This window comes from Emydura macquarii, unplaced genomic scaffold (genome assembly GCF_026122565.2).
Source record: "Emydura macquarii macquarii isolate MOO-44397 ecotype Brisbane River unplaced genomic scaffold, CSIRO-AGI_Emac_v2 contig_1253, whole genome shotgun sequence".
In the NCBI taxonomy this organism is placed as follows: Eukaryota; Metazoa; Chordata; order Testudines; family Chelidae; genus Emydura; species Emydura macquarii.
In genome coordinates this window covers 7,135,196-7,207,284 of record NW_027131390.1, presented here as the reverse complement: position 1 = coordinate 7,207,284, position 72,089 = coordinate 7,135,196, and the positions used below count along the sequence as shown (strand labels likewise).

At 41.2% G+C, this 72,089-nt stretch overlaps 1 long non-coding RNA gene across 1 annotated transcript; it reads right to left on the bottom strand.

The window, feature by feature from the left end:
- Window positions 1–66,958: 66,958 nt before the first annotated feature.
- On the bottom strand, window positions 66,959–71,225 carry LOC137153890 (uncharacterized). The gene is made up of 2 exons (XR_010919929.1): window positions 70,839–71,225; window positions 66,959–68,052 (listed from the first exon to the last, which is right to left on the bottom strand). It is a non-coding gene; the product is annotated as an uncharacterized lncRNA (long non-coding RNA).
- Between the last annotated feature and the right edge of the window lie 864 nt (window positions 71,226–72,089).

Here is a 72,089-nt window from a genome sequence, read left to right as displayed (position 1 = left end):
CCAAAAAGGTCAGTATTATTCTCCCCATTTACAGATGGGGAAACTGAGGCACGAGGAGGGGAAATGTTTTGCCCAAGGTCAACCAGCAGGCCAGGTCTCCTAAGCCCCAGTCAAGTGCTCTGGTCACTGGGTTATACTCAACCTCACTACCAAATGCACTCATGAGCAAGTCAATTGAACTCTGTGCAGCAGCATCTCCTATAAAAGACCTTTGTAAAGTAGTCGGCACTCAACGGATTCCGAGTGATAAGTACAATTGTGATTGGATCCCCGGTGTCCAACAGCTCTGTAAAGACTAACGTGCCAAAAGACCTAGCCCATCTGGGATTTTCAGAGTCCTCTCTTTGTAATTAGGAGACAGTAGCCCAATCCATTAGGCTTCTTTCCCTAGTCCTTTCACTGGCATCATTCTTACAGAAGGGAAACAAACCTACCAAAATTGTCATTTAGCCGAGCAGATTTTTTTTCGAAGTAAAAAAAATTGTTATTCTGGACCATCTGTATATTTGCTTAATAATTATTAACTTCTGTGCAACAGAACAACAGGCACATTTAGTCCATAATTATAATTAGGTTTTTTCCTTGGACTTCTGGGTATTCTAGCCTAACAGTTGCATTTTTCTTTCCAGAGGAGTATATGAAGTACATTTCTAAACATATGATTATTCAATTTAATGCAAAACAAAATATGTGTTTGTGACTCAACTGCTGGGGAAAGATTAGAATTAAGAGAAATTTTGGTTGTGGATAATTAAACAGTCTTATGTCATTTTTATAGGGTATTACATTAAATTAATTTCATGTTACATAAAAGAGTAACTTCATCATCCCATTATTCATAAGAAACATTTTGGACATGAATTGAGGCTATTCTTGTATCCTGTCCCAATGTCCAAAATGAAGTGTTTTCTAGTATTCCTATAGTCATGCATAATGATGATATTTTTATAGTGGAAAATCTCCTTTAAGTAATACAAATCATGAATGAGCTGAGGATTTGTAAATAAGAGCTTGTGCTAAAGGAATAATGGAACATTCACTAACCTAACTCACTTCTGGTGAGTTATCCATTCACGAAAAGTAGAGCTCAAACTATTCACACCACTGAAGACCCTTTATGAAGACATAATGAGCTGCTGCACAATGGGGCTTCAAACAGGATGACTTACCCTGGCAACTTAACTGGAATCAGTTTCAGCAGTGCCAGGCCCATCTTACATTTGTATAGAGGCTGCCATAAATTAGAGCTGCTGGTCATTTTAAACCAGGGACCACAGTGGCTCTCACCACTGTCCAGAATCCCAGGGATGCAAAGATGATCTAAAGTCACCTGAGTGCCATGCCCCCTCCCCGGGCTACTGCTTTGTGTACGGCACCTTCAAGAGGTGCAGAACAGAGTTATAGCCCTTCTACTGAATTTAAAGTCACAGCTGGATAGACTGCAATAGACGACAACACCCAAGTTTATATGAAACCCAGAATATTTAAACTCAGTCTTAAAATCAAAAGAATATTAGTACATTAGGCAGAAAAATGAGTACTCAGCAGTAACCTGAATCCAAGCACTTCATCTGAAGAGATATTGCGGTTACAATGAGACCTTATGGAAAATTCAGACAGGTCATGCAGCCTTTTGTTTCCTCCACTTGTTAAATGAACATTGCTAACTGTTCAAAGGAGTCATTAGGTGCCCATTGTCTTGGGCGATTTCATTCCTAAAATATGTTAAAAAGAAATGTGAATTTCCTTGACATGATCAAGAGCGGCAGCTTTCCGCGGTGTAAGGGCTGACACAGAGGCGTCTCCAGAGGAAAGAAACATGGATGTTTTTGGAACGGAGCTCAGCTGGAATTGGAAGATGGCAAGTGTCCTGGAAACAACACTGTCCTTTAATCAACAATGACCCGAACGTGCCAGTTTCTGAGTCTCCAGGGCCTCATCACTTGCTGCTTTACAACAGTCATTCTGTGAATTTCATTCCACCAATTTTTGTACTACCTGCTTCTCTCTCTTTTTCCAGCATGGACTCTCTTATGCTTTTCTTTCTGCAGCATGTCCAAAGCCTTGCCATTACCTTCTTATTGTTCTACTAGTTTCCACTTGCAAATCTGTGCATGGCAACACGTTACATCACTTAGTTATACCCCTGCACTCTTTTTCTCCCCCGTAGGAAACTTCCACAGAAACAATGCCCAGCTGTTTACAGCTCCTGCCTCTATTGCCTTGTCAACGGACTGAGCTGAGGGCGTTCGGAAACAACTCTTCTAAGGAACCTGCATGTGAGGAGGTGGATGAGGCAGATGCTGCTGGTTGCTTTTGGCTTGGCCACCATGTGCATGCTGCCGGAGAAGGAAATGGGGAGCAATAATCAGAGTTAGTGAAGAATGGGGGGGAAGGGAAGTTGCAAGTAGGCCGGGGAAGTGCTCACAGCACACAGGGAGAGGGAGGAGCCTCTCCTCTTCTGAGCAGAGCCCTTCTCAGCCTCTCATTTTCATTTTTCCCCATCACCACAGGCCTCTGGCTTTGTACTCCACCTATTTGCTTTTTCCCTTAGTGATTCCAGAAGGTCCCTCTTCTGTTAATATCTCTGGAAGTCTGTTGGGTACAGTCTGATATGATATGACGTGACATGGGAACAGAGCCACACTGCTGGGGGAGAAGCTGGGGGATCCGGTGGGCTCATGAGATTTGGGTTCTAGTCCTGGCTCTCTTGCTGACCTGTTTGACCTTGAGCAAGTCACTTCCCCTCCCCCAGCGTCTGTTTTCCCTTCCCATTCTTTGGCAGGCTTGTTTCCTGAGACTGCCATATTGGGGTGGGGACTGTTCCCGCAGTGTGTATGTGTAGGGCACCTACCTTGATAGAGGTCAATTTCAGGTGGGCTCTCTAGGTACTGCCAAATAACGATGTGGGGGAAGGGGAACCAGAGGAAGAACCAGGCTTTTGGCAGTGGTACCAGCTCGGGCCCACGCCTAGGATGAAAGAACCTTCCCACCAATCCCTGCATAGCTCTCAGGACATGATCCAAAGTCCATTGATAGCAGCAGGAGTCTTTTCTTTAAGTTTTGTGGACTTTGGATCCATCTCTTACAGAAATCACTGAACACCTGGTCTGGGGCAATGACCCTCCTTCGGCATCCTGGGCTCACATTTCTGCAAACACCCTCCCCCTGCCTGTACAAACAGGAGGGAGGGGTAGCACATGTCACTTACACCCAGGACACAGGTCTGTCAAGTTTGCAGGCACTGTTTGGCTGGCTGGGCCCCAGGCATTGTCAGAACAGCATTCCCCTCTCTTGGAGGCAGGGGGTGGAGACAGGAGAGGAAAAAAATAAACTGCTAATTTCCATTTTTCAGAAATGCTTGGGGACTCACTCTGTGGGACTTTAAAAAAAAATAGCCAGGAAGAAAATGATTTCACCAGTATCTGTTCCCCAGCTGGTATCTGCAGCCACCATCTTCCACAGGCCAATTAGTTTCCACACACATCCCTTGTAACATTTGTAGCATACTCTGGTCCGTTTTCTCCCTTTCTGTCCCTTCAGCTCAACTTCAGTCCAGCAGAAATGGAAATGTTGCTTAAAGGCCATGACACATTCTCTTGTTTTTAAACCCGAACACAAGCTTTATTATACATAAAAAGCTGCCTGCTGTTATTCCCCTGACCTCTGCCCACGTCTGTTAGCAATCCCTTCAGAACAGGAGCTCTTCAGAACAAGGACTGTCCGTAAGTGTTTCAAAAGCACCTAACAGGTGCTACTGCAAATCAATAATAATACATGTTCTCCTAACATATAGAAACCACGGAGCGCCTCATTCTGTTTAGTAACACATTATATTTGGCTGAGCCACGGACAGATGATTGACATTGGCTTCTCCCTGTGTGAACTACAAGGAAAGAAATATACTTAATGGGATGTTATCCCTCTTCATTGGAATCTTAATGTATAAGTGTAACACTTCTGTTGGTAGCAACAAGGATTGGGTTCAGACAGCTCACCAAAACCAATGCACACCAGTGACTTGATCCCCTACCCACCTAGCCAGAAATTCTAGGTCACCAAATATCTTCCCTGGGTGCTTTTAATAGGCAATATTTTCCCACCTGCAAGAACTCCATCTGTGCATGAAACAAAGGAAACCTTTCCCAAGGAAAAGAGAACACAGCCTCAACTTAGGAAAACATAGCAATTCCATATTGAGATGAATGATAAGTAAAACATTCCTCCACTTTGTCCATTAACTTGGCTCCCCTCTGCTACTGTGAACCTCAAATAGACAAATGCTCCTTTACCAAATCACTTCCTCCTTTCCTATCTACTAAACCTCATTTATAGTTTGAAGAAATCAATACATATACAGTACCTTTAAGCAGAACCCTGGACATGCACTCCTTGCCATGAAGTAGGGGGGCTTTTTTCCTTCTTTCTTAGTTCCTGTCAAGTCCATGACCCAATCAGTTCTGAGTTTGTGTACAGTTATAGTGATCCCCAACTGCCAGTGGATGAATTCTGGGTAGAAATGTATGCAAATGAAGTTCTCTCTGTAGCTATAATTCCCACTGTTCAGGAACAGATGGGGGTAAAGAGCTCCTTCCCATATAGAGCGTCTGTCCATCCAGATTTCTGGGTAAATACCGACCTTGTCTCTCATCTCTTGGAACCCACACAATTACAGCCACACTGCATATAGCTTTTATACATACTGGATAACTCTGGGGATGTTCTTCCCCATGATTGCCAACAGATGGGGGCAGAGAGCTCCTTACCCTCTAGAACTTCAGGTCACAGGGTTTACAGTAGGTTATAGAATATATAGATGCACCAGCCTTTTTTCCCCGCTGCTCTGCACTCTTACAATCATGCCTTGTGCTGTTCTGCCCCTTCCAAGATCCTAATCTCCTAGCCCAGATCCTAGCCCAGATCCTAATCTCCCTTGACTTCAGCGGAGCTATACTGATTTACACCGGCTGTGGATCTGGCCTGCTGTTCTGTTGATATGCCTCATTCCTCCTCCTTAGCTTCATTCCCGCTGTTCACCTGGCTCCAGTACAATCATCACAACCTCTTTACTGACACTTAGTCCTCTTCCTCTGTTGTTCTAGCACTCCCCTGTTCAGAGCTTTTCTGAAACTGTTGGCCATTTGGGGCTTTCAATTATTCTTACACATGGCAGCAGCAACTTCCATTAATTTCTGTAAAGCTGGATTGTGGAATATAATGCTCCTGATTTATCTTTTTAATTAAAAATAAAAATTAAAAATAAATAAAATTAATTAAAAATAATAATAAACAGCAATACTGCTGTAGTTGCACAGTACTGACAAATTCAGGTCATTTCATGTGCCATGCTTTTCCCTGTACTTTTATTCAGGTGGACTCTCTCAGGCATCAGGTCATTTTACTATCTATATGACTGCCCTCTGGTTGTCATACTCTTGTATAATTGTGAGTAAGAGTCATGCAGCCAAATTATTTAATCACTAGGGAAAAAGCATTGAGTAATATGGAGAAGACGACCGATTTATAAAAAGCGATATACTTTGTTGCATTAGCTATACATGGAGGTGAAATAAGATCCGTGAGGAGGAAATTCAGAATTTTTCTCACTCATCCTTCTACCTATGTATGTGTACACATGAGGGTTTAGATATGCTGTCACCTTTTCACTCTTACACACCAAGTTATACACTCCTGGGCTTTTATTTAACCTCTATTTTCTTTTTTTTTTTTTTAAACTGTTTTGTTTATTTGTTTCATAGATGTCAGCCTTTATATTTCTCTCTTTTTTGCCCCCGTGACACTCCCCTCTGAAAGCTGGACTGGTATATTGCTGTGTCACCCCAATCCCTCACTTTCTGGAGCCCGTCTTGTTCTTGCTCTGCTGTGTGAACCCCCACTCCTGGGTCAGCCAGGCACAACCTCCTGTAAGCAAGCTGCTCCTAACTCAGTGTGTAAACGCCTCTAGCCAGCCACTCATTGGATTATGCAATAGAATGACCCCAGCAAATACTCCCAGTTCCAGATGCAACCCTAGGAACTTCCACCTTACAATGTTCAGTGCTGCCCACTGAAAAATGCAAGCTCATAACCATTGTCAATGTATCAAAGAAATTGATATGCACCTGCCTTGTTACTTCAACTGGAGTCTCTAACACACCTGAAACCAAATGCACTATTTTAGGTAAAATAAACAAGATCAAAAGGTCCAGTGCTTTCTGAGGAATCTTAGAAAAGCCAACAAAATAACAGTTTCAGAAGCCACAAAAACATATGGCTCCTGAGTCTAAAGAGTGAGATTTCTGTGCCAGCAAGTAAAGATCTACACACAGTTCATATGGAAAAATGCACATTTGTTTTATGAACAAGATCTCTGTCGCTCTGAGATCAATGGCAACTTCCAGTCATTTCAATGGGACCAGGATTTGGCCGTGAGCTTGTATCTGTATTCTGGTCATCAATGCACATGTCTTTCACACTTTTCAGAACTCAAGCACCTACTTAGATTTAAAGACCTTCAGCCTGTTTGAGCCATAAAACATACCTGCTCCAAGGCAAATACATTGCTTACAACATCCCTGGATTTTGCCTATTCGCCAGGGTCATTTTGTAAGTTGCTCAGAGGAAATGAAATCTGTGCTTATTTTAGGGGATAGAGAATTTGGTTCTCAACTTTGGGTCAAACAAACATTAAACTTGACTTCAAATCCCCAGAGTAACTCTGGACTGTTAAGACTGTAAGCTCTTTGGGACAGGGAACCATCTTTTTATTCTGCGTTTACACAGCACTTAACACAATGGGATCCAGCATGCCTGGAGCATCTCGGTGGTACTGCATTACTAATAAATAAATAATATCACTTTCGTGTCACCTATTGTACAGAATCCCACCCTGATCCAAGCTATGAAGACAAAAATAGAGGGACTCCTTGACAGGGAAACTCCCAGGAGCTAGGGAAGCCTTGGTGCAGAAGTTAGAGCAGTTGAAGAGGCACAGGCCTCCATGAGGAGACAGGGGATCAGTCCATTTTGGGAGCGATCTACACAAACTATTCTGTGGGGAGCAAATCTGGGTCCTCTGACGGAAAAATAAAGGAAGAACTCTATGAAGGGAACCTTGCAGAGGTTTTTCCTCTCTCATCATCCCTTCCTGCAGATTTCCCCTCACCTCAACAGAAATACTAGTTAGAGCTTTTGGGGGTGTGTCTGCACTTCAATTAAAGAAACCTGTGGCACTGAGCCTCAAAGCCTGGGTCAGTCGACTCAGGCTTATGGGGCTCAGCTTGTGGGGCTATAATATTGCAGTGTAGACATTCAGGCTTGGGCTGGAGTCCAGACTCTGAGAACCAGTGTGACAGGTTTTTTTATCACCGGGTAGACATACCCTAAAGGTTAAGCAATTACTAATGATTTCCTGCAGTAGAGCACTATTTATTTAGTTATCCATCTGTAGCACAGTTCCCATGGAGGAGGAAGCATGACCAAATGCCATAGACCAATTGAGGAATTCCACTCCACGATCTTCGATAAGAACAATCTTTGGTATTTATTCAGTAGGCAAGGCAGCAAAATTTACACAGAGTTCTAAGTTTGCGTTTGAAGATAAAATAGTAGCAGAGCTATCCTCATTTTTAAGAGTGATACATTTTCTTAATGTACCATCTGGTATTATGCACATTTAATAAATAAGTTGAGAACAAGATAACATGCTTCCACAAGAAAGGATATATTTTTTCAGTTTTTGCTGAGTACAGAGAGTTGTTTGCCTCATCCACTTATGAGGTCTCTAAAACTTCCATCAGGGTCTCTTCTTTCTTAGGAGGGTGGCAAAGTAAAATCAAGGCCACGAAGAGACAGACAAGGAGAGAACTAGCTTCTAGATGTGGTTGAAATTTTTTTGACAAAACTTTTTTTGTTTGGAAAATGGCGATTCATCAAAACCAAAACTTTTCATGGGGAAAAAGGTTAGTTTTGATGAATTTTTTACTTGATTTTTTAAAAAACAACTTATGAAATTTTTGAAATGATACATTATAGAATACCAGACAAGCTGATCAATATAATAAGGAGTTTATATGATGGAAGTAAATGTTCAGTATTATCAGCTAAAGGCATGGTTGAGTGGTTCTATATTGTGACTAAAGCTAGACAAGGGTGTGGGTTATTGCCAATCCTCTGGACACTGGCCATAGACTGGGTGATGAAATGGGCAACAAAAAGCATAATGGACAGTGTGAAATGGGTTAACAGAAACCACTTACACAACCCCGACTTTGCCAATGACATTGCTTTACTAAGTATGACGTGGAACGCACTTACCTCAGAGATAGAACAAGCAGCAGCAAAAATTGGACTGAAAGTAAATGCAGAGAAAACCAAGATTATGAAGGTAGGAAACTGGACTACAAATGCAAAAGGTGTTTGTGGATGAAAAGTCAATCCAACAGGTAGAAGAGTTCTGCTATCCAGGAAGTGTGATGACATTTGAAGGTGGCTGTGATAAAGACATTCATACAAGATTAGGAAAAGTCTCCTGAATTTCCTGACCAACTCTCACCTGGTCTCTTTTTGCCTGACCCCATTCAGTAGCTTCCCTAATCCTTTACAGTCCCAACTGCTACTCCACTCTCTTAATTAGCCAAACTGGGAGCACCTGTTCTAGCACTGGGCAGCTGGACCTGCTGTATTCATAGGGGCCAGCCATGCTCTGACAAGCTAATAAAGTTTGCTTGCATCTCCATCTTTATGCTCTTGCTATATTTTTTCCCTGGTTTATATTTTAAATAAGTGTCACATATTATTTTAATTTGAGATGAATGAACTATAATAAATGGTTTCCCAAACATTCCAACTCTTGATTGAGTGGGGGCCTGGAATGCAGTGAGGAAAAGAAAACTCAATGGGTCCCACGCAGAGTCACCTATGAATTCTTCCATCAGGGATGTCAGTGGAGAGGTTGCTTCAGTCCATAGAAGCAACAAGGGGTATGACTTCTAATCCAGGAAGATCACAATGGATCCTCTGGAGTATTCATGGACGGGTCCTGTGATTTTGCACTGGCTCAGAGATCGTCTGCTACCCTACTGCACCTCCTTAGATGAAGCTGCACTGCATGGGACTCTTCAGCTCATGGATACCCTTGAAATTGCCCTTCAAGAGTGAGGCTGCATTAACTTTTCTGTGGATTCCCCATGGGGATGGTGGGAAAATGATGTACAGGCCATCGCAGTTCCAAACGTGGACCGGCCCTGCCTCATCTATGGATCCTCAGGCTTGCAGTCCTCATGGGACCTGGAGACAGGGGAGGACAGTGCCACCAAGAGGACAACCCCTGTGCCTTCCATAGTGGCACAGGAAGACCTGTAGAAAGAGGATCACATTTGCATGAAGAGCCGGGAGACACAATCCAACTCGGTCCTATTTCATCTTCAATTCCCTATATTCCTAATTCCACCCGTGTTTGAGTCTACTGCTTTTCCTATCTACCAGGCCTTTTATACATAACATACAGCCAGCTTTCTGCCCTCCAATAAAAAGTGATGTGTAATTTTAATGAATTCTAAACATTGATGAATTCTAGAGGTTGAGAACACTGACACTCTTCATGCCCATTCCACTTCCACCAAAACCAAAGGAACAAATCAAACCCCTGCTCCAGTCGGAGACTCTATACCTCAGACAAGGAGTGACAGAGAATCATGAGCTACGCTACGGCCCTCACTATTGCCAACCCAAATCCAATAAAGTTCTTTTAAATTTAAGAAATACTGGACTCTGTCCAGCCAAGAATACAATTTCACTGAAATCCCATAGTATCTAAATGCAGATTTATATCCTCAAGATGACAGAATATTTTCCGTAAGAAGCTATTATTGCACTGCAAACTTCCAATTAATATTGTTTTCTTCTTGAACAATGTATTCAATAGTTACATTGGGATAGCCAGGTAATTTGCTTTTAAATCCATGTAATTTGCCTCTCACTGATTATGTGCATAGCAACTCTATCAATCAACAGGGTTTACTTGCTATGCAATGGATGGTGCAACCTGCACCTCACAACGATCAGTATTAAAAATTAGCATTCAAATAGATCCCGTGACAATGAGTTCTTATGCAAAGGCAGCCAAACGAAGAGCAATTTAGCAAAGGCATTAAAATTGCATTAAATTAGGGCAGGGGGTGGAAATCAGCCCAATAGGAGTTCTTGTCATCTGGGACATAAAACTTTTTTTTATAAAAGGACAACTGACAATATTTATTCATATTTCAACTTCACTACCAGCCACATTTTTTACTCCTATTCAGGCAATACTCCCGTCAATGTGAATTGGAATTTTATAAGGACTAAAGAATTTGGCCTTATGGCCAAAAATTAGTAAAACACTTGCGTTATTTGCAGCCGTGTTGGTACTAGGATATTAGAGAGACAAGGTGGGTGAGGTCATATCTTTTATTGGAGCAACTTCTATTAGTGAAAGAGAGAAGTTTTTGAGCTTATACAGAGCTGAAGAAGAGATTGAAGAGGAGATCTGTATGAGCTCATCAGCAGTTGGTCCAATATAAGATGTTACCCACCCACCTTGTCTCTCTAAATCACTTCAGCACATACTTAAGTGCTTTACTGAATCAGGGCCTGTGTGACTAGGTGTATGTGCAGATTCAAACAATGAATCTAAAATTCAAAATGTAATAAAACCTGAACAAAACAGGCTTTTTCCATGGTCAAAGAGAATATAAACATACTGCCAGATTAAGCTTCCACTAAGAGCCTAAGAAAACAGTCAAGCTTCAGTATGTGGCTTGAATGTCAAAAAATTGGGATTATGACAAACCAACAGGGAAAGAAGGTTCTAGAACTGAAAGCCCAATGGTAAAAATAATCTTTCCCTGGACTTCAGTGGAGTTTTGCTTATTTACACCACCTGAGGATCTAGCTCACATTGTTTTGTGACAAGTGCGCTACATAGATTTCTATCTGAATAAGACATGTAATGAGAAAGAATGAAAGAAAACATTGCATGAGCTGTAAACAAACTAAAATATATTCCAAGTGTAATTTACAATGGAAACATATATTACAATGACAGTAAATCACAGTTATATTTCACTAAACTCCAGAGTATAAAATCAAACACTGCTCCATTCGTTTATTTAAGAAAAGTAATTATTTTATTAAAAAAAATAGATTAGATTGCAATAAAATAAAGTCTTAAAATCTAAAACAAAGGACATGAATCCTAAGGACCATTTAGGAATTATTTTTTGCAATCTCAAATATTTTCAAGGCTCTAGTTTACCATTACATTTCAACTCAGTGGGCTGCTGTTTCAACACCAGCATGAAATACATCTGACTATCTCAATCAGATGGATTCCACACAGAAAGCCTATTTAAAAGAAACAAACCAAAACAACTGGCCTATGGATTCATTCTGGACTCACGCTGATGTAAGCCCTCGATCCAGCGTACTGCTTCACCACATGCTTTACTTTAATCACATGAGTAGGCCCATTGACTTCACATGTTCCAAGGCCTTAGTGGAACAGCGCCTAATGCCTCAACTGAGAGTTTAATCTCAACCTATAGCAATGCGCATCACAAAACCGTGCTGCCTCAGGTCACAACTGTGAAGTCACAATTCGTTCCCTAGCTCCTGCCTTGCTCTGGGGACAGCTGGGAGGAATAGGATACTGTTTGGCACAGTACTTCCCTCAAGCTCTCTTATTGTCACTTTGGAGCTTTACCATCAAGGCTTCACCCATCCCGTGCCTGACCCCATCCACGCTGTGCTCAGCTGCTTCGGAAAGACCATAGCAGCCCAGTGATGGCTGGTTTCCCCCTCTCCCTTGCTACCTGCAATGCAGACAGCTCATGTATGGCAGTAAGGGGAGGCCTTGCCTCTTTATTTGCTAAATAGCCACAATGTTGCCCCAAATTAGGAATAGCTCATTGAAGTCAATGGAGTTAATCTGTTGTTACAAAGATCAAAATCAGACTGTGGGTGCCCTTTGGAGTTCGTAACATGCAAGATGAGATACCGAAATTTCTTATCTTCGTGATATTTCAAGCATTTCCTGCCTTGTGCTACTTTCACAGTATTTATCAGCAAGTCACATGTGACATACAGCACTCAAAGATTTCACTACACTAGTAGATTGCACAGATTGTCAAAATTTCTGAATCCACAATTCCAATAAAAGTTTTCATCAAAATTTGAAATTTTGAAGAGGCAAAAAGAGAAAAAGATTAAATTTTCATTTTAAAAATGTTTTTCAACCCTATATACATATACATTTTAAAATTCTGACCAAATTTTCATTGATATTTGAAATTTCAATGACATGCCAGAAAGAAAAATCTGAGGTTCATTATGCTAAGTATAGAGAAACGGACATTAAAAACTTGGTTCCTTCTATGAAAAGCCCCTTGACATTCTCAGGGTGGGTGAAGAGATGGACACTCAAATACATGCCACTTTTACATAGGTTACATGCATTTTCCATTATTTTATTAAAACAGCGAGAGTTCTGTGACACCTTAAAGACTAACAAATGTATTTGGGCATAAGATAAGCCACGTGGAGGTTTGGGTTTTTATGAGCATCTCCAGTATTGAGCGCTTTTTCTTGGTCTTCTTCTGTTTGCTGTACAGGATGCTGATCAGGTGGTTCCGTTGTTTTTTTGAGTGTGAGACAATCTCTCACTGTTGTCTGTGTAGTAGGTCGACGTAATGGATTTTTCACCTTCAGTCCATTTGGTATGATGTCCATTTGTTTGCACCTGGAAAGGAAGATGATGTCTGTTTGTATCTGTGCAAGGTGCCACAGAACTCTTGCTGTTTTGCTAAAAAACAAACTAACACGGCTTCCCCTCTGGAACTCATTTTATTAATATAAATATAAGTACCAGTGATCACATTTGTTCCTCAATCTAGCTATCATTAGTTGGCTGATTTCTTATGGATACTGTGGCAGAAATAGTTCTTCAGAAGATTATTTGAGGGAGGGCAGGGTCTTACAAATCTATTGTAAAAGAAGCATGTAAAATGTTGAAATCAGCATGTTTGTCCTCCACTTATATATCCAAAATAGCTGCATAGTCTAATGGACTACTAGCCATGACATCAGTAGTTTCATATCACGTAGGGGTACTTCTGGCAATAGTGTCACAGACCAAGCAAATTAACGGGCCAGACACTGCAGCCCAAAGCTTTTCCAAAAGTCACTACTTTAGATGATGTTATTCTTGGAATGCATCAGTGCTACCCAAAGTATTTGGCAGATAGCAAACTACTCACTGCCTACCCACACCTTTTAGAATCTTAGAAAGAACTGGTCAGATTCTGCTCACAGTTACACATGGACACTAGCTGATGACTACAATGGTAGCTATGTGTAGGGAGTGGTGAGGGAGAGGAGAAACTATCTATTTCTGGGCAAAATTTGGTCCAAATTTGTATTTTTGAATCTATTAATATAAAAATGCACGTCAATTTTATGGTCAGTGAATTAAATTACATGTATTGAAAGAATAGTTGCTCAGAAAATATGGTTTGCAATTGGGTTACCCATGTGAGTAAAGTTATTCATTTGCATAAGTGTTTACAGGAGCAGATTCTACATGACAAGAGACAAAACAAATTACAGGGCAGATACTCAGCTGTTGTAAATCGGCATAGCTCTATTGACATCATTGGAACTAGGTGGATTTATACCATCTGAGAATCTGGCTCATCTTGCTTGATAGTGGCAGCTCTAGATTTCCAATTCTTCCAAAAAGATAGACCCATCTCTTGTTACAAACAACTCTAAAATATATAGAAATGACTTATCAACTCTGGTGAAAAGATACTAAAATAGATCCTTGAAATCTAGATTATAACAAGCTGAATGACCTTGTGAAAACTATTGACAAAAAATTTCTAACTTAGAAGAGGCAAATGTGCTCAGAAGTCAGAAGCTTCTTCTTGCAACATGACTTGGCTAAAAAATATTTTATCAAGCTTAAGAATTTGGCTGTTCTGACATAAAGGTCACTCAAAAAAAATATAGGCAGCAAATCAAATAACAAAAATGTATAAATGAAAAATAAAAGAACAAACAATTGTATCCATCATTTTCCAGCATCTTTGAATTACTGCTGTAATGCTCATTCTGTGATGTTTAAACAACATTTTTTACCCCCTAGTGACACCAAAATGATCTGTCTCTCAGTAAATTGCACAGATCTTCATAATAGGATCCTCCTTTCTCACTAGCTTTGATCAACAGTAAAATAGTTAACAATGTTGACATTTAAAATATTATTATCTGGCACAGGACACCCCACAGAAATGAATGGGGCAGTTCCCAGTTCCCCAGAACTATCTTCATTACAAAACACCAATGATCTTATTCTGTATGCAGTCTCTTAAAGTTTTTGTATCCATATGATGGGTATTATATACATCATTGCAGACAGATGATACTGTACCAGTTGCCAATGGAGTGAAGTATTATTGAGAGTTTCCCTATAAACAACTCTAATTCTGCTAGATGGGTCGTCAATGGTTTATGGACAGTTCAATAATTCTATTTTTTTTTTAATTAAGCAGCTGTTCCTTTCCTTCCTGCTATCTAGATCACTAATCTTCATTTTCAGTCTGCAGCATTAACAAAAAGATAAAAAGAATAAAATAAGGAACATACTGACTTGTGATGGAAATTGACAAGATAATATATCTAAATTTAGACATGCGATAAAATAAAAACAAGTGCACTGTTACATCTGATACTGTGTATTTTGATTTTAAACAACAAGAAAATATGTGATAGTTGATTGCACTGTGACCATCCAAAACCTCAGCTCAGCATAGAGCAGAGGTGGATGGGTCTTGACATTTTAATTTAGAGTTGTATTTCATGGGCTGACATTAGGATTCATTTGCACTCATTTGTAAGCTTATTTGAAAACAGTCCAATTTTCAGTGGAGCAGAATATCCATATGCAATCTCCCCTTCTGTTCACCATCCCAGTATGAGGTTGTTCCAGATAGGGTAAGTCTGCCTTGTGCCTTTTTTACACAACTTTGGGGGACTGGGACTACTCAATGTGCTCTGTGCTTTGTGCCATTGCATACTGACCTCAGACCAGACCCATTCAGTCAAACCACCAAGAGCAAAGTTTTGTTCTGTAGAGGAAACAGACAACAGGGTTACAGTCCAGCAGCCTCCTCTCTGCTTGCCTCCTGCTCCCAGCTTCAGTGCTAAGAAATCCTGCTGGGAAGGCAGAGGGAACTTCCTGGCGGGAACAAGGACGTTCTCCCAACATGCAGCAGATTCCAGTCCACGACTCGTTGTTCCCACTGCTGCTGCTTTAAGCACAGTGGACCGACACATAAAACAAAGCAGAAAAATAGTGCAATGAGGGGTTTCAATGGACCTTAGGTGAACCTCAGGATATTAGAAATGCCAGTTTCAATTGGCTAATTCAAGGTTGAGTGTATGGTGGGTTTTAACAAGTGTGCAGTCAGTGGGTGAGGAGAAGGCTCTGAGGGCCTTCTAGAAAGTGCAGTCAAAGCCGAACGCTGACAATTATAGCCATATAGGCAATTTTTGAGCACCAAATCAAAGGATTAACCAGATTTGGGCTCGTGCAGGAATTCTCCTCTGATCAAGACTGAACATAATGGAAAATTAGCCACCAGTAAATTCATGCCCCTTGGAATCTCCAGCTCTTTGACTGCCTATGAACACCCCGATCAGCAGAATTAGATCCCTGTGGTCATCCCCCATCCCCGATAAGCATCCATGACTACCTCTCTGCTTACTCAACATCAGAGCATGTCTCTCCTCTACCATGGGGCCCAATCCAAAGTCCACTGAAGTCCATAAAAAAACCTCTCATTGACTCCAATAGACTTTGGATCAGGCTCATATCCTGCAGATCTGCTTATTTCTGTAATCCAGTTTCTGAAAGAGGTTTCCAAAATGTCCTAAGACTCATTGTGATTTCCCCTGGTTTTCCCCCAGTGTACAGATGGCCTCTCCCAGGCCAGGCCTGTATCTTCGGCCTTGAAAGCAAATCAAGTTGAACAGCCTTTAATTCCTCTTCCAATTTGGAAGATGAAGGGGCGGAGGGAGGGGGAGAGAAAAACCAAACACCCAAATACCCAACTGCTTTCCACCTCTTGTCCCAGTTGCAGCAAAGACTGTTGCTGTTGAAGGATCTTTTCTCTTGCAGATGTTACACTGCCGCTTTAGGGCACAGTGCATAATGTTTTCTTTTGTTTTGCTTAATGCTTATTATTAATGTATGTAACGGGGCAGTGTGTTATACATTCAATTAAATGTTAATGTACACATCTGCTCAACTTTGCTTGTATACTGATACATTAGGCTGAGAGCTAAAAATGCTACTCTTCAAGTTACTACTAAAGTGTTGTTTCCTCCCCAAGGACAAAGAGAGAGAGGAAGGAGCCGGTTTTACTGGACATTGTACCGCTACAAAGATCTCTAAATTATTGACACTTGAAAAGAGTTAGATCAAAACAACTGACATGAAAGACACAACAGCTAAAACATTCCCTGCTAGGCCCAGAATACGAATCACTATTTGAAGCATAAGTGACAATCACCAAGAGAATGTGATGGGTAGTACAGTTGCTACAGCAGCATGTGGGAACAATATCAGAGCAGACCTGTTGACATGAATAGACATACCTACTATCTGCTGGGACTTGAGGTCATGACCAGATTGTCAAACTGGGCCATCATTCTCAGACAGGCCCACGGGTCCAGGTCATTCTTCAAAGAACTCCTATCCGGGGAATAGCTGCAGGAGAAGGTATGAAAAGGATACTGTCATCAACAGCGGCAGAAGTGGCAAAACCACCAGCATAAAACCAGGCTTTTAATCATGGGCATCTATTCAAAGATACTCCAAAGCTGCTCAACTAAATCACCAATTTGTGCAAACATTCAAAACAATTTAAGGGGAAAAAAAGTTATATTTTTAAAATTGTGGAGAGATTTTCTGCATGTTGAATGCCTTTTGGGGGGTATTTTGGGCTAACTATTAGAAACAAGATAGTCCTCTTAGCCAGAGGCCTGTAAAGACCCAGGACAGAATGGGCAAGAGTGGTTACCCCTCAGTGGTTTTGCCTATCTATTGTGTTAGAGTCTCTTGAGAAAATGGGGTTTTGTTCTACTACCTAACAAAAACAGGCACCCTCCTCTGAATGTATTTTGTCTGTCAGTTAAACCATTTAATAGTTAAAACGGCTTAACAAAACTTCAAGAGAAATATGCTGACCTTTCCTGGAGTAGCCATACTTGAGATGGGCTACAAGATCACTGCTGGCCACTCATCTAGGATAAGAACCACTTATAGTAACAGGGATAATGGGTCAAGGAAAGCTTCCACAACACATTATTTGATACTCTTTGTCAAGAGCATGGCACAAGTTGGGTTAATAGTTGCTGCTGAATGATGTGTACACACTAGCTGGCTCTGTGATTGGGCATCAATTGACACCAGCTGAAGACCTAGCTCCATGGTGTGCAGGAAACCATACAAGCCATGTACATATGCATGGTACAGGAAATAGTGCTTTCCTGTTATGGGAACAGGTGTAGGAGAGGGAAGGAAGTGGCTGAATGGTAGGTTTTCAGAAAGAATAGGTAATGTACAATAACATGCAGCTGGTAGAAGACATAGTGATAGAACCATATTTTGCTGGAAAACACAATTAACTGGATTTACAGTTGAAAAAATTCTAATAATAAAATGATTGGTTTCAAAATTGTTGGGAATAAACATTTTGATTTTTAATTTTGAAATAACTTTGTTTTCACTTATTTTATTTTTATATTTTATTGTATATTATAATACAACACATTTTTTAAAACAAAATTCATACTAGAAATGAAACATTTCAATTAACACCACAAAAAAAAAAAAAACCCAAAAAAACCATTTTCCTTCATGGAGAATTTCATTTTGATTTGGAACAAAACCAAGTTTTGAAATCTCAAAATCCTTTGCGACAAAGAACTTCCACCTTCCAAACAACTCTGCTATGAAATGTTGACTTGAGATTCTCAATCTTTGGGAGATCTTTCCAATAGAGAAAATAAAATGGAGGGGGGAATGCTTAAAACCAGAAAGTTGTTTATGAACCTTTCTTCTCCCTCTGTAGTCTGGATAAGCCAGTTAGAAGTTGACTCCAGGTCTCATTTTTTATTTTTTTCCTTCCTCCATTATTGTAGTGCCTTCAGCTAAACTCTCAATTAGAAATGTTGGCATGCAGATCTAGAGTTGATTACTCTGCTTAACACTCTTTAAGTGAAATAAATACCAATCTAGGGTGAGCCCTTATCCTCCCCTACTCCAAAAAAATAAGTCAAGTTCAAAACGAGGTGAAGTGATCTCATTCTGAATGGGGGTTTTAATTTTAGCAGATTAGTAGAATACCCCATGGTCAGGAAACTTTCAATTTCGTAGCAGCTCACAGGCTCTGGTTTTGAATTTCTCCTCAGGCTTACTCTTCATGGTTATTCAAATGGATGCCTTAAGCCTGCCTATGAACTCAAACTCATATATATTAAAAGATCTGTTTGCCTCGGTTTGCTAGCAGGATGGACATTTCACTAGGATGCTAATATCACACTCAGTTATATCCGTGACCTTATATTATTTCTCAGTTGGCTTTTTCTTTCTTTTTATGTCAATGCATATTAAGGGCTACATTTTTGTGGAGATCTCTGTCAATAAATAAGGCCCAGAAAGCCATAGTCCATAGTTGCATGATATCCTGCCTCTTCTTCTGCACACTGTTCCACTGCTGAATACTGGGAACTTTATAGATGTGACCTTACTTCAGGGATGTGAAAAACTTGGAAGCTCCTCGGTGATGGACAGATACTTCTCCAGGAACAGATGTGCAAGAATGTGCACAAAAGGGTGAGTGGTGATAAGGGAGCCCTGCAGCTTGGGGAGTATCACCTAAAGAGATTTTCCCGACAGTCAGTCTACATGGGGTTTACCTCTTCCCAGATCCCCTCTTGGTGAATCGTGCTGCCCACGGTGACTGGAACCTTTGAATAGGTGACTGAGAGCAGATACCAGTGGGGATACAGAGAAGTCAGGAGAGGCAGATGGAGAGTTTGTCTGAGGCGGATTAGGTCTGCTCGCTGACATCCCAGCTTAAATCCGCAGCAAAGATATAGGTTAGATATGAGCGTAAACTTTCTTACTATGAGGATAGATAAGTCGTGGAATAGGCTTCTAAAGAGGGGCTGCAGAATCTGTGTCTTTGGAGATTTTTAAGGACATGTTAGACAAAATTTGGTCAAGAATGGTCTCTGTAGATTTGGTCCTGCAGGAGAGGCTGGACTAGATGACCTCTCACAGTCTCTTCCAGCCTTGCATGTCTACAATTCTATGAAACGGGTGAACCAAGAAAGGAGCTAGTTATTGCTGCAGCGTAGGGGGTGTAGGTAGACTGAGAAGATGGAAACAAGGCAGAAGCCTGGTGTGTGTGAGAAAGGAAAACCGGTACAGGGATGAGGGAAAGTCTGTGAGCATGGCTAGTGATGCCAATGAGGAAGGGCCTCAGGTTCACGGGTTTGACAGAGGGTGATGTTGGAAACCCCATCTCAAACTACTCTACTGCCGGACTCCTGGGAGGCAGGAATGGATGGGGTCAGTGGTGTCACTCTGTTGTTGAGGGAGTGGAGTTTGGTGAGGAGGTTGGAATGTCTTGAGGGTTGTGTAATTAATAGGATTAAAAACGATGCAATTGCTAGGATTACTCAGCCTCTGCAATTTAATAGGATTTTTTCTTATCAAGCCTGAGCTTACACAACATGAGGCCTTGCATGGGTTTGCGTTTTTAATTTGTAAAATCCTTACACTGGTGCCTCATGTGCCCTCACTCCAGGCAGCACCCAATCTCTCATGGACCAGTTGGCTTCTCTGAAAACCTAGCTCTTAATCATTTTAATCAGATATTTCCTAGCACCTCTGAATAAAAATGTATACTTGAATAGGTATATTTTCATTTCAACGTCCTAAATGTCCACAGCTCCCTTGGTTGAATTGAATTCTCCAAGTATATACACATATGAAATACCTGAACTGAAACAGGGCTTCTACTCAGCCCATACCACGTTCCTTCCAACCTTAAGGGTTGCACTTATGATTACTTCATGTCTTGCCCTTTAGCCAATTTCAAATCCATTAAGCCACAGTACTTTTCTGTAACTATTTAACTTGGGAATTAACCTTTGTGGCTGGCCACAATCTGTTAAACACATGTTTCTTTGTAATATATTTACCCGTGTTGTCAGATACATTTTTCTTGGCGATAGAAAGGAAACCAATAAAACTCACTCTGGCATATTTGCTGCCATTTGACCTCTCCCAAGCCACACACGGCAATCTTCATGAGCAGATACAAATTCTATTCTTAGTTATGGAGATGAAACTCCCATTAAAGTCAGCAGCGTGAAATCTATGTATCGGAGAACAGAATTTGGTCCCTTATTTGCACTATTTTTAATTACCATAATAATAAACTACCTCTAGTGGGCCATAATGAGGGCTGTTTTGAAGAATAAAATCTTTTCCAATGTTAAAAATATTTGTTTTTAAATTGAAATCTTCTTTTACATAAAATGATCTTTTTAAATTTATATCAGATGATTTATTTCCATTCTACTAATTCTTTTACTTTGCCCCATTTTATGGTCTTCAATAGCTAAACTGTATGTTTTGTACTTCTCTCTCTAATCAGGGTCCTAACTTTTACTAGAGTTTCAGATTTTACATGGGAGGTTTTTTCTACTAAGAAGTTTCACACTTAAAATGCTCCTCTGTGCTGAAAAGGATGAATCACAGGCCTCATTATCATCCTCAGAGTGAGAACACCACAAACGCAAACACAACATGAATAAGCAAATACCCTATGCTGGATTTGCAAACAATATCACTTTCTGGTATATTGAACTTGCAGAAGTCAAGAAAGCTGAAGTGCGTCTATCAGTCTGTCCTCCTCCATCAAGGCGTGCAGTTTGAAGTCCAGGAAACTTGTGATCTGAGTCACTCAGGTGCTTTTGAAAATTCCACCCAGAGGTGCTTAAATGGGGACCTAAAAGCTTAATTTTAGGCTCCCGCTTTAAAAAATTTTGGCTTATGAGTATGAAAAAAGGTTCACAATCACTTTGCTAAAGTGTTGAAAGTCTAGATACTGTTTCATTGTCAAAATTGAAGCAATTTGTTGTGGGCACATGGTATTAAGCGGCAGGCCACAACTTTTCTTAAAGTTTAACACAGGGGCGGGACATTACCTGCCCATCACCCATTCTCTTCTATCCCGGGCATTTGATTGGTCCCAGTATGGAGGGTTACAGGGCTTCTGACCATATAATGTATAAGTGGCACAAGGGTTAAGGGCTCCTCACCATCTAACCCATAATGTGGGGTAGACTCTCCTCAGCCTACCCCCTAGGACTCCGCTCTCTCTGAGTCTGGCACCATCTACCCCGGCAGGGGGACAGAGGATGCAGCAAGGTGGGGACCTCAGCCCATGAAGGCCATAAGGTTTCACCTTATCACCAATATGCCAGGTCTTTTACCTCTGGAAATGGTTCGTTTTAGTCTCTTAACCACACTGGAAACTGGCCCCAGGTTGCAACAAGTGAACATCACCACCCCAATACCTCAGGTGGGTACTGAGTGCATTTCTACTTAACCCACTCTGGCTTGAAGATGCTGTGAGAAAGGCAAAATATCTCCCTGGTCCTCTTCTCCCAATTAGTCTATGGGAGAAAAAAAATTCCTTCTTGACCCCTACACAGGCGATTGGCTAGACCCACAGAATTTGTCAGGCCGGGTTCCCATTCCTAGTTCGAGTGAGTAGGGTGGGCTGCTGGAATGGAGCCAACAGTGGCTCCACGTGATCCCTGCAAGGGGCTAAATTCCAGGAGCTAGGGAATGCTGGCCAACAGCACCTCTCCCCCAGCTGGCCAATGGGTGCCAGAGACTTCCAGGGGGAGGAGCCACCTATTATCCCCTGATGAGGGTCTCCATCCTTTCGCCACCGGCTCCATCAAATTCCCCCACCTGTTGATGCTGGCAGGTGGCATTCGGTTCGAAGTAGCAAAGATTTTATGCCACCGTGAGATAAGTTTTTAATAAAAAATACAATTTTAGGCCCCTATGCTGCCAACAGGCGGCTTATGCACTTGCTTAACTTTACGCATATGAGTAGCTCCACTGAAGTCAATGAGACTATTTGCAAGAATCTAAGTTAGGTAGCTGATTAAGTGCTGCAGGACCAGGGCCTTAGTCTCCAATATTTTGTGTTTTGCTTACCGCAGTTTTGTAAAATTCAAAAGGAGAAAACCCGCCAGGAGTGACATTTAAGACTATATACACAAGTAAGTTTGTTATCCATCTTTCATTAAAAAGCTACAGGAGCAGAAATTTGAAAGTAGTTTTACAAATCTCAGCCTGCTTTAAAATGATGATTTTAAAGTGATTTAAATCACCTTCATTTAAATCACGCTATCCTGTTTGGAGGGCTTGGCTACAAACCTGAAATCTGCCTGAAACCAATCAATCAGTTTTATCAGATAAGCCCCTTCTAAACGTCATCCTAGGTCCCCAGCATTTCACAGATTGTAGCTGAATTTCTAGGGAAGCTAACCATCCTCTGCTAATCCTTACTGAACATTTTCTACCCAAGAGATTAGTGTAGCAGTGATTGGCACTGAAGGTCTGTCTGCCTTTCCCTGCTGACTTTGTGGGAGATGCATCATGAATCCTGCCAACTTTTCCCACAGTATTAATGCCTCGTGGCCACAGGAACATACAACACTGAGCAGCCGCTCCTTGGTTTTGCATCCCTGCACAGACACACTCTCCCGAAACCTCTCCATGTAGGTTCTTAAGTCCTTTTCCTACCACTACAGAGGCTGAATGTCTTAAACCTTGGAAAGCCAACCATGTGGTGTTAGTATGGAGTACCTCATGGAACTATTGCTTCACCCACCTCAATTGCATTTGGGTTCCTTCCGATCGTATCTCCTCTCCATCTGCTGTGTAGCAGAGGGAAACACCTGGGTGTTGGATTTGAATTGGTTATTTCTACTCTCTGGGAAAGGGTTCATTCTCTCATAGAAAATTATTTTTCAGTTATAAAAGGTCGCCCAGTTTAAAAGAATGCCACTGGTTTGGGAAGTGGGCGTGATGGGGGAGGGAGGAAAGAAAGCATCAGGACCAGCAGCTCCTTAAAGCCTGTTTGACCTCAGCAACAACAACAAAACAATACTGGAAAGCAAGTTCAGCTCATCGGCAAGGCCTGAATGGCCCAGGATCAGCTTTCACCACAGTTTTAAGAGAAAGGGGAAGGGACCCAAATATATTAAAACAAAGATTGTTTGGCATTTTCTTCTTTGACCCATTCAGGCTCTGAACTGAAGCAGATTATGTCTGCATAGGAATCTTGCTCCATAAAAGCTAATTCAGTCAGACCTAACTCTCACAACTTTATCCTGACTCTTGTGCTATTTAGGGTTTTTCTTAATGTCCTAGTGCATGGAGTCACGGGATGACATGAGAGTCTTTGCTTTTATTTAAAACCCAACACAAACCAAAACCATACCAAGCTCCTAGCCCTTATGACTGGGGACAAAAGCTTGAAATCATGAACTCCAAAGGCTCAAAAACCAGAAAGGAAGTAATAAGAACTTGACAATTATTATTATTTAATCTTATCGATTTTAGGCTGATCAAATCATTTGAGGAGGGCACGGTCATGATTTTTGAGCATGTGGGGGTTGGCAATACAGTATTTTTAAGTTTTACTTTGCAGTGACTAGTCACTCGATAGATCCATGTGGCAGGACTTACACATTCTGGAAAGCACAGCACAAAACTCAGACTGAAGGGCAAGTAAGTCTAGCCACAGTTTGAGACCTGACAGGAAAAAAAGCTCCTGCCAGGTCATTCAAAACGTAGCCACACATAGCAGTCTGACTACCTGCCACCATCCTCCCTGAGGGTACAGCTTGTTTTCCTTTACAAGTACCTTAGTAACCGCAGAAGGAATGCATGAGCCCCTGGAATGAGGAACAAAAGGTATCTCCTGGAGGAAATTTGTACCCTAAGGATCAGCCTTTCTGACTGAGCCGATCCTTGCCCTAGTGTGCAGGAATCACAGAGAGAGACTACACTAATAAAGGAATCCCTGAGTTGAGCTTCCCGCCGCTTTAAAACATCTGACAAACTGCAAATCAGCGACATGGCTGAGGAAGCTGGATTACCTTTACTCTAGCTGGTACAACGGGGAGCAGCTAAGGATTATATTCAGCATACTTGTCAGGGGCTTATAGGTAACTTCTGCTAGCCCAAGGCACTGTCAAACCTCTTCAGATCAAGTCCTTCCTCCTGGTCTTACTCTGCTTTAGTGAAAATACAAACATGTTTGCGTGGTAGACCAGATTGCGTGTATGAGACAGGAAAGGCTGACAGGATCCTGCGTAAGATATCCTGCCCCCACAGCCAACTCATTTCCCAGAATCATTTCCTATTTTCCAGCTACAACAAGGACTCTATCAAGAAAACAAAATAAAATCTCAGCCAACACGATAAAAAAATGGAGCATTGCATTCAAGTGGTGCTGTGCATGAGAGCAGCATGAAGAACACATTCAGCCTTGCTTACAAGAGAAGGAGGTAGGCAAAGAAATATCACCTTGTTATAGGTCCATAAGGTTTCCCTGTATCTGCCCCTGAAAGTTTTCATTTCCGCAATGTGCATTTCAATCTGTTCCTAAAATACAGTTGTGGCAATAGATGAATTCATCCTGTAGGTTTGTGCTTCATTGGAAAAAAAAATTAATGTGCTATTGGCACTTTAAAGTTTTCCCTTTTGATGTATATTAGATTATATTATATCACTGTAAATAATGGCATCCTAAAATTCAGTTATTGTTCTTCTCATGTGTAGCTGATTGAAAAACCCAACTTGAAAATTGAGTTTTCCAGATTATTTGTAAGTAGATCCAAAGCAAATCAGCACTACTTCATGCTTTTTGCCTACTGACAAATTGAATCGACTTGAGCAGAAACACATTAGAATGCAACATGAGGAGAATATCGGAAAAGAGTGGCATGATAATTACCACAGACACATCATATAGACCCTGCTATTAGTTTTTTGTGTCCCTTGCAAAACTGAGAAGGAAGTTCATTAGAGAAAATGAAGACTGCTTATTTATTACAATTATTTTGTATTTATCTAGAGCATGACAAAGTTACATGCATTTTATGCATTCAAGACTTAATGTTTAGGTGGCTAAAAGCCAGGAGAAGGGTAACAGAAATAGACTGGTTCCTAGTAGTTATGAGAATAAAAGTTTCACTTTAGCTTCCTACTTTAAAAGTTTCCAACTTTGTATTAGATATTTTTATCTCACTCTGGGGCTGAAGTCAATGGAAAGATTCCCATTGATTTCCATAATGTTTGGATTGGAATCCATCTGCAGTATATCTTATACAATGTACATGGAATACTGCAAAGACAAAGGTAAAAATATTTTCTAGAGCTGGTAGAATATCAGAAAAAGGTTGTTCAACCATATCATTAAAAAATGTCATCAAATAATAGATTTGACGAGTAGCAGAAAAATACCAGTGAAATTAATCAAATAGCTTCTTTGCTATATAGTATTTAACAGCAGTATGTAAAATTATCTAGGCACCTGAGAAGTATTATTTAACAATCTCTGCAGCTGGCTTGAATTCCAAAATTTAGTAGTCAGGAATGTTTTTCCCTTAATGAAACATCAAGTAAAATGCTACTGTTTGGATTAAAAGTTTTGGAAAACTTTGAATTTCTCTTTCTATAAAAGATTTGGAAATCCGTTATGTTGGGGAATTACTGTTCTGAAAGTGATAATTGTGAAAATATCACAGCACCATCTTATAATGATTAGTTAACAAAAAGATGCAGCTTTCCACAGGTAGCAACTTATTTTTAGGCAAATGGAAAGCCAATGAAAACTAGAGGTACAGAAAGCTCTCTGCCAGAAATTCAGTCTTGTGAAGACTCTGAAAAAATGTGCATACCCACTGCTATTCAGCTGCTAGGCTCAAGATGAAAAACATTTTTTATGCTTTGATTTGTTTCATCCGAGTGTGCATTGAAAGAGAGAATGTGTAACTTTACAAAACTAAAGCAGGATTACAAGTCCACCTTCCAGGAACTCTCCCCTTCCTCAGGTCATATCCCAAAACACCTCTGACAATACTGGACTTAGGCACTTGTCTGGAACAATATGAACAATAGTGCTGGTGCCTCTACCAAGTTCTCTGCTGGCAGCCATTTTAAGATGTTTTGTGGCTGCAGAGTTCAAAGATCAACAGGAATGTGGAAACAAAATTCAACTCATACCTAAACTGGTCCACAAACTGACCAATACATTGTATGTTAGAATTTTGGGTGGTCGTGGCCAATAGTGAGCCAAACACAGAGAAATTACAGAATTGTTGACCAGAAAGAAAGAAGCAGGCCACTCCACCACATCTCCACAAGTTTTCTACAGAAAGTCATTTTGAATTCAGTAGGGCTGAAACCAAGAGGGTTTGACAGCAATTTAATAGAGTGTCATTGCTTTAAAAACATACACAATTTAATTGAGAATCATTTTCTTTCTACAGGTTTTTTTGAGCCATCCAATGAAATTCTGTGGTAGAGAGATATGGTGAGACGTTCAGAAGTGCAGAGAGTTGGCCTAATTCTATTTACGTTGAAGTCAACTGTAAAACTCCAGTTGACATTAATGAAAGCAGAGCTAGGTTAACACTGAGCATTTTCTAAAATCCAACACAGAGTTTTCTATTAAAGTCATTAGAATGGTACCAAAAGACCTGCAGAAAGCTTATGACGATCTTCACTAAATTCTATAGGATTAAAGGCCAACACATTAGCTGATGTAAATCTAAATTGTCTCTATTTAGGTATTCTAGAAGGTGAATTTAATTTTTATTGACAAATAATTCATATTGATTTAAGTAGCACCAACATTTTAAAACTAGAATAATTAAGAAATTCAGGTATTTATAGGCAGTTACCTTGGTCCAAAGAAACAGTGATTAAAAATAGAAAAATCCTCTCCAAAAACCAGAATTTTCCACCTAACAAAAACAAATACAATAATTTAAAAGTAGGAATATTTGCCTAAATTTTAGTCCTGAGATTCTAGATCTCCATGTGATGAAGAATTTACAATCCAATACATCATGTAAAGTGCTAAGGCTTTTAACTGTTTTACCAAAAGAGCACAAATGAAGACACTCCAGGTCTTTTGTCATGTGCAAAAGGAAAGACTACAGAATAAAAATGGATCAGAGTTTAAAGCAATGCAAGCTGTAAATATTAATGGATACAACAATCCACCCATCATGAAGCCAAATCTTATACATATAGGAGAGGGGACAGTGTCAGAAAAATCCCTTGAGTCCAGGTAATATATCTTAATCATATTTTGCCCAGTTTTTGACAGTAGCCAGTGTTAGACATTTACATCCATCCATTTTTAAAACAAAGCATAATGCATCAGGTGCCAATTTGATGCCCTATCATAAAAGAGAAGATTGGGGTAATAAGAATCTAATTAACCTTCTTTTATTCTTTTAATTATTGACTTGTCTCTCCAGACTCCAGCATCAAGTGATATTTTCAAAGTTAAGATTATTGTCAAACATTCAGGCTCGTCTTTCACTTTCTTTGTTAAATTCAAGAGCGTTTTTTTATTCACTGCTCATCATAAGACACTGATGTCTTTATTTTTATACCCCCCCCCCCCCATATGTCCCCATTGCTTCATATTTTAGCTAGTCATTTACTGTGTAATAAAGAACAATGTCAAGTGTAATGAATTCTTCGTAGCTAGGTACCTTTTTATTAGCTCTCTTAATCTTTTCTTCCCTAACTAAAATGCCTTTTTCAAATACTAGTTTGCTGTATTTTAAATTGCATGTTAGAAAACAATGTGTTGCATGATTTGTATTTTATAGTGGAGATGATCAGCCCTCCTAATTAGCATATTCTCCTCAAGCACCTACAAATTCAAAAGGCAGGAGAACATCTTTGTCCAATTCTGCACATAGAGTGTGGGATATTTGCTGGGTCATATTCCGCCCCAGCAAATATTTCTGCCAGAATACTTTATACCGGTTCATTATCGGAAGGAGGTGATGGGTTAGTAAATATACAAAATGCCAGTTACAGCGGTACATACGAGTTTTCTGCCCATACTCTAGCATGCAGCATTTTCAGGACTCTTTATCTCAGAACACATGGTAAGGATTATCCATTAGAGTAAATGCCTACATCCATATGTTTGGGCACAATATCTTACCAGACTTCGCATCAGACCTGACTGCAGGTCCCCACGTGCAAATTCTTCCTTCTTTTCATTTGTGTATTTCTTACCAGTCTGGTGGACAACTCAGATTTCAGATGCTATAGATATTGAATGGTTGTATTTGAAGTTGGACAGCAGTTAAATTCTCTTTCCAAGTCCCAAGGCTCACACACGTTTGTCACCACTGTTCTGATGCCAATTCTTATGTGGACAACCTGGGCTTCATCCCTTACAGTGTAGCTAATACGGTAGGGTGTAAACCATGAGGTGGTCACAGGTTAGGGTGACCAGATGTCCTGATTTTATAGGGACAGTCCTGATATTCAGGGCTTTTTCTTATATAGGTGCCTATTATCCCTCCCCCGTGTCCTGATTGTTCACATTTGCTATCTGGTCACCCTATCAGAGATAGTCAGATCCTGGTGCATTTACAGCTTTAAAGATCAGGTAGGAATAGGTTCAACTTGCAGGGTACACAGGGCAGGGTAGAGAACAATGGTGTAATATGTGGTCTATTCAGGAGACAGAATGTCCAGTGTTGTGCCAGCTGTAGTTGCTGAGTAGTCTTCGGGGTCAGTTCTAGGTAGACCACATAACAACCATGTGACCTGACAGCATGACTAAGGGTGGTTAAATCTCCACTGAATATAAATGAATTCAGTCTCTTGACTTGGTGGAGATCATAAAAGGCTGTCTATTTCTGCCTTGAAAGCACCCGTGAGAAGTGATTAATTCAGTAAATCTTTGTCTTTTCAAATTTGTGTGTTTCTGTTGCTCCACTGCTTATCATAACCTCAAGTTGGATTTTTGAGTAGCATACTCGGCATTAGGAAAGCCAAGTCTGTTCTTTGTAAGGGATGTCTCCACTGGGATGTTTTATGAAATCTAGACCAAGCCCTACTGTTGAACGTTTTTTTAATTCCAGGATCAATATTTCTTTTACCCCTATTTGATCATCTTTCATCTGGCTAGGTTTTATACCTCACTCATGCCCGTAATATCTGAACAACTGAGTTCTGGCATACAGAACAACAAGGTAAAGTTCACAATGTATTTACCTTATACACAACAACATGATATCAGTAAGACTACTTAAATGAGTTGAGCAGAGAAGCAGTAAAATCGACACATTGCATTGCATCACATACTTCTATTGTAAGAAGGCTGTTGGCCACTATATCACTAGTCACAAGCTGCCAAAGGGAATACCCAGTCAGACTGCTGGATAATGATGGTTAATATATAGCATACAGCAGCATACGTCCCCATTGGAGAGGAGGAGAACTGTGAAATTCGACCCCAAGACAGATAAGGACATGAGGCCCAACACCCAAAGGGATATTGCCAGAGAGAAAAGCAACAGAGATGCAGAAAGGCAACAGAGATGCAGCTCACCTTCTAACTGTGACAAGATCCTAAAATCGTTGTATGATGTGGATGTGTAAATATCTACGTACATTCCAATTGCCGTTACAATGGTCACAACACTCTTCATTAAACACCTATTAATATTAACGAAAACTACAAGCCTTCTTCAAACAGACTATAATACTTACTTGCTGTCCATATAAGTAGTTTCTCCACAGCTCTAATAAACTAATTCAAATAATTGTTACAGCAATTCTCCAGCATTTGAAATTTTAATGTGGATTTCAGTTTGTACTGCCAAATGAAAATCCAAAACATTGAAATAGTCTACACTTCCTAAAATCCCTCTAGTATATGAATTAACTATAGTCCACCAAAGAGTGTGACTACCTCGTAGGTCAAGAGTTCAGGAAAGGACATGCTAATCTTCCACAACAGGATGTAGTGTAACAACTTTTTGGCTTCTCAAGACTTGCAACGAGAGAAATAGATTAACTAAGATACGGAGTTAGGCACAGAACTGGGAGGAGTAAGGTTTCTGTTTCATCAAAGAATTTTATCTTCTGCAGTTCGGTTTCCTTTCAATTTGGTGCAAAAGCCAAAAAACGTAGAGATTCTCAGTGAAAAGGAATGGAGTCCCAGCTCCAGGTTAATTTGCCTGGTGGGCTGCCTTGAGACCGCAGAATCTAGAAGCCCTAAAGTCTCTGACTCTTGAGGAAAATGTACCTGTTGGGCTGCCCCAGAACTCTGGCGCCCGAGCTGCCAAGGAAACTGGAGCTTGGAAGCCAGGCGTCCCAGGCTCCCATCTCATCAGCCATCAAGTAGTCTGCTGAGGATCTGGGATCATGGAAGCCAGGCATGCTGTTGAGGAGGCAGGCTGGCAGGTCTCCGTCAAAAGTTTTCTGATCTCAAACCCTCTCCATGAAACATTTAGATTAAAATAAAAAGTGCCGAATTTTGATGGAAAAAACGTTGTTAGAATATTTCCAACCAACTCTTGTTGGGAGTCTTGCTCAAACTGGCAAAAGTACAACAAATCATTCCTAAACAAAACAAGTCTTGATCCTGTCTCCCACTATTCAGAATGAATAGGCTACAGAAATTCAGCTACTGTGCTTGCCCACACGATACAATTTCTCAGGATTTTTGGTGGCGGGCACCCTAAATCTTGGAAAAAAAGGATGAAGCCCACACTATTTACTTGCAGATTTTACTTTATTGGTGCATACTGTATTGGTGGGTAACATCAGACTTAGCGCTGTAACAACAGGTTTGAGATGTAAGCCACAATCAGGGACTGGAGTTTATATCCTTTGGTTCTGACCTTAAAGTCCTTTCTCAGGCAAAACATGCATGGCCTTCAGTAGAAATAATCTGTTTCAGACTTGAAATGAAAGATATGAGGGCTGTAAAATAAATTCAGCATTTACTAGGACACCTTCATTAACTCTTCAAACAGAACTCAGTACATCTCATTCACGGAGAAAGCAGTCCTGTTTTGCCCCAGAAAAGGGATAGTACATTCAGCATTGCAAGGTTCATCATGCGGTACAACGGATGTCTCAGCCCTAACTTCGGGAAATATTTGATATTTCTGCCACCGTATTGGGCATGGTCATATGGGCTCAGATTCTCTGATCCACCCAAATGACATTAAGTACAAGACTAGAAAGGATGGCAGAAAGGCTGGTTTTTTTTTTCCAGGTCCCTAAATCCTGGGACTAGCCAGGCATCTGTTTAGCTCCTGGTGCAAGTTAGACCAGACACAGGGTTGCTCTAGGCTAGGTTACCCTCAACTGCCCCACAAGGGATCATCCCAGCAACTGAGATTTGTTGGAGGACAGTAGTAACCTCACTTCTCTTTTCCTAGCCACGTGATGTGGCATAGTGTCACTAATAAACTGTCACTGCATCCCCGAAGGTTTCCTCTTGCAAAATCTTCTGACTGATTTGCACTGCTGGGGAAGTGCAAACCAACTGTTTCACAGAACTGAGTTGGGGCCTTGTTCTCTACAAATTGGCCTAAGAACCTCAAACTCAATTCATATAGGTCACATGAATGCCATCACATGGCAGATTTGTTGGCATTACTGATTGCCTTTTGACAAAGGAAAAGAAATCCTAGAAATGATCACTTTTGTATTAGTTCCTGGCCATCAGTTTTCATAAACAATCGATTAGGAAAGAACTGCAAACTAACAGATTATTTTTCGCACTGAAAACAGAAAGATGCTCTGGGTCTTGTGCTATTGCAGCTTCAAATTAACCAGAAATAGCAAATTAATTTCACTGTAAAGCACATTTTTTTCAAGAAACATGGCTGAGTTTTCTTGAATTGTCACATTTTCCCACGGAGAGATGTTAATTTAAAATTCTTTGGATGCTTGACAGATATCAATCTACATTAATGATATATTTCCTAGCAAGCTTACTTAGTAAGGGGAAATAACATCCCTGTACAGGGATTTTTTTCTCCCTCACTACTATGTGAGTAGATTGCATTGTCAAGATGGTGCTGATTCTGGGAACTGATTATAAAATCCTTACCTAAACTCCCATAAACTAATAATGCTTCACACTTAAGGACTGGTCCACCATTACTGAAGTCCATGAGAATCTTATCCTGGGAGCAGGCTTTGCACAGCAGCTTCCTTATCAGGACATAAAAGTGTGTTACAAAGGGGGGGAAGATTTGTTGCACACATTTTGCTTGTGTGTAAATATTTACCCAAGGTAATGTAATGACTCTGCAACAGATTTGGGAACAGACTCAGCTATCAGAAAACTGCTTTAACGCAGTGTTTAAATTTTTGTGATATTAGATGATTTTCTTAAAACGTCAGTTTCTGGAGTCATGTGATTATGAGAGAATTTTAACTTTCCATTAAAAAAAAAAAAAGTGTTTGTAGCCCTCATGGTTGTGGAGAATAGCTTGAAACTATAAATCTTAAAGGTTCAAATACCAGAAGGCAAATTAAAAGGACCTAAATATATTGGGGGTTTTAAATCATGATTTTTAAGCCAATCTCTTCAGGTTACAATGCTGCTAACTAATTCTGTCTTAGGCTATCCAGACTGCAAGAGTAAAATAGCCAGACACAGGGGGACAGTGGTGGGGTGATATACCTTTTCATACATAAACAGGTAAAAAAAGTAGGTAATTTAATTGCATAGGTATATACATAACCTCAACGATTACAATATAACATCACTAACACAATATATTGTAGACATAAATTGATAATTAACCCATTGTATTAATTAAAAACTGGACTGATCTTATTATCCTTATCTCGGAGTGACAGGTATGGGGATCTGGCATGCATAGCTGTCATGGGCAGTGGGCAGGGCATGGTGGGGTACCCTGAACTCCTAGCTGCCGTAGGGGCAGGTTCCCCCACAGTGGCTAGGAACTAAATTTTTACCTGAGGCCTGAATATCAGGACAAATGGGCGTCCTGATCATACATCAATCAGGACACAGGAGAAAGGATTAAATAGAAGGACAGTCCTGATTTTATCGGGACGAATAGTCATCCTATTCTGGCCTCTATTTCAGTGGGAGCTTTTCCAGCATAAGGACTGCAAAACTTCGTCTTTAATATTCATTTTCCTGCCATTCTTTAGAGTCAGTTTTAAATCTGCCCTGCTGGAAAAAGCAAAAGGGTTCTGGAAAGAGAGAACTAAGATCAAAACATTCTGACTACATTTGTGAATATTTACATTGCAGCTACTGAGTCAAGTTGTATCTACCACTAAGGACCAATAATTTACTCAGTCTTAAAGTCGTCAATTTCTAGAAAGGATCATTTATATTTATGTAAGATAAATTCACGGTCGTTCATAAGGAACTGGCATTTGATTTTGCAGCAGCATACTAGCGCATATTTCGTGATCTTGTTTTAGAATTAGCTGGTATTACCATAATCAGTAACATAACATACTGAAAGCTCTCCATGGAATACAAGCACTCTGTACACTGAATTTTCTATAGGTGAACTGTGGGAATTATCAACCCCGTGTGTTCTGAATACAGGGCCAACTTTTTAGTTACACTTGTGTAAATCTGGACAACTTCAATGGTATCAATGGAGTTACTCTGAATTTACTACTGTAACTGAATGCAAGATTTGGCCCATAATCATTTTATTGTCTCCAAGTACACACCCAGTTATTCTTTACTGAAAATAGTAAGCTAGATTCTCTGGCCCATTAAGGTTGATTTGGGCTGCTCCAGGGGCAAAACAAAACGTAAAGTCAGTTTAAGGGGCCCATGGAGGATTCCCTTTGCGGTGGTGTGTAGTCTACTGGTACATCACTGACATGGTGGCTCCTGGAACAGGGAGTGAAATCCTGGCTCCAAGGAAATCAATGACAAAACTCCCACTGACTATCATGGAGCCAGAATTTTACCCAAGGGCTGGGTCTGAAGGAAGCGTGTATGACTGGGGCATCACTTTGTGCCCTGGTTGACGACAGCCTTCTGGTTCCATAGGCGGCAAGCTGTAATGTGTAGGAACCTTTCCGCTGCTCTACCTTTTGTCAGGGACCAGTCCAATGTATACCGTGTATATTCAATGCACGAGTTTTGTTTCCTAACATTCGTTCCACACCTTGTCTACATTCCTCGCCTGCGCTCACACCGTCCGACTGTAACATTTCCATAGTTCATGTGAGATACTTTTAATGTGTTTAAATTGATGGCACTAAGCTATCTGGATACTACACAACTGAAAAGCTATTTGTTGAGATAAGATTACCGTTCACATATGGGCTCGAGATAGCGTATAAGCTTTGCAACCACTGTTAATATTGGGAGTTATACTTTACAAGACAGCTGTGGGATCCAAAAACACGTTTTAGGTGTCTGATTTCAGAAATGAGAGATGTCTTCCATTTTCTCCTACATATATTTGGTAGGCGAACATTTGACTTTGCTGTTTTCCTAGATTACAACAAAAGTAGCATTTGATATCTACTGGTGTGTTTCTTTAATTGAAAATGTTACAGTACCTCACCCTTTATAATACTCCAACTCTTTGCATTATGGCAAACATCACACAGCTTGTTTTTCTTTGGGAAGAGGAGTCTAGCAACAAAATTATTCTCATTTCTTCAAGTGTGATGTATGTCAACACTATAAAGGCTGACAATGAATGTAAAATAGGCTTGTTACTGTATTCTACAAGGGCCCTCAGCAGTTTAGCTAGTTTGAATTCCGATCTAAGCAAAAGAGTAAATTGCATTCTAAGTAACAGGAGCAAAGAGGAATGGAGATAAATTACTAGTGAATATCTCTACAGTCTTCTGATATTCTTGTCTCTTCACCAACATGTCTAGTAATATTTTCCCATTCTGAATGGGAATCAGAAGCATTCTCGGTGAATTATTTTAGCATATGAGTACTCATAACACTGTACATTCTTCAGGTTGCTACTGCTGGATTGCAGCACCTATTCTTGCATTTCCAAAGTATCTCTCTTTCTAGGTCCGTGACATGCGATGCCTCCTCTGGAAGAATGTGTACTAACCTTGAAGTTTCACTATGAAATCAAATTTTTAGAAAAAAAAATCCTGAGGCAGCATTGTCCAGTGGATAGAGCATGGAGCTGAGAGAATGACAGCTGGGTTTAATACCTGGTTTTGTTACTGATGTGATATGTAGCCTTGAGGAAATCACTCCCATGCTTTGTGCCTCTGTTTAGATGGACTATATGGACCCAGAGTCAAAGGTATTAACAAGACCCACATAAGCCTGTCACTGTCCAACATTAACAGCATTAAACAAGGTTTGAGATTTGACAGACAGAGACCTCAGCCTGCTTAGTATCATGGCAAACACACTGCTAAAAATCCTTTTTAACATTTTATTAAAGATACAAAAAAGAAAGTAAAACAGTGAAAGCATTTGACATGTAAAGTATTAAATAAGGCTTTAATTGTAACAACATCCCTTGCTCCCTTCCCATTTAATTACAGAAAGTTTTTAAAGGAATCCCTCCGCCCCTTGTCTGATGGTCTCTTAGTTGTCAAAGATATCATAACCGTCCTATTTGGGGAAAAGGAGAAGACATTAGTCAACATGGGCTGAGGCTGCTGCTCCTGCTGTTAAAGTCTGATCCTGTTTCTTCAAAGTCAAAACAAGATAGACAAAAAAAGGTGGAGAGAGAATAACAGCAAAGATAGAAAACTCGGTGTCTGTCTCTAGTGTTGACTTGCACTTGCAATTTCACTGCTTGAAAAGCACAGACCCAGCCCACAGCCTTTCAGCAGCTCTGAGACCTGGAAAACGTGCATCAGCATTAGGGCATTTACAGCATTGCTTTTAGCTGCCTCTTTCCGGTCACCGGCTCCAGCAGTGTTGTAAAATATACAGTCTTGGCTGGCTAAGCCAGACTCTTAGACAAAAGGAAAAAGGAAAGGGCTAGGGAAAAGACGACACAAGGTACTAAAAGAAAAAGGTTACACTTAGGGAGAAGAAAGAAAGTCTCACCTCCCAGGTGGTGGTTGGTATTCATGCAGAGTAGGTAGAGGTGGTAATATCAGCTGGATCCCTCTCTCCAGTCCAGTCTGATCAGGACACCTTTAGGATCAGGACAAAAAAAGAGACTGGGGTCCCAGGAGATGATGGGCGTGGCAGCCATGATGATGTAGCTCACTCAGTATTTTTCTTGTTTACCAAACATGATCTTAACAAACTCCTTGAGTTGTGTCAGGAGGCTTTTTTTTTGTTTGGGCTAAATCAGTCTGTCTCTTTTTTGCACTTTTTCCATCAACATTTATTGTTATAGGTTATTGTGACATTTTATGAACTTACACTCTTTACAGTTGGGCTCATGGTTGGGGTAAATGTGTAGTTCCATTTATAACACTTCTCCTCCAATTATTTGTCTATTTAGATTGGTAAGGCCTTTGGGGCAGGGAGTGCATCTCACCCCCCCCCCCCCCCCACACACACACACACACACACCCACGCACAGTGTTCCCCTACCTTTTTGGCTCGAGGGCCACAGCTAGCAATTTTATAACCCGGAAGGGCCACCCGTCTCTGCCAGCAGCCTGCCCATCTCCACCACCACCACTGCAGCCAGACAGAAGGATGATCTCTTGGCTGATCTCCTGTCCCCGCCTGCAGCAGGGAAACTGCAGACATCCTGTATCTCCACCTGGATCCCTGGGCAGTGGCTCCCTTCTGCAGCCAAGGGGACGGGAGATCAGGGCCGCTTTGAAAGGTCTCGTGGGCCACTTTTGGCCCACGGGTTGGGAACCACTGGTTTAAACTAAGCTATTACATCTGACCTTGGAAATGTGACTTTTTGGGGGATTTAACAGGCTTTCAAGTTGTTAGAAATAACCAAACAGGGATTGGGGAGAGGGAGCCCTTTATTGCCTGCTTGATCCACCTCAACGCCGCGAGTCAGCAATGAGGGGGTTACTTTACAATTCTTTTATCCATACCAGTATGTAAGTGTATAAATTTCCAACAACTCCCCATAGACCCTTATTTGGTTACATTGACACCTATACAATGAATATTAACAACTACATCATGAATATAATTATACCCGCCCCTGTTTGTTGTTGACAGGGTTACCAAACAGAGGTCAAGCACATCACCTTAAAACTTATAAATTTCACACTAACGTTCTTTGAAGTAAAGGCATGCCAGGGGAAGAAGGAAGATAATACTTTCTTCCCACCAAGGCCTTACTCAGGAGTGGTGACAGTGATTTTATTAGCCTCACTCCCAGCACAGATGGCCCGGAAGGGAGGAAAAGAAGAAATAAGGAACTCTGACTAGAATTCACACCAATTAACAGAAATAAGGTTTGCCCGTGCCTTGACCCCATTCCCCGTAGCTTAGACCTGACCACTTATCCAGCTTTTAACTCTTTACTCTCCTACACAAATCTACTCACAAGGGATAAAATTTATCTCACTGCATAAGGCCCATTCAAGGCTCCTTGGAAGCCAGAGGCCACCGATTCAAATCCCTCCAGGGCCCCTGGCAGCAGTCTCCCCAGAAGACTCGAATCGCATGTCACAGGATGTCCCTGCCTCACTGGCACCTCCCAAAAACAGCTCCCCTCCCTCTGGCTCCAGCAAGGACCCCAGCACCTAGGGACCCAGGCGGAGAACTTTGTCATGCTACCTGCTGTAGCTAAGGGTAGAGGAATGTTGATCTCCCATCCTGCAGCAAGGAGCCTTCAGCCAGGAGGGGAGCAGCAGGCCACTTTGAAAAATCCTGTGGGCCACTTTTGGCCCACGGGCCATGGGTTGGGAATCACTATCCCAGCACAAGGAGTCCCTGATCTCAGCTGGCCTCTAGGTGCAAATGTAATACAGATTAATATGCACAAAACCAGCCTTCAAAAGAATGATGCCTATCCTGCAGTAAAGAATTCCCTTCAATGCTCAGTGAAAGGTTTATTGGCCCAAAAAGAGTGACAAATCTTGATTAGTTTAATTTCTATATTTGGACCTAAACCTTGAGTTTTTTCCTGTCTTCAGGTTTTTTTGGAAAGAGTCTCCACAGCTCTTGCTGACATTACTTTAAATAATTGAAGGTTTTTTTTGCTCACTGTTCTCCAGAAATCCTTAATAAAACAGAATATATATCTTGAACAACCCAAGCACCTGCCCACAGCAATAAAGCTTACACCCTCTTATGTAGCTGAGTACACTACACACTGCAATATTCTGTGGTGGTGATGGTGTAGAATATCTATCAACTTGTGCTGAAATACGCTATCTAGATAGCAAATTCCTTCTCACACAGGTTCATTGTAGACAAATAGCACTCATGTGTTGCTGCTGACATAAATTCAGCTATATGTTATGTTAAGAGAGTTGCATGTTAATAATTTTACAGTAATATCCTTCAATCTGAAAGCTTCTGTGATCTGCATTCTTTGTTTTCGATAACTTTAAAATATGGCATGTGATGGTGGTAAGAATTATAAAAGGGTTTGTATTTAAGCAGCAATTTCAGTAGATTACCATTCCCAACCATACATATTTCACTAAAACTCTACCCATCAAAACCCAGGCCAGTGCTAAAACATAAGAACATAGTAGCCTAACTGACAATGAAATCAATCGCAGTTTATGGCCCAGATCCTCAAAGGTATTTAGGCACGTAGTACCCATTGGTTTAATTGGAAATAGATACCGAAATATCTTTGGGAATATGGGGCATTGGGCTTGAACAAGAAAGCCTACTGCAGTCAGTTGAAAGCCTCACGTTGGTTTCAGTGAGATTTGGATCAGGACCATAATGGAAAATGTTCAATGTCACATAAGGCCTATGGTACAGTCCATTATATGTGGGCCACTTCAACCCAGCTGTGCAGATCTCTGTATCAGCCAGTGATCTGGAAATGCTAGGGGAAGATCACGTATTTTCCAAAAGTTCAGGATGAAGACATTCATTTTAACATGGCAGAAGCCTGTGGCCTCATGCCTCACATCACAGCTCTACAGACAGTAGTAAAACCAGAAGTGTTTCCACAAAATCAGGTAGGTAAGTTATGTCCTACTCCTTCTTTCCTGTGGGAGTGCTTCTTTTTTCAACAGACGGCAGTATATAACTCACTACAACTGCATGTCGCAGACTATCATTCAAATAGTAATAGATTCTGAACAGTGATTTTTCCCAACAAGATATACCGTGTGATATTTTTTCACATGTTAGCCCCAAGCAACCAGAAATCATAATTTCCAGATAAGTTCCACGTTACTTCACTACTTTGCTGAGAGTTGGGTTTTGCTACCTACTTGGATGAGGGAGAAATACCAACATGTACTTAAGAGGCTGGTCTTTCTTCCCAATCACAAATCCTTCAGCCCAACACCCTGTGTCTTTGAATTAAGATGTACTGATATTTCCATTGGTGTGACTGGGGCAGTAAAAGAGATTGTTGCAAATCATTGTCCTTTGCTGAAGCCCCTTTTGAGACACCGGTGTTAAAATGGAAACCTCAATATTTAATCACCTTTTGCACCACTGCCGTTCTTTTGTTTTGTAAAAGAAACAGAAGTTTCAAGAATAATCAGACAAAGGAAACAAATAAACTTTCAATCAACAGTGAGCCCCAGCCACAAAAGCAGGGGTCGTGGAGTCCATCACAGAAATGCAGACACCCTAACAGTGGCATAAGGGTCATGCTAGGCACTGAACTCCAAGCTCGTTTGGCCAAAAGGAAGTAGATCCCTACCCATCTTTCATTCTGCAGTATGGCAAGCAGTCAGTCATATCAGCGGGCTGAAGAAGGGTGTGCAGCTAATAAGCCATCCTGTCAGCAGTTCAAATCATGAGGTGAAAATTCAGTAATGCCCATATATAAGTAATGGGCCATTTTGTAGCAAATTTGCAAACCATAATATAACCCCCATGAAAACCACTAACTAACATTTTCTTTACCAATTACACCTACATTAATTACCAGGGTTATAATCAATGAATGATCTGGAATTTGAAAACAACATGTTACTTACTACTGTGATTAACTGCTCACTGTGTAGTTTGTAATACCATATTATGCCACATCAGAGTTCAAGCCAACTTCCCATTATAAATCTTCACCTATATTTTCCCTTTCCTCTCCACCCTCAAAATATCCTATCACCTGAAAATTTTGCATGCCACATCTCATCCCTAATGTACACTAGAGAATCCTCAACAGGCTGAGTTAATGACTGCAGTGCTACCCTTCCATCTGCAGTTGTTTCTTTGTGCAATAGGGCAGGACTCCATAACACCCCCTTAGAGCCCAACTACTCACGTTGTTGGATCCCAGCCATCAGTTGCCACTTCACACAAGAGTCTAATATACTGGCGCTTAGCCCTCCGGCTACGGTACACCTGAATCCCACCCCTTCCAGGAAATTAGAGTCCAAAAATAAAGGAATGCTACCAACTCAAAAGCAGAGCTGTAGAAGCCTTCAGCAGGGCCCCACCCTTCCACTCAGGGCTTGTCTCCATGTAGTGAGTCCTTTTGGTTGGTCTCCCTGGACCCAGCTATCCCCATCCATCAGGAAGCTTGTCAAGGCAGCAAGAGGTCTCCAGTTGTAGGCTGAAACCAGGCTTCCTTAACTGAGTGGGACAAACAGAGCTCTGCTGTCTTTCCTGGTCATCTCCAAACTGAACTCAGTCTCCTCCTTCTAACGCCCCGCTCCATAATTGATACATGCTGCAAGTGCAGTGGGGAGGGACCAACTGGGACCACTATCTCCCTCCTTGCCAGTACGGGGCCTGCATGCTAATACTCCCCTACACAATCCACTTGACCTGCACTGCCCACCCAAGTGTTAACTATGCCCCCCAGCACTTAAAAATATGTATATAGAGTTCAAAAATATTGAGAGATTGTAAAAACCATTTTTCAATTCAAGGATTCAATATCCAATGCACTAACATGTCTGACAATACTACTGACTCCAGAAAATACCTCTGTACACTGCCACATACAATAAAGTTAATGCACACCTTCAATATGTATTTCACTAAACTTGAATTCTCTACACTCCATTTCTGCAACGCTATAATGGCAACACAATCAAACAGATCATTTCATTTCTATTCATAAAAATGATGCTTCTGCTTCATAAACACTGGAGAACACAGAATTTTGACACAACTGAATGAGTGCTGAAATGATATTGTTTTTCCTCTCGTCATTGCACACTTAATCATATATAAGTCAATGAATTTTCATTACATCGTAGAACAGAAGGATAAAGGTAAAGTTAGGTGGGCAGTTTAAGTCAGCTGGCCAGAGAGTGAATGATGAATAAGTAGATGGTAGAGGAAAACTGAGTCTCTTCATGGTGGGATTTTCAAAAGGGCTCCATGTTGGCCCATATGTTGTCACTGAAGTCAGTGGGGCAGATCCTTAGCGGGAGTAAATGGTCTTCAGTGATCTGTCCCAGCAGGAACAGAAGGAAGCCAAAGCTGCGTGCTTTTCAAAATATTACCCGAGACATTTGTTGAGATTGTCTATGTTTTTTAAAAGTGGCATAGATTCCATTTTATTTTATTTTTAATGAAGAAAATGTAGGTGGGTTTTGGCTGGACCCTCTACGCACTCACCTCGCATGAGTCTCCCTTCTCGACCAGCGCGAACCCGCACTCTCTCTGCTTGTAGTGCTCCAGTCAGTTGTTGCACTTGGTAGGCGGGGCTTCAGTAGCTCAGCCCTCTGACTGAGTCACACCGTTAAAATGCATGAACGAACCCCTTCTGGGGTAACAAGGGCTCAACAGGTCTCCTTGTGGGTACCTGTAGCCCTGTCTCTGGGCTCAGTTCTCAGCCCGTTCAGGGCTAGCTTTAAGTCTATGTCTGCCCTGATACAGAGCAGTGCCTCCAGGCTTTCTCCCTGGGGATTCTTTAAGTCCTGCCCTTCACTTGCACCACCCAGCCAGTGGGGGACCCAGACCCACCCTGAACCAGGGACCCTATAGATAGCAGCCACCCTCTGATTTCTTTAACTGTGTTGCTACTGCTATTCCCTGAGCTATTTCCCATGCAGCTCCTTCCTCTTCACTCCTACCTCTGGGCTGACATTCTTCCTCATGGCATGCCAATGTCACCAGAACCCACCTTCTGAGTCTCTCTTGAGTTCCATCAAGGAGCACCTCCCTTGCTTCTCTGGTCCCTGCCAGGAACTGATCTGCTCAGGTCCTGCAGCTCCTTTTAACGGCGCTTGCTGGGCACTGATTGGCTGCTTCCCCGTAGCCTCTCTAGGCAGCCCTGGAGGACACACCTTCACCGCTCTTTTTCCTGGGGTAGGCTCTGATAGGACTGCAAGGCCTCCAGCAGGGGGCCTCAAAGGGCCTGGTAAATCCAGCCAGAGACCCCACATGAAACAAATTTTCATCCTTAATTCAGTTTTTTGTTTTTTTTTTGTGAATAGAGAACTCTAATTCCTTCAAATGCTTTCTGATTTAGCCCTTCCTATACGCAGTCAATGAATTGCTTCATTTGGCCTTGTCACTATTTCTTGCTTCGGTTTAAAAATCCTTCAAATGCTGGTAAGAGGCCCTGTATTTATGATTTCTTTCTATTTAAGAGCATTTGGTTAAGGCATTGGACTAACAGGGAGACTGCACAATAAATAGGAGACATGTATGCAAGTGAAATACCATGGTCATAAGCATTATGTGGTTTCCTGGTAAAATGTGACCTATTGATTTGTATGCTACAGATCCGTTTATGTGGAACAGAAGCCATCATTTCAAAGAAGATAAAAGCAACCAGATTGGACATCTTTCTGCAAGTTCACTTTAATACTTAGCCACTATCAGATGAAAATGCAAAAGAAGAAACATTTGTGAAATGAACAGTATTGAAGGCAGATGCCTTTTAACTCCAGAAAAGGTTGACTTCCATTATATACCAATATAATTATCAGTGTCTTCAGAATTCACTTTCTAAGGAAAAACTGCCACTTTAAAATTTGCCCTGAATAATGGAGAGTGCGTAATTGTGTAATGTGGTTGCTCCTGCATGGGTCATTGGTAGTGGGGATCCAACTCATGGATCTTAAAATATGAGCCTCTACTGCCTGCATTAAAAGGCTGGCTTCTGTTAGCAAAGGCTGCAGCAGGCTCATCAATCTCTACATTTGGCACAGCCACAGCTAAAGGGAGACAGAGCCACAGCGATCCGGGACTGGATTGTGACTAGGGGAACGTCTTCACTGACGGTGGGAAAATTCGCTGCCTTCAGATCGCTCTATCCAGATCAATTGAGCAGTTAATCGATCCGGAAGTCGACGCGTTAAAACCACCCCCTCAAGTGGGGCAGCGTTGCATTGACTGGAACACATTTGCCGTTGGCGCAGTGCAGTAAAGACGCTGCGTAGAAGAGGAATTACGAAATCGACGGGGGTTATGCAAGCTACTCTTATTCTGCCGCCAAATTTCAGGGTAAGTGTAGAACAGGCCTTGGAAAGCTGCAATTTGGTTTCTGGTCCCGCCCCTTGCTCCAGGTAAGAAGTGATCTGTCATTGGTCTATGCCAGGAACACACTACCAAATATGCTTGCTTGCCAAATTTCCCCAGGCCCATACGGCTTGCCCCTTCCCCGCTCCCCCCACATGCACAGGAGCAGTATCCCACAGAGGCCACTCCTGTCTCCCATCCCACATATTGCTATTCATGATAAGGCCATTCCACACAGATGCTATTGTTATTTATGTATTTGTACTGCGGTAACACCCCGGAGCCCCAGTCATTGACCAGGATCTCATGGCGCTAGGTGCTTTGACATCCCTGCCTCTGAGGATTTACAATCTAAATCCTGGTCTGATGCATCAGACATGTGACAACTTTGCCCTTAATTTGTGACCCTTGCTTTACTGATAAAGAAACTTAATCGGCGACACTGGGAGATGACACCCATAGCTAGGCATGTTAATTTCACAACTCAGCCTAAGTGGATGTTACTTAGATGCCAGGAGAGCAGGACTAGGGCCCTTCTAAGAAGATACTCCAGCTTTATTTTACCTCTTTTTACACACTGGTCTGCTTGCTTTCCTGCTACAAACCAACCTTTCTGTCCTCTTGTTGTAAAACTGGCACCATTACTTAGAGTACCTTTGAACACGGCCCAGGTGCAGTTGCCCCACTTACACCAGAGCTTAATTCTACCCTATGTCAGCAAACTAGGCATGCCCACTGAAGTGTCTTAAATGAATTTGCCTTGCTGGATTACTTGTGTCAGAGCCAACAATCTGTAATGGAGATTACAGCTCCTATATGCAATTGCCATGACACAGGGAAGTCTTTTAAGAGCTTTAGAGATACATACAGCACTATAAACATTAGTAACTTTACCATCACGGATAAGACAAGGGAAATAAATTACATTAATTTTGCATTGGGTTATCATGAATAGCCTGTTCAATAATAAAATCCAGGTGCACTTTGAAGGAACAAAAAGAAAGGAAGCATGAAAAAGCATATCTCTGTTTGCAGCTTCACCACAGGGAAATCTAATTCATGTTTGCTTAGATTTACTATAAGAAAGGACCTTGAAAATGAGACACTCTTTGTTCTGATAGTCCTATTTAATCCATACATGCCTGGATTGTGATAAGTATTTTACCTTGTTGATTAGTCACTTCTAAAGAGGAAGGTCTTATCCTGTCTAGTGGGAATATGCAGACAAAACAAGTGCAAACTTGAAAAAGTCACACCAAGCTTGGGAGAGGAGAGCAGGCACTCATATTTCACATGGGAAAATATCATGGGATGTTTTTGATTTTCCTTCAGAGACAGCTGGCAAGGCTCAGTCCAGGTCTGTGCAAAAATTGAGGGACAGGATGTATACAACCACTTCTGTCTCTGCACGGGGCCTGGCACAAACGCAGCCCTTTTGCACAGAAGGCACAAGTGTAACCAGCTGCCTAGGGTCAGTGCACGTTATGCATTTGCTGCTCGGTGCCTAATCCACAGAGGACACTGCTCTGGTACAGCTCGCAGCTTGAGAGCCTGGCCCTTTAGCTAAAACTAGAGAGACTCTCGCGTCTAGTTAAAGAGATCCCCAGTTTGATTTCTGGTGCTGGCCAAGATAGTTATTCCATAAGGACTGCTTGGGACTAGCACTACCCTGTAGAAAGGGGCATGGCTGACTCCCTGTACCTCTTCCACCCAGAATAGAACTGCTACGTGGTGGGGGCAGAGGAGAGAGATGCACCATTTAAAAAGGTGTCACTATGGCTCCACTCCCCAGAGCTCTAGGGGCAGTGTGATTAAGGAGCACTGGCCGGCAGCGGTAGGCTGTCACGCTGTGCCTAGAATGGGGCTCTACCTTATAGACATATGTTTATAGAGGTTAACGTTGAAACATTTACCAACACAGTGTCAGCTGGGGTAAATAATGTGGCTCCATTGACTTGTGCCATACAGTAGCTAAAGACCCAGCCCAGTGAATCCACTAACAGCCCCAAAAACCTGGTGTAAGGAGAATCAGAAGTCAATACCCTAGATCCATGCACCAATTTTCTTATTGTGCATCTTAATAAAATATACCCGTTTGTTACTTGTTGCAGGTGGCGGCTCATCTAATTTAGCAAAATGAAGGTAAATTCAGAAAAGGAGGGTAACAATTCTGAATCTGTTACAGTTTGGCAATATATGGTTTTGAGACGGGAAATCAAGGAATTCCACATTGCTCTAGCCCTAAGCCTGCTTACAGTCTCATGCTAATCTGATGCTATCCAATGTTCTGGCATTTTACACGCTTGTAATTGGCATTCAAAATAATTCCTCCAAGAGGTTTTTTGTTTTGTTTTTCTAATAGTGATTTTATTGATGGATGAAACGATGGTGTAGCAGCTAGTAGATTTCTAGTTTATTTAGAACATTTTCTCTGCCTTTTCATTTCCAGATAAATAAAGAAAGGACGGTCTTCTTCAGACACTGAGCTGGGACTCAGGAGATCTGGTTCCGTTCCTGACTCTGCAACAGATTTCCCATGTGATTATGGGGAATGTATTTAATCTCTGTGCCTCAATTCCCCATTTGTTACATAGGCAGAATAATCCTCACTCTGCCTGTCTTCTCTACCTAGACTGTAAACTTTCCAGGGCAAGGGCTGTCTCTACGAGCAGCACTGTGACAGGGGACACTCGCCTCTCCTGAATGCCTCCTGTCGGTTGCATGTGAACCTGCACTCTCTCTCACTTGGGCCTCCGAACAAGCCTTATCCCCATGTCGGGGCTTTGGCCACTCTGCCCCTGGCAGGACCCATGCCCACCCCACTACTCCAGGTCCCAACCCAGAGACCCTACAAATAGCAGCCATATGCTGCTTCCTTTAATAGCTGCTACTGCTATTCCCTAGGCCACGTCCCATGCAGTCCCTTCCTCTTTACCCCTATCTGTTCCTGCTGGAGCAGAGTCTCTCCCAGGTCGCCTCACCTGGTGAGTTTCACCGTCTTCCTCACCCTTCTGGTTCCAGCCAGCAGCTGATCTGCTCAGCCCCTGCAGTGCTTTTTAACTGGGCCTGCTGCGCTCTGATTGGCTGCTTCCCTGAAGGCCTCGAAGGACCCGGTACACCTCCCATCACACGCACTTAGCACAATGGCGCCCCAATCTCTGCTGCTGAAGGTTAAGGTTTTACTGAAATATGAATTATTGCTACTATTAGGCTTAATTTTGGCACAAAAAAATAGCAAACCGAAATCCCTTTTTATAATTTTTTTGGATTTGATGTGGATTAAATTACATTTACGTTTCATGAAAGGCATTTTGAAATGGAAATAAGATGTATTTATTTTGTCTTCAGCTTGCTTTATGCAACACTAGTAACCTTTGCTATTGCCTTCGTAGGTCCCCACGCTTGCAAAGTCTGATGTCTGGTTAATTGTATGCACAGTAATTCCAAAGTAGCAAGCCACTTAAGCACCTGCTTAGTTTTAAGCATGACAGTAATCCTCACTGGTTTCCATGGGACTATTCACGTGCTTAACTTTAAGCAGATGCTTAAATGGTTTTCTAGACCAGACCCTAATGGTAGTCCAATTGACTTAAACGAGAGCATTCTCAAAAGCACAAAATTAAGCACGTGCATAAATCTTTGCAAGATCAGGGCCTTGTCAATAGCCCTCACAATTCAGAGAGAGCTTGTGCTAAGAAACTGTTCTTCGTAGGAAGGCATGGAAATCCACTATGGTCACATATCCCGGCTAACACAGGACAAATCCACTTCAACATATATTTACTTGTGTTAGAAACAGGAAAGCTAAATAGCTGAAGTCATGCCACTACTTCAGTTTACTTTAATAATTAATAAGTCATAATAAATAATAATAATAATACCTCTCTCATATAGCGCTTTTCATCCATAGATCTCAAAGCATTTTACAAAGGAGTTCTGTATTGTGAGCCTCATTTTACAGATGGGCAAACTGAGGCACAAATAAGTGAGCTGACTTGCCTATGGTTGCCAACAGGACAGTGGCAGGGCTGGGAATAGTACACAGCTCTCCTTAGTCCCAGTCTACAGCTCTATCCTCTAGGACACAATACCCAAACTTTAGGGAAGCTCTGCTGTTTTAAACACTGCTATATCCTTCTGTAATGAATTTGAATTAAGTGATGACATGTGCATTTGCTTTGGTTCCTAAGATTATAGACAGGAATGTTGCATCTAAACAAATTTTCCACCTGCCAGAATGTGAAAGAAAGAAATCTCATGTTGTTTCATTGGAAAGATACATTAAAGTGTTTACAATTCAGTGTTTGTATTAGAGTTCCAAGGTTTATAGTCTGCTTCATTAAGATATACATGTGGATAGCCTGAATATGTTTTTTTATTCTGAGCTTGATTCTTCAGACCCTTCTGAGAAAGAGGTTGAAATTGTGAATCCTCACTTAAGAGAAAACACAAATGAAACATTATAATACTTCATGCCGCAGTAAATGAGAGGCATCAGGGAGATGGGCTGTGAAAAGGAAATGTACAATTATCCCAAATGAAGGGAAAGGATTTGAGTTGATTATCTGAATTTTTTTCCCCGTACCTGATTGTGACTTTAGCGGCTATTGAGTATTAGTTACATTTTGTGTAAATACGTAGGGAGCTGAGCAAGTGCGCAATTGACCTTCATATTTCTTACAAAGGCATTTCCTGCTTCTTAAGTCTATTATGCAGAGCAAAGTTAAAGCCATGCTGCGTCTGTAGGGGCCAAAGCGTAATTAATAGAAACTAGCACGGTTTAGAACATGAACAACAAATACCGACCATTTCTTCTATATAAAGAAGTGGAATGACTTTTCTTATTTTGATTTAGAAATTGGAATATCCTTTGTGCAGCTCTTTTCTTTTTTTTCCCCCTGGGGCAGACTTTTCAATGGAGAGTTATTTTGGAATACAAGAATGTATGGGAAATTTACCAAGTGACAGTCATACAATAAATGCATAAAACCTTTCTGCCCCCAAATTGCCGTTTGCTGAAGTGAGAGAGAGACAGGAATGTTGGGAGGAAAAGAACATTCATCCCAGAATAATTGGGGGGCAAAGAGAGTGGATCAAAAGGAAATAAATAGTATCTTTATAAAGTATAGAGCAGATATTTTAGCCCTTTAATTAACACGGCTCATTTTTCCATCAACATTATTACTCTCAGATGTATAGATGGCATCCATAAAAACAACAACATGAAAATACTGAATTCATCAGCACTTTTAAACTCACAGTGGGAAGTAGAAAAAAAAGTAGGTACTTGAGCTGCAATATGTTTTTCATATGAGGAGCCAATAGCTAATGGACATCTACTGAACTGTAACATGTTTCTTTTCATTTGCTATGGACAGCAACATTAGAAAACCAAAGAAATATCCAACGAGAATTCTCTTTTGTTCTCTGCTCCACAGGCACTGCTTTGAAAATGTACCTTTCAAGTCACTTATTCCCCTGACAGTCAGGAAAAGGAAATGTTTTAAAATCTTTGGACTGTTTTAAACAAGTAATATCTTAACATCACTTAATTCCTGGGTTTTCTACCTAGGGGTTTTAGGGAATTGTAAACATCCTTTTTTCCCTTTATAGCTAGATGTATGGGGGACCAAAACCTGTGGTCCCCAAACTATTTTTTTTCTGTGGTAGCAGGGGGTCACAACATGGAAAATGTTGAGCCACTGACTTACATAACATTTCTGCCATAGAGAAAAATCTCATTTCCTATACATGTACTCTACCATATATAAAAATATATATTGTATAATCTGTCCCAACCACTTCTTTTCAGTAACAACCATTTGCAACAGATATTGGAGAAATTGACACTCCTGTTTTAACTTATCAGAACAGCTGATGTTATTCAAGAAACTCAACAGTGACAGAAAATAGTCTTTCACCTACTATCAAGGAGGGCAGACATGAACAGGATCTGTGAGAGAGAGGTGCTAGCATTTCCTGCAGTGCACCCAGATATGAATATTCCCTTCCTTTAAGAAGAGTTGGGAAGATCCTTAATGAACAAGCATGGAAGTCAGAATCTTTCCATTGGTTTCAATGGGTTTCAGATCACATCCTAAATAGGTATTGTCATAATTTATTATTACACCCCGTCTGTCTCCTTTTGGATGAAGCATCAGACAGATGCTGGACGTGCACATTAACACCTGGCAAAATTTTTCAGATCATTATTCCTAACTTTTCACCATTCCAGAATCAGCCGGTGTGCAAACTCTTAACTGATGTTTTAGCATTTTCTTTAAGGTAAGGAAGAACGTTGTCATTCTCTAATTGCTCTTTTTATTTTCTCCAGCTTTACGTGTTTTGAGCTTTGGCTCCTTGGAGTATGTGCTTTAAATGATCTTTCTATAGCTGACTTGTGTAAAGATACCACACAATAACTGTTGCTACCCACATCAATTCCTACTTTATTTTTTCTCACCAGTTTATGGCAGAAATTCATTTTAAGAACAAACATCTTTTCCTTTGCCTTTTTCAGTGGCTCTACTACTGAATTTCATTTGCAATGTTGGTTGCACATTTGGTCTTTAAGTGCTCAATTATGGCTTTTCCCCAAGCCTCTTGTAATGGCCAGCACATAACAGTGCTGCTTGAGGAACGGACCAGGAACCAGATTGTAAATCTGAGGAGCTCTGCCCACTCCCCACCCCTGCAGGTTTATACACCAACCACTTGTACAGGACAATGAGTGATGGCCATAGAGGGTAGCACATGCAAGGGCATAAAAGGATTTCTTATTACCTTCTTCTGAGTCTGAGAAGGGTGGCAGCCTTACAAATTGATTTCTCATTGGTGGACAAATTAGTGATGTGAAGTCTGAGTATATTCTTACTCCAATTTATTATTTTACACTGATTTACATCAGTCCTTGAACAGAAGTAGTTAACCATCTCCCACACAATCTGCTCCTTTAGGAATCTGGGCCAAAGCCCCAACTCTAGTCAAAGCACCCATGCCAAAGGATTTACTCTAGTCAGAACAATTAAGGTCAAGAGCACACTCCTCTGATGCTTGCCAAAGCTTCCTCCCTCCACAAAGAAAACTCCATCACAAAGTTTACCATTACCACAAGCACTTCTAAGAACTGCAGTTGTGTGCTAGCAAAAAAGAACTTGTAAGTCTATGTGTAACAGAACCACCTACTGACTCCCGCCATAACACCTTCTTACTCTCGTGATTAGCAGGTTGTTATCCATGGTAATAATCTGTCCCTTACGTAGAGATAATCTTAAAAAAACCCAAACACAACAGCAAACAAATTTAACAAATGTAGCAGAACTAATTTAGGTGTAGCCTTCCCCTCCCAAATGTGATTGGCATTAAATCTAATACACTAAAATTATTTGGCTACACCACATTTGTGTTAGATTCTCTGTATTAATACTATTCCAGCTTGACTCTCATATGAAATCAATAACAAGTTAATCCTGATCTAGCCCAGTGATGCTAATATAAAAATATAGTGCTGCATTCTAATGGTCCTGATGAACATTAAAGTTTATTTTATATAGTTTTCTATCCTCAAGGTCCTTTGAAATCATTCTTTGTAATAGAAGCAGCCTGCTACATTGGTTATCAGTTAAAATCATATCTCCCTAGTCTTCTCACATTTACACTAGCATAGAATATAAGTAACTATAATGAAATCAGTAAGTTACACCAATTAAAAACGGTATAAGAGCAGAATCAAACCATCATTCTACCAGGAGTAATAGACCATTCACCCCTGTTTTAAACCCCAACATTACTTTTATTTTGGATTCAGTATAAATCTATTTTTCTTGCTCATCTATGCCAGACATAGCCTATCCTGTTTCTCAAGGGGTCTGATCTTTCCCCAAGTCTTACCATGACTCTAATGGGAGTATGTTTACCCAGCCCGTGGCAAACTTCTGGAGCAGGTGCTATCACTCTAAAAACAGCCATGCAGACATTGCAGCTCAGGCTCCGGAGCCTAGGGAAGGGACTTTAGAGCCCTAGCTGCTCATTAAAAGCACGGTCTACCAAGCTATTTGCAGCATGGTAGCGTGAGCCCCACGGGCCCAAGTCTGTTGACCCAAGCGGGGAAGCTCACTGCCATTGGCTGCTGCTGGCTGTGTAGCCATATCCTCATTGGCTTGAATGGGGACCCAGATGAGAGCTGTAAATCCCAGGTATTTCTGATGGTTGAAGTCTTGTGAGTGGCAGAGTCATATTTATGATCAACAAATAATGGTGACCTCAAGCTTCTGAAGGGAGAGACATTGTCCATGAGTTGAATCTGCATCCAGGCCCTTAGTTAGCATGAGTGAGGAAATCCACACGGAGTTGCTGCCTCTTCGCCAGCTCATGTGGGTGGGGAAGGAGGTATGACCAGATTAGGAGTCAGACATAGGGTGGTCTGGGAAGGGAGTCACCAACAGAATGGAGCTTGATTTGATTGTGCTTGGTGGGTGCGCCAGATACTTTACATTCCCAAGTCACCGGCAAGCAAGTGGGTGCTGCCATCTTGGTTGTCCATAATTGTAACTGCTCTACTCCTCAATACAAGACTTACAGGAATGACCCTGCCATGTGAGATGAGTCTGATTTACTATGAGGTGCACCAGTTTGGAATGTAAGTACAAGAGATGGACTCGAGTTGCAGAATGCAGATCTAGATTTTGAAAACTGCTCCCCTGCTTCACCCCCACTCTCTTCCAAGAACGATATTTAGATCTTGCTTATTGGTCCAGCCTACCAAAAAGAGAGAAGCCAACTACAAAATTCAGAATTGGACCTCTTTTTGGATTCTGACCTACACTGCCAAACACACAATCCAGGGTTGTTCAAATCTTGTGTTTAGTGCAGGCCCATCTCTATTTAGTAACTTGAGGTTATATAGTAAGTTCTATAAGCTGGGTACAATACTAAAAGTTCACTTACAGACTAGACTAGTTTGAGGTTTATTCCCCCTAATCTAAGAAAACCAAACAAGTTGTCAGAATTCCCTACAAAACACCCACTCCAAAATCTTAGGGAATCCTCCCTGTCTTTTCTTGACTTCAGTGGGAATTTAACTGAGTAAGGGGAAGAGATTTTTATCTTTTAGTTGAACAATCTGCTCTAGAACATCCCCAACTTCTTTACATATTTCCTCATGAGGATAGTTGAAAGTCACATATCAGAGACCATGGCTGATCTTCTCAGGGCAGGTGAGACACTGAACTATTTTATGATCCTGCTGAAGTGGAAAGTTGTCCAATGAGAGTTATTTAAAACGGTCAATTACACCCAGCTATTTCACACAGAAAACCAACTCAAGAACCCTGCCACCCTACATTAATAAATTAGTACAGGGCAGCTCCATATTTAGTGTAGATCAGCTTATGGGTACAGGCCCCTTCATCTCTGGTTCTCATGGAGCTAATGTTTAGAAGCCCAGATGGCTGCAAGAGAGAAAAAAAAAAACTGGGTAATTTGGACTCATTAGTTGGACAATTTCTGGAGACCTTGAGGAAAAAAGTTTCTAAAAACCCTAAATGTCTCCACTGCAGTGTTAATTCACTGGGTGATCAGAACCCAGGTCGGTCTAGCCCAGGTGTGAGCAGCCCCACTGCAAAGCCACTCAAGTTACTGGGTTCTCATTGGTGCTGCAGTGTGTGTATTGCTAGGGCTTCTGGGAGCATAGCCCCTGGTTCTTTGTGCTGCATTAAATTGAGCCGCTCTATTAGTCTCTCCCAGTGTTCGTGGGAGAACTTGTCTGTCCTTCAGAGCACATGGAGGGAATTGTGGGAAGGCATTGGAGGACTATCGACCTGTTAATGATTTAGCCTGCATCCTCACTGCAAAGTGGTTGCGTTAGCAGCCAGAATGAAAGCTTCACCCAGGCTTTAGCTTATAACCCCGGATGAGACGGCTAGCCCAGCTTGAAAGCACCACCAAACTTGCTCGCGGGTGTGGAGAGGAGGGACATAGGAGCAATACCCAGTTAAAAGCTTGGTTTAACTCTTCGGCAAAGACATACCATAAAATAGCTTTGAAGCTGGAGCAGTCCTCTCGGAAGTGTGATCTCTGGACTTGATAATGCTTGCTAAAATAGTAGAAGACCAAGGGTGATTGAATGTTCAGTGAATCAGGCAGGGCAACAGAGGCCCACTCTGCTAATAAGTGGTGGCCAGGATCAACCCAACAAATTCTGAGATGGCAGAACTCCAACCCAAAGGTGCTGGGTCCCATCGGGCCCAATTTTTATTTACACTAAGGCCAGTTTATACCACTTTGGTTAAACGTGTGGTGGAGGAATGCACTGTTAGAAGAGTGGAGTGCGGGCTTCAACACCTTGCTACCTTTGATGATGCAGCAGACAGATGTATCACAAATCAATATCTCAATTTGTTCAGCCATATGAAAGACCACCACTTTGGAATTTGCAGCCCTTCTAAAGCCAGAGAAGTGTAAACTACTGATTAGAGGTGTAATCCAGTGAGTTTTAAGAACTGACACGATACATGTAAATCTTGCTTTGTCATATGCTTTCTGGTCTCATATTACTCAAGAGACAAGATAGTTGGGATTCTGTGTTAAACAATAACAGATTGCCGCAAGAAAAGTTAGTTTTGCAATTAAAAGTACTTAAAATACATTTAAGAATAGCAAGTGTTAAATTACAGGCATGCTTAAAGACAAAGACAAAATGCTACAAGCACAGTTACTTAGCTATGTACTTTATTATCCAAGTCGTTGTAAATAAAATGGCAGCATTCATTACCTAAATTAAATTCCAATAACTATAGCTGGGTTTAAGTTGGACAACACCTCTACTACTTTATTTTTCCATTACGACTTTGTTATCCAGGCATTCAAGGTAGGTGGATACAATTTAAATTAATAAAGTTCACACTATTTTCACAATATATAAAAATGATATAGTGTGCATACAAATTAAAAAGAATAAAGCAGATTGGTAGTTTCCTCTATGAAAATATTACAGAGTGCACTATAGCTAATGAGGGATCACCCTGAAATATAATACAGATTATCATATAGTAGATTGATTTGACTGCAATTTCCTACTAATTACTATGTGGTATTTCATGGTGACAGGCGACTTGGACCTTAAACTTGCCCTAAGACATGTAGTACACAGTTCATCTGTTTATGAGAAGAAGCTGGAAACAGCTCCTCTCTCCATGACCCAGAGACAGGAAAGCATTTAAACATGTGCTTAAATCAGAGGGACAAAGGAATGGAACGGATCTCCTGGATCATCAAGTCCAGTCCCCTGCTGTTGCAGACAACCCACTCATATAATCCCACTCATACCCATGTCAAACTCCATCTTCAACCTAATTAGGTTGTTTTCCCCCACCACTCTTATTGGAAGGCTGATCCAAAACCTAAAAGTCACAGGAGGCCCCAGAGACATTTAAACTCACCCCGTTGCTTTATAGAGCCAGTGCTCTAACCACTAAGCTACACCTCATAGGGAATGACTGATTTAAGCACTTTCTGGAGTGTTTTCTTGATCTGAGGTCACCAGAATAAATGCAGGTAACATAGTAATAGAGCTGTTGTCCAAGGCGTACACTGATGCATCTGCTATATAAAAAGGACTGGGACTTAAGTGTTCTTACTCAACTGATTAAATCAGAAGAAAGTGCCTTGATATACTGCTTTTGGTCAGATCTACTACTACAGCAATATAATACAAATGCATCAGTCATTTTCAACCCTAGTAGCAACCAAGTAGCTCTGTGAAATAAAATCTCCATTTTGTATTTCTAAATAAGTGGAAAGCGATCATTCCCCCTCAAAATATCTCCTTTCTCCCTGTCGCAGTCCTCACCCAACCCTGAAAGAGTCTAAGCCTCATGACTGGTGTACAAAGCCCTCAACTGACTGTGATCAGGCCCCCCCATCCTGTAACTCTCATCAGGCCTGACACACTCATTGCCCCCAACACACCTGTTGTCATAATATGTATCTCAAAGATGTCAGGTAAGGCATCCTATGTAAAGTGGTGATGCATCTGTGGGCTGTGCACAAAGAGTTATAGCTGTGTGCTGGAAATCTCTTAAAAAGTGGTCAGTCTGCCCTAGACAAAGGCATGTTTGTCTGTCAGACTGGTTTGCTTACAGGCCGAGGACAAGTACATTTACATATGCTAAACAAGCTTGGGAGAAGACTGTTTAAAAATCATGCCAGGGGACAGAATCTGTACGCAGGAAGTCCTCCTGGTTCTTCAGGCAGAGACAATGGACTTGGGAGCAAAAAGATATTTTAGTTAGTTATTCACCACTAAGGGGACAGAGGGTACAGCACCCTTTGAGCCTGTGAACGTTGGATCCCCTAGTCTGAAGGGCTGGGGATGCTGGTAACTTGATGTAAGAAAACTGCTTAGACAAAGATTGTAACTTGCTAAGATTAAGTTTTACTGGCTAGAAAGCATGTTTTATTTTGTGTAGGTTGCAAACAGACCTGTCTCTTTCTCTTGCTTAGTATCACCTAAATCTCTGTTCTTTGTTAACAAACTTATTCGTGTTTTATAGCAAAGCCATATCCGAGGTGTGTATTAAAAAGTGAACTGTACGTCTCCAGCATGTCAGGGAACTGACACGCAGCTTAGCAGCAGCACAGCAAAGCTCTCACTCTTGCTAAGGTAGGGTGGTAACACACAGGCTCGCATTCTGGGCATCCTGCTCATGACACCCCACTGACATAGCATCTTCAGTGAGGTGCTGAGCACCAGACATTTCCAGGGGAATAAATAGGGATGAGGGCATTACAGATGATCTGTACTCCACAGGAGAATGCTCTGGTTCAAAGAGAACTTATTTAATAGAAATCCTCAGGCCTATGGTTTCTTCTGGCCATATAAAGCTATAAGGACCAGACCATAAGAGTGCATGTGTTCCAGTTATGACTTAGTTCTGCCTTGAGTGCCAGGGACTGGACTAGATGACCTACTGAGGTCCCTTCCAGTCCTACGCTTCTATGATTCTATGTCTATGACAGGAATGTTGGGTCTCAGACTTGCACTGGCGCAACTAATCTATTTTAAAAATCAAGAAACATCCATTCCAGACTAAATGATCTGCACATCCTTTAGCTGGAACACTCCAGATTTTGTTCTCAGAAAGCAATTCCCTTTGAAGATGGCACCATCCGGTCCTCCTGACACCCATGCAGTTCCATCAACCAATTTTAAGGAAGAGTTAACTTTAACTTCTCTGCAGCCAAAGCAGGACACAGCACAACTGCTGTTTCAGTTCCCAGCTTCTCACAAGCCTCCTTGCCTTTATAGTGCTAATAGCAGCCATCTATCAGTCTAGGAGCCTCAGTTTCACCATCAGCCCCACGGTCGGCCTTGTTTTATAATCCTGGTTTGCAAACAAGGAAATCTTAAATGGAAGTTCTGATTAGTTGTTCCACTAACCCCTCATTTTATCTTTCTAGATGTCTTGCTGAGCTTCCACTAGGTTTCTTCCACCTTCAAAATGTTTTTTTATAACATTTTCTAATATTTAAACAAGCTTTTAAACAAACAGGACGATCCAAAAACATTTTGGTTCACTTTACCATAGAAGATTTTCAGACTGTATTGCAAATGAAATAACGAAATATGATCAAAGACTGCGTTTTCACTAAGCTAAATGCAAAAGTGCTCTGCATTGCCATTCAGGGATGCTAAGAGTCACAGCATTGAGAACCAAGGTCCGGAGCCCTCCTAGTAAATCTACCCACCCACAGATCGTTCAGTGAGAAATCTACTTTGGAGGAACAAGAGGGAAAAAATCATGGCAGCTGCATCTAAATTAGCAAAGAGAAAAGGAAAGAATTCCACCACTGGGATTCATGGTGAGTGAAACATGGCTAATGTGATATATTCCAGCACATTTCTACCAGCCCTCTGTTGCAAAGAAATTTACGACTGGTCAAGTGATAAATAACGGGAAAGAGTTTTTATTCTCTAATTTTGCAGCAGCCAGTTGGACTGTGTTTCTCCAGTGGCAGCTGTAAATATTATGTTTATTGTTTGTATTATTATAGCTCCTAGGAGTCTTAGTCATGGACCAAATCCAAACTGTCTGCCAGAAGCCATCTACCAAATGCCAAACTTTTCTTCTGGAGTAAACATCTTTGTACGTGTTTAGGGAAGCAACAACAGCAGAGTCTGTTATCTTACCCTTTGCTAAACAATATGAATGAACAAAATCAACGGTATGTCTATCATGTGGCAGTGCTTGTTGGCAATTAATTGCTCGTGTTTAGACACATCATTCACAATTAAAAGAATTGCAGTTGCTTCGTAGTGGGGGGGGGAGGGTGTCTAGTGGAAAAAGGATAAAAGGGATACACTTACTCTACCTCACCTTCCCATACAGGAATTAATTCCATCTGCCGTACAGTCGAGCTTTTCACTTATAAATGTGGATTTGTGTGTTATAAGCAAGTTTTCAGAGGACGGCTAAGAAGCTGAAGCTTCACATTGCAGCCAACATTCCTCAACCGTCAGAGCAGCATTAGAAAGAGATGGGTCCCCAGAGACCCCCTTTCCTCTCCCCTGCATAAGGGCTGCTGCAGCATTATGCAATCTTAATGCTATCAAACTGGCCACTCCCTCCCTCTTGTCAATACAGCACTGGCTCTACATGCCTGAAATAGGGGAGTCCATCCAATCACTGATGGATTCGGACCTAAGATGTGCTGACATCTGCAGAGATATACATCAGCCCCTTGAAGATTAGTGTGAGCACTTACACACTTCCAGAGTAAACACATCACTCCTATTGTCTGCAAGGTATCTAAAAGATTTAAAATATTAATGGCTCAATATCAACCTTATGAGTTTGCTGATTGACCCTTTCATGTCCTGTTTAGATCATGCTTATATGTGCTGACAAAGAACCTAATCCTGCAGTATTGACTGCCTGCAGCTCCCGGGGAAATCAATGAGTTGAGAGAAATCACCACCTCCCAGGCAGCCCTTGGCATCTGGCAGCATCAGGCCCAAGTCTGGTTTTCAGAGAGAGCAGAAAGTTGGGATGTGGAAAAAGTTCTCAGCATCGGTCACTGATTTTCATTGCACAGCTAACAAAACTTCACACGACAGGCCAATATCGTGCATTTTGCACCAGATCGGATCAAATACTGGTCTCCTCCGAATTTCTTCTTGAGTTTTCAGGATTGTTGCACTTGGACCAACTAAACTAAATCCACTTGAGAAATTCACAGCGTGTGAGAACTGAAACCAACAGATTTCATACAGTCTTGCCACTGACACAGGGCACAGATTATGCCCTATGTAAGGATGACTAATAAGTCTGTAGTGTCTCATGTTTTCTTAATGAAGATGTTTACTAGTTGAGAATTGATTAATTGAATATGGATTAAGGAGCCATGTAATCTGATAGAAGGAAAGTTGATACTCAACGTTCAGCACTTGAAAGAAAACATTCAGTGACATGAAAGATCAATATATCTGAAATCTTTCACATCTATTCATAGATTTTAAGGACAGAAGGAAGCATTGTGATCTAGTCTGACCTCCTGTCTAACACAGGCCACAGAACTTCCCCCAATGATTCATAGAGCAGGTGTTTAGAAAAAAAAAAAGAAGCCACGCTTGACTTAAAAATTGCCAGTGATGGAGGATCTACCACACTCCTTGGCAATTAACCATTGGAACAATTTACTTTCATTGTTAAAAAAGTAATATCTATTGCCTCATCCAATAGTGCAGATGCACAATGAGACCAATATATAAATCCCTAATAGAAAAAAATACATATTGTAAGCACTAATTTTTGTTGTTTCTGACAAAAATGTACTTTGGGTAGCCAGGCCACATCTAAGTGACTTACCCAAGGTAACACCAGAAATCTGTGGGAGAGCAGGGAATTAAACTAGGTTCTCCCAAATATTAGTTTAGTGCATTAATCATTGGACTATCCCTTCTCTAAGGGACTATCAAAAATTCCATAATCATGACGGAGAGAGGATAGGCAGGTCTGATGTGTTATGTCTTCAGAAAACTTGCTTATAACACACAAATCCACATTTATAAGTGAAAAGCTAGAATGTACAGTAGAAGGAATTAATTCAGTTCAATTAACAGATGTGGAGAGGTAATGGTGAGTGTCGGAGAAACTCAGAAGAACTTCCAAGTTCTCCATATTAAATGCAAGAAAGTTCTTTCTTAGCCAAAATGAAATGTCAGCCAAGCATTTATAAATGTGAAGGCAAATATCATCTGAGATGGAAAAAAAGCAGAAATATGGAGATCTTTCAAGAGGTGATAATTTAGCCCAGATTAACTAATTAGAGACATTAGGAGAGACAAATGCAATATTATAGGAGGTTAAACAGGCCCTTCATGCACACCCACCAAGAAGGCACGCAATGAATCCCTGGCTCATTTATTTCACTATCATCATGACCGTCCTCATTGTCACAAATGCGCATATAAAGTTTTGGATGATAGCTTAGTTAAGTATTAGGTGTAACTTCTCACGTTGGGTACTGTAACTCTCCAATGACCTGAAAGTTTTTTAATAGTGAGGTGTGTGAATTTTTTTGTTTGAGCCTGGTCTATTTCCAGGTGGGAGTTCTGTTTTCAAGCCAAGCTTTGACCTGAAATGAGGCGCACTTTGGTGATTTGGACTGTTTGGCTCTGTATTTGATCTAAATCTGAAAAACTCAAAGCCAAAGAGTGCAAAGCTACATGATCCAAAAGGAACAGGTCGTATAGCCACCATGTGAACCAAAACCTCTGACTTAAGCACGTTTCCAGCTGTCATCCTGTAGTGATCACAGACTGTTCACTGACAAGAACCCTTATATTATTCCTGCAGCTCTCCCTAGTGGGATGGAAGCAGGAAGTTTTAGGAGGCAGCAGATAAAGGCTAGTGTTGGCAATCAGGCTGAGCAAACCTCTGCATACAGCTCCTGTATAAAATGATGTTTAGCTAACCCTCAGATGTGGTAGAAGTCTGACAAAGAACCTCTAAAATGAGTTGGGATGTAGTTTATCTGTACATGCATGTACCTTGCCTAAACTGAAAATAAATTCTGCTCAGGGAACTCGGTAAATAGGAGTTATCAGGTGTGAGAGAGTGGTAATGTGGGTCTCCATCCTCATTTAAATTGTATAGCAACTTAACTGTAGAAGACTATGGGTACATCTAAACCTCAAGTGAAGAGATAGTTGCATGGGTAGGCATACATGGATTAGTTTAAATCTTGCTACCACAAGTAAAAATAGTAACATAGACACGACGGCATGCAAATCAGCATGGGCTAGCTGCCCAAGGAAATGCCCATGCTCCCTGGTGGGCTTATACTCAGAGAGCCTTGCCCATGTCACAACACCTACGCTCCTATTGTTACCCATGCTAGCTAGATGAAAGCGAACATAGATATCCCTATCTGTGCTGCAATCACACCTTTACTCGCAGTGTAGACATACCCTCTGTAGCGTTCATGCAGCCAACATGGCAAAATCCTGGGTGTTTTGTTGTTGTTGAATAAGACCTCAAAAGACTAATTTTACATAACATGAACACTCTAGTAACAGAAGTCGGACATGTAGGAATAAAGGAACTGCCAGGCCAGTGATCCCTCAAGTCCAGTATTCTTAGGCTTGGAAGGATTTGATTTTTATCAGTAAATGTTGATTTCTCCTTACACATCCAAACCGACAAAAATATCTCCACTGATAAACAAAATTTTACAAATAGGCAAAGTAAGAGAAATGCAGCTTGAGAACTTATTAGAATTTGATTTAAGGATATTTAATTTGTATATTTTGACATGCAATGTTGACAGTTTATGTTATAATGGCTATAAAGCTTTCACTGTTTGAACCTCAACATCTACGGTCATTAAACAATTATTGACTGACCACCACCACCTCACCATAATTTCCTTCAACTGTGAACAGCTAAAAATAAAATAAACCTAATACTAATACTAACTACTAATACTGTGTCAAAATTATGAAGAATAAAAATTCAATTCTGCAAACTTTTATTATCCTTATCTCGGAGAGAGGCCGTACTAGATGTTACAGAGGAAGGAATGAGAAACCAAAACATCATGGACTAAAAAGGGTTTATGCCCTGAAATATGAGGATTTCTGTCCCTTCCAAACCTCTCTCTCAAACATGACTGAACGGTCTTGTTAGATGTATAAGTGTCCAACTCATACCCGCCAATTGCTCCACATGATTTGGGATCATGTTGCAATTCAAAGCAGAAAACTGAAAACTCAGGAACATTCCCTCCACCCCACAAAACTAAAATCTATTTGAACCAAATCTACCATATATAAAACCAAAATAAGATTGTGACAAAAACCAATTCTACTGAGTACTGGTTTCACACGATTATGTTTATCCTTTCCATAGAGCAGTTTCGTATTTTCCATACAAGTGTCACTTTCTTTAATAGGAGTTGTTTGCACAACAGTCACATCGGTATAATGGATCCAAAGTTTTCTACATATTTCGCTTGCCAATGATCCAAATGGTGGATTTAGTCATGTTGCTTGTTTGGTTAGTTTCTCTGAATAATGCAGGAAGGAGCAAAATCATGAAAAGAGATTTCGTAACCACCTGTTAATTTACTAAAAGAAAACCAGGTTCATCTTCCTACGAAAAAAATGCTTCATAACAAATTTATTTTACTCTTCCTTGTTTGGGGGCGGGAGGTGTTTAAGAGGAATAAACCTGGTTTTGGAAGTATATGCAAATCAACTAATATGTTCAGTTAATGCTATATATTACTTTGGCAGCAACACCTCACCTTATTAATTATGGAAAACCCACCAGTCAGTTACAGTTTGACTATTACTATGTTCAAAGACAAAGTATCAGACCAGTCCACCTCTACAGCAGTATGTGACATGTGATAAGAAACTCTTCAGTGGGCAGTTATGGATTAATTACCTCATGGGTTTCTTCCTTACCTCCATCAGTTAGTGGCTAATTTATTCATTAAAGCACCAGAGTTTACATGTCATAGGCATTGCCCTATTTAATGTAACTTTTCCTTCTCTTAAAAAGAATAGAGCTCAGCACCACAGTGCTTACATGTTTAAGTGAATGTATTTCTCATGAATCAGAACAAATTTTAGCCATGATGTTTAAAGTCTTCTTTATGCCGGAGGAGAAGGTACAGAATAAATGACAATAGAGCAAACTTCTTTACTAGAGCCGATCAATGTGCCAAAGAGAGTCCTAGAGAAACCATCACTAGCACAGAGCAGGTAGTCCAGGGCTTGTCTACATGGGGAAATTGTCCAGAATAGCTATCTATGTGGACCCTTTAGTCCAGAATAAGAAGTCACTTTGATTTTAGACTAATTTCTCCACTTTGAGTAGAACAATTATTCTGGAATAAATTGTCCACACTGGAAGTTATTCTGGAATAGATAATTATTCTGGAATGGTTCTATCAGAATATTTATTCCAAAATAGCTATGCCCATCAATTACCCCCATGTAGACAAGCCCTCCATTTGACGCCAACTGAATTCTTGATCTCGGCTCAGGCTTCCAAAAAGATCCCAGTTAAGGGTACAGTTTATGATGTGGACACTTCCACTTGTAATTGGGTTGAGACACCAACTCACTTTTCACACATCTCCAAAGAGCCATCAGAGTGCCATAATTTTTGTTCTATTATTGCATTCCTGTATTTTTTCTTCTAGAAACCTTTTGCATGGTAAAGTTTTGTGGTTAAAGAAAAAATTTATTTGTTGAATGTTTCCTTGGTGATGGATGATACCACTAACACCTGTTCATTTTATTGTCTATTCTGTCTGAAATCAGTCTGGATTTCCCTTGTCTTTCTGTCAATGACTGTTCAAACTTGCATTGTAGGTCTAGGATAAACACCTTTCCTATTTATGACACAACTGGACTTCCCAGTTCTTGCATTCATTGAATAGTCCCTTGTGGAAATATCCTTTAGGCCTCTAAATGGGTGCCAGATGTATCTGGTATGGTAAGCAGATTGCACCTCTGTGCTAGGTAACATCACATCCCAGTGATTTCTTTCAGGGGCATCTCTGCAGCACAGCTATAGCCACAGAGGATGAGAAGCAAAGGGCGCAGAAAAGACCCTTTTAACTTCAAAATTTACGAGTGGTTTGTCCTTTTTTAGGAAACAAAATATTGTTTCTAAATAATGAAACAGAAATATCATTGCAAAATTGTAATGAAATAAAAAGTCAGGGAAATGGAATCTCTAATGAAATTCATCTATGAATTGCCAGGGGCAAGCACCCAGAAATCTGGCTCAGTCTGAGTTTGAAAAGCACTTGTATGCTAGCTGGTTTATTACAGATTCACAGATTTTAAGGCCAGAAAGGACCCTCATAATCACCTGGTCTGTCCTCCTAAACATCGCAGGCCACAGAACCTTACCAAACACTCCTGTAATAGGCCCATAACCTCTGGCTGAGTTACTGAAGTCTTCAGATCTTGATTTAAAGACTTCAAGATACAGACAACCCAGCATTTATTCTAGTTCAAAACCAGTAAGTGACCCTTGCCCCAGGCTGCAGAGGAAGGTGAGAAAACCCCCAGGGTCTCTGCCAATCTGACCTGGGGAGAAAATTCCTTCCCAACCCCAAATATGACAATCAGTTAGATCCTGAGCATGCGGGCGAGACCCACCAGTCAGACACCTGGGAAAGAATTCCCTGTAGTAACTCAGAGCCCACCCCCCTCTCGAACCTTTCTTGTGCCTGTGAACAGAAGTGGTATGGGTGGGACCGTAGAATGAGAGATGCCTGGGCAGACCAGTCCGAAATTCAAACAATACAATGGTTTAACCCTTCCATAAAATCATATCCCCTCACTCGCCCTCTGGAAGATGCATGCCATCAGACTAAAACCAGAGAGATCCCATAGCAGGTTTGCATAGCTCAAAAATCATACACTACAGATCATTTATTATTTGCTTTAGGTTTGTTCCTAAAGCCCCACTGCGCTAGACACTGTACAGCTAAAGGAGACAAAAGGTGGGAGGGGAAAGAGAGGCACAGAGAAAAGTGACTTACCCAAGGTTGCATGGCAGATCAGTGGCAGAACTAGAAACAGAATCCCAGGGCAGTGCCCTCTCTGCTGAATGACAACTCTGCCTTCCCAAACGCATCCAAGCTGCCTTTCCAATCACAAAATACAAGGGTACCAAATAGCTCAATTTATGCTACAAAGCTCAAGTAACAGCGAGAAAGTGAGAACAAGGTAAACAATCATGTCTTCAATTCACTCTACATATTCAGCAAGGTAAAGATTTCTGTCTCACACCCCCTCCCCATCTCTCCCTTTGTTTCTCCGAGTCAAAGCCATATTGTGCTCTAAAGCAAACTCAGACTAAACAAATCAATTTGAAAAAACAAAACAAAACAAAAAACAAAAAAAACCTACAGCAACCTTGTGATAATTCTGAAACATACAATTCACAGCTCATCCATCACTTCCCCAGGAGCTCAGCCACGTAGCAACATGGGCGATCAGCGGAGCAGTTGCCAAGAGCTGTCAGAATGATCTCCCACTGCTTTTAGCCACTGACAGATCTGACAGGTACAATTTCTTGTAGCTCTTTTCATTATTGCAGAGTAGAGATGGGCTGGAATGTTACATCCCCACCGGCCTGGCACCCTCTGAAAAACCTCTCCCCCAGCTGTGGGCATGTTGGGGAAAATAGGGATGGACAGCAGTGCGGGTCAAAGCAGCCACCCTTCCCACAAATAATTGTCTCGAAATGGTCACTATACAGTGATCACTCTTAAAGAATGGCTGGCTTCCCCTTGGATAACTAAATAAGGTTGTGTTAATATCTGTAGCACTGGAAGGAAGGCCAAACACATGGGGGAAAGCTTATTGTGTAACCTAAATCATTATCAGCAACACATTTTTAAGGGAGACCATAGCATGATAACGTCAAAGTTTTACTACAGTCAGCCCCGGATGGTCCTTTACATGTTAATTTCCAACTTCCATGCTACTGTCACATGATTCAGGAGATCACTGATTTTGAGACAGTTTCGTTTTGATACTCAAAGCCCCTTGACCCCCCCCCCCTGCAGGCTTTTGTATACTCTGCCTGTGTTTCGAGTGAAGTCACACTAATCTGGCCCTTCCCTACAAGAACTCCCCTGAATAGCTTTCATGTTGTGTACTGCTAGCTCCCAGGGAAGAGGCATACTTGAGACAAGTAGCAAATACCCATTAGGAGCATGCGCTCAGGATCTGCATTAGGAGATGTAGATCAAACCATTGCACATGGGATTTAGGTAGATGGACAGACAGACATTTTAATATATCAATAAACCAGCAAATAATCACTCACTTATGATAATAATAAATATAGTGTATTTCAAAGGCACCTGACACCTTAGAATCTGGGGCTAGTTCCTATTATGTTCATATAATTGATTTTCCAGAACTGTTGGGAAAGAAATCAAACCCTTCTCCCAACTCTTCAGATTAATAAATATAAATATAATATAATATAATATAATAATATAATAAATCCGGTGCGTTGTTTAGAAGAACAGCAGGTCTCAGGACCCTTCTGTAGCTCAGTTATTTACTAGAAGGGCTGCTGAAAGATCAGTTTTCTTACGCCCGCTCAAGGGTACAAGACTTGGGCTCAGCCTGGTAACAGGCTGCAGTGAGCGCCACATCTAAAACCCTCTGCTGAAAATGTCCTGGCCCACCTCCTGCAAGTTCGTGTCTGGGATCGCTATTGAGTGATGGAGAGAGAGAGGGGGGTGGTTTCTGGTGTAAACAGGTCCTTGTTTGTTTAATAAGGCTTTACAGACAAGACCAGGATCCTGAAGGGGCGACTGGTCTGATGTGTTTTCACCCCCTCGGCTCATCTTATTACTTGTTGCAACATAAATATCAAATTCTATGAAAGTTTGGCTTTCTCTACTGATAAAACAGTGGGAATCAGCTGCATGCTTCTTACTGCTATGACTCATGGCACACTTCGGCTCACTTCGGCTGGCAGCAGCTGCCCGCCTGGGCCTGCAGCTTCCATTGCATAGCTTGACTGATCCCACATTGACATTTCTTGTAGTTACTGCAAAGGCCTGAAGTGAATGTCTTTCTTTCAGGGGAATTTCATTCTGGATGTTCTGCTGGCACAAAAACCAGACTGTTGCAATGCTAAGGCGTAGACCCTTGGCTGAAAGAGCACTGCCTTGCTCTGTGCGACTGTGTGATTCAAACCCAAAGTACATTTTCCAGGGTAGGACAAATATCCCTCCCTATTCATCTGCAAGGGAATCACACTCAGGTGGCGGAAATGCAAGAAACTCACTCTTACTTCCCAAATAAATATGAAGTAGGGTTTAGGAGGAATCCTCCATATTTATTAGGGGATAGATGCATTAAGTTATGTATTTTGGAAGCAAGTTTTATTCTTTCTAAATCCATCAGCAATGTATTATAGGATTCCTGTCAAGTTAAGTCTTCTGATCCAGCAAAGTTTTACCCACTCGCCCTTTATTTGGCAAAATTTGAAAAGGTGCTTTTGGAAATTTTATATATTCCATGCAAAGAATTACGCAGAGGTGTCCAGTTCTTCAAAAGGTACATAGGCTCCCAACTACCACTGATTTCAATGGAAATTAGGAGCTTAAATAACTGAGGATTCAGAGACACGTATTCCCTTACTACCAAACCATATTAGTTTCTGGTATATAAGCATCCTGTAAACAGAGTAATAACAATGTATTGTTTCTTATAATGGCTTGTGTTGTACATTGACAAATCAAAAGCACTTATTTGGACTTCCTTAATAACATGCACGGCTTGCTTCTTATAAAAGGAAAAGATTCCAGGGTGAGAGAGATCAAACAATCAGTCTAACAAGCAGGCAGACAGCTCCATCCAGTAGGTTACATTCAACAGACAGTGTATTAAGTAAGCAGGTGCAAACTAAGTAAACAACATTCACCTTTTGATCCCAGCCATTTCCAGCTAACTGAAATACACTAGGTACCTTTTGAGTCAATGAAAGGGACACTGACTTAAGAACCACATTACCATTAGAAATGTGTTCACCCTGTATTCTTATAAATAATCCCTATCGTTACTAGAAAAGATGAGCTAAATCATATTACATACACACCACACAACTTTTGCAGTTTGCTCATTTTGGTGCATTTGGCAGTGTAGTTCGTGTCACTGTGTTCTTGATGGTTATTTTAACTGTCTCGTACTCTGTTCTCCAAGGAATTCACCTGCATAGTCTTTCCCCAGTCTGCAAGAGGGTGTTCACCTGGAACAGCAGGACCAAAGCTGAAACTGAAAGCAAAATTGAAACAGCAATAGGTAGGTTTGTGAATGGAAAAAGGGAAGGGGGAGGAGTTAAGGGTGGAAATATATTTGCTTCAGAAACTTCCCAAAAACACCTGTTTCTAATTTTTTAAAAATATAAATAAATCAAAATCCAGGCCATATTAGTAAAAAAGGCACTCCATCAGAAAATGGAGGTTTTGGGTTTTTTTTAATATTCCAGATAACTGTAAATTTGACCCAAGTTTAGAGCTCATTTAAGCTTTTAGTTGCTGAATGAACTCAGTGCAAAAGATGCAGCTAATACCATTATTTTTAAGTGCTACACAAAATCAGAGTTTTAGTTAAAATGTGCAAATGTGGAGGGAGACTTCGGATGAGCAGTTGGGAAATATTAGCCGAAGACTACCTCTAAACCCATACCTCCAGTTTTTGCATAACCGGAGGTGGAGAATTTGCATTCACCTCCCCAACCCTCATTATTCTCCAGGAAAACCACTTGATTTTTGTTCCAAAAATCCATTCTTCTCCGGCATATTGTTCAATACAGTCCTTGGACTCCCAGGTCTGACATCCTTCACATTTCCCTTCTCAAGAGGCTACATACAATCCCAGCCCACACGAATAGATAAACAATTCATTTAATGCAACAGATCCCAAAGATACTGAAACTTAATTCAATAAGGTCTCCCAAGGATACTGTAGGAAATTGCCCTAGCATCCTGGCAAGCAGGGTTGGTGGACAGAGCTCTGTTAAAAATGATCTGATTCTAGCTAGTTTAGAAAAGATACTGGCTTCTTCCCCTGCTTATGCATTGAATTAACTTTTCTTCATAACCCCACTTGTGGATTTTCTAACTTGTCTTTAGGCTCCTCTCTATTACTCCAAACAGAGACACAGAGGGGAGAGGAAGAGAAAAGAACAGCAGGAAATAAAAGACGTAGGCATTTAATCTCTCTTTTTCATTACTTGTGGGTTTGGGGTTTTTTATGGCCTTACAGGAGCTCGTAGATTGGGGGCCTGGCTGTGGAAGGTCCTGTACAAACATATAGAGAGACATAGTCCCTGCCCTAAGAGCTTACAACCTACCTAGATAAATGGCAGTTGAAAACAGATGAAGTGACTTGCCAGGGGTCACTCAGCAGTTGACCCAGGAACAGAACCCAGGTATCCTGACCCCCAGTCACCTGCTCTATCCACTAGTTGATACTGCCTCATAGTATGCCAATTCATATTTGGACATGCTCAATGACTGCTTTTTCTTTCAATGCCCTCACTGTATCATAAGAATCTTCATTTTCTGTGTGTCAGAGTACTTTAATTAAAGAACACTTTTTAAAGTAATTTACCATGAACCTTTTGTTTTTTTTAATAGCAGCCAACAGATAAAATAATATGCTTCAGTATCATATCAGCCTAATGTCTGGGGTACAATAAGCAAATCGGACTCAATCTGCTATAATAAATATTTTACTTTACTGCTGCCTAAAGGCTTTTAAGTGCTTAATATAGACCAGATGTTGAGGCCTTTCCTCTTAACTGTAAGAGCTAATTCCTCCTCCCCCGTGTGTATGCTTTCAAAACCCTGTTTTATTGCACCTGAGAACACCGGACTTCTTTATCAACAGTTTTTCACAAAGTTGCCATATAACTAACTGGAATTCCCCCAAACCTTTCAAAACATTCTTCATGTTAACCAAAGGGAATCTTCCTATTAGCTGTGATAGTCTATGCTTCATGTTAAGCATGGGGGTTCTCCCATTGACTAAGGTACTTTGCTGCATTGGTGCTTCCTATAAATCTTACTTCTTTTAAAAAAGAGTCCATAAAATTGTATGAGAAAGCTCCTACAGCAGGCTCCTACCACCATAGTTCACCCAGCTGAATGCTGCTACTCAATACATGGAATGCCTCTCACACTAGACGAGAGAATGAATAGAAAACTTGCCAGTGAAAGACCATGCAGGCAGCTGAGCAGAGAATAAGGTGTTATTAGGGAGATTAGGTTACTTTACAGAAACAAGTACATAGACTACAAGGGACTGGCATAGCCAGAGAGGTGGGCAAACAAGAGGCAGCCAGCCCCGGCCAAATTTCCAACAAGCTTCCAACATCCAAAAATAAAACTCTCTCTCCAGTGAGTTCTCACTGCAGGTTTTTTGGGAAGCCTAATTCTCAGAGAGAATAGTAATAATTTCCGGCAAGAAATGGAAGTTGGTGTCACATTTGTTTACTATCAGAGCTGGGCAGGCTGGCCAGCCAGCCAAACATGAAGAAAACACACTATTAACAAGAGGAAGATATGGCTGTTGGGAGCGTGTTGATGGCTGTGAAACCATAATAGACTCAGCACAAGATGCATCTGCCTGTCCTGTGTTCAAGTCTGGAGAAATAAAAGCTTTCGGACATCTTTATCTAAATGGCTATGAGGGGCAAATATTAGCCAGCTGGCATCAGGCTACTGTCCTACGAGTGACAGTTAGTGAGTGTGTAGGAAATGGACTGGAGCTTGTAAAATTTTAGCAGTTTTCTCTCTTAAAATACATGTGCCTGAGCTTTTTAATGAGCTGAGATTTTTATTTTTTATAATAAGGCCTGAAAATTAGATTGAACTGACTGTCCTATCAGGACAGGGTAGCACACACGTAGCAAAGGCCCATCTTTTCAAAAGGTGTTTAGGTGCTTAACTCCTATCGATTTCAATGGGAGTTAGGCCTTTGAGGATCTGGGCTAAAATGTCAGCAGGTAGATGTAAACGCTAATCTCTTGATGGCTGTGATGCAGCTTCACTCACCATGTTGGTGCCTCATGATGGCAGTCTTCAGGATTAGCTCTGCAGGTCAGTATGCCCTCTCCCAATGGGGCCTTGCCCGCCGTCACTTCTACCCCAGCTCATGTCACTCCAAGAACAGGTGCATCCTCTTCATGACACAGTCCTCTGGCTGTGTCACAATCTGTGCTCCCCACTTCCAGTGGCAAGTGCTGCAGTCCAATTGTCCTGTCCCTTCCCCAGTGGACACTGCATCCAATTGTCCAGCCACTTTCCCGTGGCGCCAGCACCCTCTTTGCCGTTACCTCAGGGACTCTGCCTGCAAATCTCAGCTGTCAACCAGGAGCGCTCTCTCTGGCTCCCCCGGTCCCTGCTAGCAACACGGCTCTGTCCAGGGTGAGCAGTCCTTCTGCCATCCAGTCCTCTCTTCTTGAGCTCCAGGAAGTAACTGACCATACTCAGCCCTGCAGCTCTTCTTATATGGGCCTGTCAGGCCCTGATTGGCTGCTCCTCCCAGCCCCTCTCTAATTGGCTGCCTCCTGCTCAGCCTCCCTAAGGCTCTATTAACCCCTTAGAGGCCAGTGTGGAGCCAACACTCCATCACAATGGTATTGTTGTACTGCCAATACTTTAACAAAAGGCTGCCATGAAATTCCCTTCCCTTTACTCTGGTTCAAACTCCAGGGATGCATGTTGCAAAAAAGGGGCTTGAGGATAAGAGGAGTCTGCTCATTTCAATTTAGCAAATTTTCATGGTCAGACTTTCATTGACCCCTGGACTGTTTTGAAATCAGGAGAGTGTCTTTTTAGCCATACATATTTTGTATTTATTCGTCATTAATATACAGTGCCCAGGTTCTAACGTGGTGGACTTATTAATTAGTCAGTAAATAAACAAGCATGTCCTATGTGCAGGAAGGAGCAATATGTCAGTTTAATTGTTATTTTTGATTTACATATGATTCCATTGCTCTCTTTGGAGGCAGGCAATGCAAATGAATCCTAAAAAAGGGAGCATATTTGAATTTTGCCTATGTTTCTACAGACTAGAGAATTATTTGGCTTTTTATTCTATTCCAGAGATTTTGTTCATGCAGAAAAAATGAGCAATAAAACTCATTAATAAAATATTGACCACCTGTAAGTCCTATACGGTTTTGTTTTGTTATTAATATAGACACAAGTAAGCTGCAGCTATTTGCTGAAAATTGCTTTTACTGTAATGGATTTTTGTATGCCTTCTATTTATAAGATCCAACATATTAAAATTCTGAA